At 42.4% G+C, this 51542-nt stretch overlaps 1 protein-coding gene across 12 annotated transcripts; it reads left to right on the forward strand.

Moving 5' to 3' along the window:
• Positions 1–5453: 5453 nt before the first annotated feature.
• LOC139376724 (Rho GTPase activating protein 17a) lies at positions 5454–49204 on the forward strand. 12 transcript variants are annotated; one of them, XM_071119606.1, is made up of 22 exons: positions 5454–5906; positions 15095–15134; positions 26969–27073; positions 28379–28411; positions 28805–28881; positions 31726–31837; positions 32024–32100; positions 32381–32498; positions 34041–34109; positions 34268–34349; positions 38202–38329; positions 39547–39658; positions 39771–39852; positions 40004–40084; positions 40198–40311; positions 40408–40499; positions 40709–40850; positions 43597–43863; positions 44591–44763; positions 45319–45870; positions 46069–46112; positions 47372–49204. In XM_071119606.1, exons 1-21 carry the CDS (start codon positions 5854–5856, stop codon positions 46098–46100), a joined length of 2541 nt encoding a protein of 846 aa, XP_070975707.1. In that variant the 5' UTR covers positions 5454–5853; the 3' UTR covers positions 46101–46112; positions 47372–49204. The 12 variants fall into 12 exon arrangements, with proteins under 12 accessions (XP_070975707.1, XP_070975706.1, XP_070975703.1 ...); XM_071119605.1 differs by having other exon boundaries at positions 5455–5906; positions 46069–46103; XM_071119602.1 differs by having other exon boundaries at positions 5455–5906; positions 46083–46103.
• Positions 49205–51542: the final 2338 nt, after the last annotated feature.

The raw sequence follows: 51542 nt of genomic DNA on the forward strand, positions 1-51542 counted from the left end.
TCCCACTATGCCCTCCGATGAACTATCAAACAGGCAAAGCGTCAATACAGGACTAAGATCGAATTGTACTACACCGGCTCCTATTAGACTACAAAGAGAAGCACAGCCAAGAGCTGCCCAGTGACACGAGCCTACCAGATGAGCCAAATAACTTTATGCTCACTTGTGCCCAAGAACACTAAGGTAACCTGCCTAAACGACTACAACCCATAGCACTCACGTCTGCAGCCATGAAATGCTTTGAAAGGCTGGTCATGACTCACACCAACACCATTATCCCAGAAACCCTACACCCACGCCAAAATTGCATACCACCCCAACAGATGATGCAATTTCTATTGCACTCCACACTGCCCTTTCACACCAAGATAAAAGGAACACCCATGTTAGAATGCTATTAATTGACTACAGCTCAGTTCAACACCAATCTCAGCGCTAAGCTAAGGACCCTGGGACTAAACACCTTTCTCTGCAACTGGATCCTGGACTTCCTAACGGGCCGCCCCCAGGTGGTAAGGGCAGGTAGCAACACATCCGCCACGCTGATCCTCAACACAGGATCCTGATCCTCAGGGGTGCGTGCTCAGTCCCCTCCTGTACTCCCTGTTCACTCATGACTGCACGGCCAGGCATGACTCCAACACCATCACTAAGTTTGCCGATGACACAACAGTGCTAGGCCTGGTCACCGACAACAATGAGACAGCCTATAGGGAGGTTGTCAGAGACCTGAATGTGTGGTGCAAGGACAACAACCTCTCCCTCAACGTGATCAAGACAGAGGAGATGATTGTGGACTACAGGAAAAGGAGGACCGAGCACACCCCCATTCTCATCGACGGGGCTGTAGTGGAGCAGGTTGAGAGCTTCAAGTTCCTTCGACAACAAACTAACATGGTCCAAGCACACCAAGACAGTGGTGAAGAGGGCATGACAAAACCTATTCCCCTCAGGAGACTGAAAAGATTTGGCATGGGTCCTCAGATCCTCAAAAGGTTTTACAGCTGCACCATCGAGAGCATCCTGACGGGTTGCATCACTGACTGGTATGGCAACTGCTCGGCCTCCGACCGCAAGGCACCACAGAGGGTAGTGCGTACGGCCCAGTACATCACTGGGGCCAAGCTTCTTGCCACCCAGGACCTCTATACCAGGCAGTGTCAGAAGAAGGCCCTAAAACTTGTCAAAGACTCCAGCCACCCTAGTCATAGACTGTTCCCTTGGTACCGCACGGCAAGTGGTATTGGAGCACCAAGTCAAGGTTCAAGAGGCTACTAAACAGCTTCTACCCCCAAGCCATAAGACTCCTGAACATCTAATCAAATGGCTACCCAGACTGTTTGTACCCCCCCTTTCTATGCTGATGCTGCTCTCGGTTATTATCTATGCATAGTCACTTTAATAACTCTACCTACATGTACACACTACCTCAATTACCTCGACACCGGTGTCCCTGCACATTGACTCTGTACTGGTACCCCCAGTATATAGCCCTACTATTGTTATTTACTGCTTCTCTTTAAGTATTTGTTACTTATTATTTTTGCAGGGTATTTTCTTAAAACTGCATTGTTGGTTAAGGGCTTGTAAGTAAGCATTTCACTGTAAGGTCTACCTTTTGTATTAGGCGCATGTGACAAATACAAATGTATTTGATTTGATTTAATTTAACTCTTCTGATGTCAAGTCTCACACACCCAAATACCTCCCTGCAGCTGTCACCACAACCTCAATTTTCTGAGACTTACGTTCCATCCCTGCAGTACAGTTGATAACCATTGCTATCAATGCTAAAAATCCAATCTTACTGAAACATATATCACTTGTTGGCCTATCTCTCTGTACTGGTACAGATCTACTACTCACAACACTCCTCTCAGGATCCCTCCCCCTTGACCCATTTTCCTCTACTTTCTTCACTGCCTCAGCATATGACAACTTCTTCACTCCTCTAACCCTGGAAACCTTAACCTGCCTCTTTCACATGGGACATTTCTGATCTCCAGCCCCATGGGCACCCCTACAATTAACACATACCAATACTTTCCCCAATGCTACACATTCCTTTGTCTCATGCCCTTCTGTACACTTCTCACACCTAGGGACCTCCCTCCTACACACTGCTGCCACATGCCCATTAGCTTGGCACCGCTAACAACGTAATTTATTCGGCACAAAAGCTCGTACAGGATAACATATATCCTATCATCACTTTGTTGGGCAAAGACTTAACATCAAAACCCAAAAGAACAGACAATGACACTTCTGTTTCACCACTCACGCCACCATGTCTGCTTCGCACCAAACTGCGAGCATCTTCCCCTTCAGTTGGTCAACTTTGACATTTACTGCTACCCCAGTAATCACTCCTTTCAATGGCGCCCTTTTCTTGAGAGCAAAACAATTCACATTTCAACCTCATTCACTTCCATTTCTCATCCTGTCTTCAGCCCACTCTGCTTACACTTTCTACCATTCTTCTTTAACAAACCATCTCCCTTTTTCAGACATTTTTAACCAACTCAAGCTCACCCTCTTCCTCCCTCCCTCTCAGACCTCCTCTGCCTCTCCTTTTCCCTCCATTCCTTCTCCGTATTCCAAGTAAACATCTCCTTATGATAATACTGCACTTCTCCTGACATGCATCTTGTTTTTGCCTTCTGAAGGGACGCCATTTAACCAGTTGTCACAATCTCCGTACAATCAGCACAAACCCCTCGGGATGTAGCGCTCAACAGTACATCCCACTTGTAAAGCAGCCGCCTCGTCTTGATGTTCTTCTCTATCAAAAGCTACCGCAAAGCATTTTCCATTTCAAACAAGCGCGCTCTTCCAACCACCATCCACGGTCTTGCTTCATCGGAACTTGGGCTCCGGTGTATGTGTCCCACAATGCAACGCTGTTTTCATTTTCTAACGTTTTCATTGTCCTACTCTCTAGCCGCAACAACCAATAAATTAAATGCATTATAATGACATCAGATAACCTCTCAACAGATCTGGGATTGTCATTTTAGATGCATCAAATTTCATTGGGATTGTTATGATGTTACACGTATATTTTATCTCTATGGTATTAAGTATGGGTCAGTTATAGAAATAACATTTGACAGGGGTTTTGATCATGTTGACTTCAATTAAAGACATCTAGTTTTGTGCATGTAATAATGACATTTAGTGTAATGCCAGGCTTGGTGAGCTCGGCCTCGAGGGCAAGTGTAAATCTGGTTGACACCTAACTCATGATTTGCGTCAGCCAGGCTATGCAAGTGGTGCCAATCCAAATGGAATTGGATCAATAAAGAATGGCAGCCATACTAATAAATGATCCATACTCCCCGTGGCCATGGCAACTTTATCAGTAAAACCTGTCTCTCTCCTCTGTTTTTCTTATCTTCTTTTCTCTCCTTCAAGATTATTTTAATGAATGGAATTGTTTTACATTTTTCCTGAGGAATCAGATGACACCACATGTTCATTAGGGCTGAACTTTTCTCCCGGGTAACCCAATATTTCCCGCCAAAACAGGAAGTGCCATTCAAAAGCATTATAAAGTATTTAAATATGTCTGGATTTGATTAAAGCTTTGATCAGCATGAAAATTCAAACCTGATACTACCTGAGCCTGATGAGCCATATATTAAATACATTTTACGAGCCCTACATGAACAACATTTAATGTTAATGAGCCCAAGCCCAAAAAAGGCCAAATGATTGTGCTGTTATCCAATACATAGCCTATATGATATAGGCTACTGCGCATTACGCACGACAGAAAAACATGAAAGCCCATAGATGTAACTAGCTATATGCTCTCTTGGGTAAATAAATGAATCAGTAGGCTAATCTTTTTGAGTGTGAACTGTGTTACTGTACTGTATTATACAGTATTGTATGGACTGGAATTACGCACATAGTTCAAACCATGATAAAGCAGAAGAGAACCTACAAAGTTACAAGCATAGGCTAGCGAATTTTATTTCATTTTTGTATAATTAGTAGGCTGATGCATATATATTTCCCCTAATGTTATTAGCCTACCTCTTCTTTCTCTCTCTATTGTTGCTTCAGCCCTTCCCCGCTTTAAACAGTTAAATTAAATACGTTCCCTTGTCCGTATCTTCATCATTCTAATGACACCCTTGAATAATACAGGACTAGAATTAGATGCAGAATGCTTTGACTTCTCTTCACAAAGATTGATTGAATGGTTATGGGTCGGAATAAATAACTGCTATAACCTATCCCCCATCTCGCGTTCACTCTTCCTTCAAACTACCGGAGAGTTCCATTGGCTGCTGTATTTACAAAGACAGCCGGTGGAACCAAACATGTAAAATGTGGACTCATCAAACCAAAGTACAGATTTCCACCGGTCTAATGTCAATTGCTTGTGTTTCTTGGCCCAAGCAAGTCTCTTCTTCTTATTGGTGTCCTTTAGTCGTGATTTCTTCGCAGCAATTCGACCATGAAGGCCTGATTCACGCAGTCTCCTCTGAACAGTTGATGTTGAGATGCGTCTGTTACTTGAACTCTGTGAAGCATTTATTTGGGCTGCAATTTCTGAGGCTGGTAACTCTAATTAACTTTCTTTCCTGTGACGGTCCTCATGAAAGCCAGTTCATCATAGTGCTTGATAGTTTTTGCGACTGCACTTGAAACAACTTTTACAATTCTTGACATTTTCCGCATTGACTGAACTTCATGTCTTAAAGTCATTATGGACTGTCATTTTTATTTGCTTATTTGAGTTATTCTTGCCATAATATGGACTTGGTCTGTCTTCTGTATACCAGCCCTACCTTGTCACAACACAACGTTTGGCTCAAACACATTACGAAGGAAATAAATTCCACAAATGAACTATTAACAAGGCACACCTGTTAATTGAAATGCATTCCAGGTGACTACCTCATGAAGCTGGTTGAGAGAATGCCAAGCGTGTGCAAAGCTGTCATCAAGGCAAAGGGTGGCTTCTTACAAAATATATTTTGATTTGTTTAACTCTTTTTTTGGTTACTACATGATTCAATGTGTTATTTCATAGTTTTGATGTCTTCATTATTATTCTACAATGTAGAAAATAGTAAAACAAGAAAGAAAAACCCTTGAATGAGTAGGTGTCTAAACTTTTGACTGGTACTGTATGTCATTGAATAACAGTTTGATATTTCAACTCAACTGACTGTTTTAATAGGTATGGGTAAATGTTACTGTATAATTCTGTAGGCATGTTCAATGTCTTCATGATCACAATTCTAGTGAGGTTGTGAGGTCAGTGCAAATTATTGCAGTACTGTATTGTATCACGGGAGCGAGCAAGATTACTTTCGTAAACTAGCCCAAATTACACAGTCTGCACATTTAGCAGTGCTGGGGATGGTGTTAGACGGATGGATGCTTTTGCTACGTATACTTCCTGCCACCCATTCAACGCCCTCAGCTTGTGCTGGCAAAGAGGGGAGAGGTGTGCTGCAAGCTGGTTGGGAAAAGCGGTCGACGTTGAGTAGCCAGCCAGATATTCAGCAATGTAAAGGCTGCAACCAGTCAGTGGAACTCTGGATAGCTTTTTGATCATATACATAGCTTTAACCATGTCGTCAGCTTGCGAGGGAATAGCTTTTTTCTGAAACAAGTACTTGAAGGCTAGACTAAACTTGCTAAAAAGTGACTAGCCACAGTAAGTTAGCTATTTTAATTGGTTCATAGCTTAGCTAGCTGCAAGCTAATCTTCGACAAAAAGCTAGCTGGGTATTGTGAACTTCATGACCAACCTCGTCTGATGAAGCACATCGCAGGAGTTACTTTTCCAGCTCTAAAACGTCGCAAGACTCCACTGGAGAAGGACGCAAAATGAAGAAACAGTTCAATCGGATGAAACAACTCGCCAACCAAACAGTTGGCAGGCAAGTAATGTTGGCTGTTGTTAAATTTAGCTAGCTAACGTTAGCTAGTTTTGTCTTTATTGCGGCGTTGGGGGTAGGGATGTTACCCTGATTTTCTATGGCGTCCGTATGCCGTATTGTCAGTTCAGTTGGCTAGAAAATATATGTTCAATATCAATAACGGGTCATGTCAAGGCTAGAGCTAACGTGAATGTTGTCCCATTTAATTTGGAGCTTTGTTCATCGAGGAAAAGGTGGTGAGGTTTCCTAAACAGTTCACATCTGTTGCTTGCTATGAACGGTTTGTGCCATGGCTGGAAGTCAAAACGTGATGCTAAATTCACCATGAAACATCTCTTCGCCAGCATGCATATCGCACATTTACATCGGTAAACGGCCAGATTTGCACATCGTCTACTGCTGAGCTTAAAGACATTTGACAGCTGTTATCCAAGGACTGTGACGACGACCTACTTCACGTGGCCGAGCCACAAATGGCTTACGCTGGAAATGGTACAAAAAGTGCATGCCCTGCAACAGTTTTTGTCCCCAATTTAACTGACATTAACCTGGCTGGTTATTCATCCAACAATTTCATGCGAATACATTAACGTTACCTGACGCATGAAAACAATCACGTCCGGGCTGATGGAAAGGTGAAGTGCCGGAACAATTGTATTAATGCAATTTGTTCGTTCGACATGGTGGGATATTTTTGTGTCGGTAAAATGTATCTTGCGAGAAATGGCAGTGGAAACGCCTTCATGCCAAATATTGATATAATAACCATCATATCGAAGTAGACTTGGGAGTCATATGTTGTGTGGTCCTCCCACTATGACTCGGGAAAGCATGCAGGTTATTAGGCTACAGATGAAGTAAATGGTGAACTTCACAGGGTGGTGAATGTGCAAGGTGATGAGCTTGATGCTCCTTTCCAATAAATATCGAGGGTCTTATTCTGGTGACATGATGATCAATGCTTGGCCTCCGTTTGGTAAATACAAGTAATATCGCTGTTATCCATAATAATCTCATACTGTAGGTTGGTAGTCTACCCGCACTGTATCTGCTAGCTGTTGCCTAGAGCTCATGTACCAAGACCAGAGTGGGCACATTTGCTACTGGATATAACGCAAGTTTTTGTGTTAAACGTCAGCAGAGTTGAAAATGCGATGGAAACCAATTTAACGCACAGGCGTTTATCCACAAAAATGTAGTTCAATGGAAACATCTCTGGTGGGAAAATGCTCATTGTTTTATGAAGATTTTAGAATATTCACATGAAAATATGTCTGAAATTGGATGGATTCCTACTTAGTGAAGATATTCAAGCAATGTTTTGGGATGCCAGTCCATCAGTGAGTCACCAGTCCTCCAGCTCTGTTGGCTGGCCATGTCACTTCAATGTCATGTCATCCTAATCTGCTGAGGTAGCCAGGATGAGTGATCAAGTTCATATTAACTGATGCTAACCAAGAGATAACATCCTTATTTACCCATGTGCTGCTCAAAAGAGCACAGGTGTGCTTGCGGAAGAAGGCCCCCGGAACAGTTTCACTTCTAGTACTTATGGGGAGGGGGGTGGACACTAAACGATCAAATAATGGAGCCACGCCATGCTCTTCCATTCCACTTTCACTCAGACTAAAACTGAAACTGCCGATTCAAACAGTCGAGTTGCATTTGGCATGCAAAACTACACACAGTCAGCAAGATTTAATGCATTAAACAAGCTAGTGTCTAATGCCTGAGATAAGTATGGCACGATAGTGCCTCAGTCTCTTCTCACTCTCAACCATAGTCTAGGGCCCCTGGCCTAATCACCAGTAATGGATCTACCCTTGAGAGCAGCCCTTTTGAATAAGTGTAATCTTTGGGAATATCTTGGCAACGGATCACTAATTCCGTAGGCTTTTATCCATGGAGAGAGATATAGAACCTCCCTGTAACAGTATCCTTGAAAAGGAGGACTGCCCTGCCTTGTAGCTAGTAGAATACACAGCCAGTGTTGTTGTCTGGCCATGTCCAGGTTTGCCAAAATAATCGTTAGAACCTTCGTAGGAGCATCGTTTAATATCTGAGTGGTTTCCCAAAACCATCGTTATTAATGTTGCACTTGAAAACGGCTCGTAATCTAACGCCTGCCTCAGACCACTTGTAGAACAGCAAAGTGTGTCGTAAGATGCTTTGTTTGCTCTCCCGCATCACTTTATACACAAGATCTCCACTAAACGTAGAATCACATTAGTTATTTGTCTCTCTCTCTGACCGCTGATAACTTCAGAACAAAGTTGACCACAAATACAATGTTGCCAATGTCTTTGCAATGGTATAAACAAGCATTGTTTAAAAAATATGCATGAAATTAAAACAGTAGGCTACAGGCCTATATTAATCATATTGAAATACATTTTAATGTTCAATTGCGTTTTATTTAGCTACTTGTAGACCACTATCTAATTTGTCTCAGTATTTCATGTGTAGCCTTTCATGTGCACAATGATGTGCCAAATCTGTGATTTAGTGAATTTTTATTAAAATAAGCCGCCTCAATATTTGCAGCTATAGGTGGTAATATAATTCTAATGATAAGTAAAAATTTGAATCGCGAAAGCTGATCCGAGAGCAGCACTCCCTTTCTTTCGATCCTATCAGTACCGACATATTCTCTAACGACGCACTTAGCTACCTTTCTCTCTGCATGGTGTTTTGGGAAACGCATGTTACATCTTCGGCCGTTGTAAGAAAGATGCATCCTTAAAACACCTAAATTCCATCTCTATTGGGAAACCGGGCCCTGGCCTGTTATCATTACGTGGGGCTGAAGTGTGAGGGGTACTGCGTGGGAGTATGAATATAACTTTTAGCTATGGGCTTGGGGAGAGCCCAGCACGGGATGGTACGGAAGGTCTCCTTGGCTTCTCTGAGTGAACACATGACCAGAGATGATACACATTGCACAACACGCAACGGTTGTGGCTCTAATAGTTTTAACTAGCTTCATGTTCCTACTGCCATGATCTCTGATCTGGCAGAACATAATGATAGGTGAAAGAACAAGTTGGAAACCTATCCAGTCCTTTCAGTGCTGATGGAGAAAAGGTGACTTGGAAAGGAAGCAATTGCAAAGTTTTGAGACACAGCCAAGATAATATCTCAGACTGGGGAATCTTTCTCTGCTCTGGTCTAAGGATCAAAAGTCACCTAGAATGCCACATGTGGATTGTGGAATGGAACATAGCGTTGAATTGGAATGTCCATCCGTTCTACAAACTCTGTTTCTCCCCATAGAATTAATGTTCATAGGGCCTAGCTCTAATTCTAGAAAAGATCTGCAAGGCTAAGCTACTCTGTACATCTTTCCAATTGGCATCTTTTGAATGACAGTGTAGTTAGCATAGAGAGACATCCAAGTTGCCATACCCAGATAATCCTGGTGTGTTTTAGTGTAACCGTATCCTGAGTGCTCAGAGTATCCCCTTAATGTACCTTCAGCGCTGTGCCACTGGCTCAGGGTGAACAGACAGGACTGCTGGAATACTAATCATTTCCTCACTGTATTTAACTAACATTAAATCAGGAGTGTGTGTGATCCGGAAAGCAGACCTGTGGGAGTGTGTGAGTACAAGTATACATGTGAGCGCATGTGCGAGCTACGAGCGTGCATGTGAGCATGAATGTGTGTGATAGAGAAGGGCCTTTAGCCTGTCCCTGGGTTCCTGTGATTGTGCCGGGGCAGAACACTGCGTTCAGCAGTCAGCCACTCAGAGGAAATCTCTCCTTATTATTCTCCAAACAGGAAATGGCCTGCTAGAGAAGTGCTGTTTCTAAGAAGAGAAAATGGGTGAAAAACACTGGTGTGACGAACGCTACAGAAGTACCTGTGTAGAAGAGGATGTGAATCCTTGCCTACTCTTGTTTCTTGATTTTAACTCCCAAGTTCTGATGGACCTCAGACAGAACCTGGTGAGGTAACTCTGCTGAATCTAGTGTGATTAGATCTGGTGATAAGACCGAGCCTGTTCCAGCAGAGTGGTAGAAGGATTAAGGAAAGAATCTAGCCACAGTTTGTCACAGGCAGACAGGTTGCACATCTCAGCACAGTAAGTTGTTTAAAACCACAAGACATTCTTCAGTTCCCTAGAACTCAAAGGGTTGGGTGTCTAGGTGGTAGGTCCATGCAACACTGAAATTGACTGGTCAGAAGTGTGCTCAGTGGCACAACATCTCCTTGTAAAACTGGACACAGTAAGGGTGCTGAAGAGACTGCAGCACCCCCTGCAAAATCAGAATAATATAAATAATAATAAAACCTTTACAAATAACATTTTCACCAGAGTAGTGCTCTGGGCCTGTTCTAGTCCTGTATTAGCGCACCACCCCACACTTTCCCGTGGCTATGAAACCAGACAGCAACAGTATGCTACTTCACACCTGTAAGTATTCAGTTGTGCACAAGTCCTATCATTTCATCTGTCCAATATCCATTATGTTGTGAGCCCTGAGCTGCCAACTGTTGCTAATATGACAAACTCAACCTCTTCTCCAAACTGATTGAGTGGCGAAAAGGCCAGCAACAGCCCCTCTATTGTAGAAACCGGATAGAGTATTCATTTACCATCTCCAGCACGTTGCCATGGGGATAATTCTTAGGCTGGTGGCGGGGTGCAGCCTAACTGTTATGTTGTTCAGTGATCCAAGTGACTGTTGTTGCTATAGCTAGCTAGGTCACAAAGATACCTCGTGGTGAGTGTAACAGCTCTACAGAGCCTGGTGTAGTCACTCAGCTCCATTCACTTTGATAGCCCTGGTCGCTGAGAGATTCTAAACAATTGTTTTGTTGCTCCTGGGCTGGGACATTATACTAGGTCTATTTTTGTTTTTAGTGACGCAGTTTAGTTTGTCTGGATGAGCGAGTGTGGCTTTTATGTTGTTAGAGGCTACTGCTACTCATATTTGTTTATACACCAAATAGCCATGCAAATATAATTGATTGGTGCTGCGAGTCAATAATTCCATGCAGACTCATTCCATGTACTCTGAACTGTTATATAACACAGAGGCAATAAATGGGAGACAGCTAGAGGGATTCTGACCTGTGGTTTAGTAATATGTTTTAAAGTGTGTTTCTCTCTGGAGTGCTGTAGATGTGGTGAGTGATGTGAGTCTCATATGTCCCCTCTGGCCCTGGCTGCCTGCTGCTGCTCGAACCATGTTTGTCCCAAATGGCCCCCTATTAGTGCACTACTTTTGCCATTTGGAACGCAGACCCATGTCTTCTGGTTTCTGAGGTTGAATGTCCACACACCATGTGACCTCACCAAGCTGCTTTGCTTCAGGCACTTCTCCAGAAAACTTTGACTTGAATCCTCGCTGGATTTGGTTTTGGGGCTTGGCTCGCAGCCCCTTTCTCTCGTTCTCCTTCTCTTTCTGCCTCCATCTTTCTCTCTTAGCCTCCATCTCTTTCTCCTCCTTTTTTTTCTCTCTCTCGCTCACTTACCATGCCTCTCTCTGGGTTGTAATTGGAAGCAGCTGTCCACCACTGTCACAAGGTTACTATAGTGCACAGAGCCCAGTTTTTGGAGGAGAGGAGGGACTGAGTTTAGGGCTCCAGTTACTGACTGTCTGCTGTTTAACATCTGACCTGAGAACTTTTCGCTGTACATCAGCCTAAACCTAAGCAGTGGGACCTTAACAGGGAAACTATACTAGGACCAGTTGGCAAGGGGAAACGTTACAAGCTACAAAACGGGTTACTTGACTTGTAGGAGGAATAGAAAGGCATGGGGGAGGGGGAGAGAGGGAATGGACTATGGCGTCTTGTGTGAAAGCACCATTTTCAACATGTTGGTCACATGCAATATTACACCGTCTCTTTGCTGAGGTATGAAATGACAGAATCCTACTCATTATTCCACGTGCTTAATCTAGCTGGGTTGTCAATTTTGTTTTGAGACAATTTCACTTCACCGTTGGCTTTGAACGGGGCACCTGGCTCACGCCCGGGAAGCAGCCCGGTTCCTAAATGAATGCAGCCTGGAATCGAACCAAGGTCTGTAGTAGAGGTCGACCGATTAATCGCCATGGCTGAATTAATAAGGGCCGATTTCAAATTTTCACAACAGTGGGTAATCAGCATTTTTGGATGCCGATTACATTGCACTTCACGAGGAACTGCGTGGCAGGCTGACCACCTGTTACGGGAGTACAGAAAGGAGCCATGGTAAGTTGCTAGCTAATATTAAACTTATCTTATAAAAAACAATCAATCTTAACAATCACTAGTTAACTACACATGGTTGATATTACTAGGTTAACTAGCTTGTCCTGCGTTGCATATAATCAATGCGGTGCCTGTTAATTTATCATCGAATCACAGCCTACTTCGCCAAACTGGTGATGATTTAACAAAAGCACAATCGTTGCACGGATGTACCTAACCATAAACATTAATGCATTTCTTAAAATTAACACACAGAAGTAGATTTTTAAAACCTGCCTATTTAGTTAAAATAAATTAATGGTAGCAGGCAATATTAACTAGGGAAATTGTGTCACTTCTCTTGCGTTCATTGCACGCAGAGTCGGGGTATATGCGGTTTGGGCCGCCTGGCTTGCTGCAAACTAATTTTTCAGAATTTTACATAATTATGACATAACATTGAAGGTTGTGCAATGTAACAGCAATATTTAGACTTAGGGTTGACACCCGTTAGATAAAATAGGGAACGGTTCCGTATTTCACTGAAAGAATAAACGTTCTGTTTTCGAAATGATAGTTTCCGGATTTGACCATATTAATGACCAAAGGCTCATATTTCTGTGTGTTATTATAGTATAATTAAGTCTATTTGATAGAGCAGTCTGACTGAGCGGTGGTAGGCAGCAGCAGGCTCGTAAGCATTCATTCAAACTTTACTGTGTTTGCCAGCAGCTCTTTGCAATGCTTGAGGCACAGTGCTGTTTATGACTTCAAGCCTCTCAACTCCCGAGATTAGGCTGGCAATACTATAGTGCCTATTAGAACATCCAATAGTCAAAGGTATATGCAATACAAATGGTATGGAGTAGAGGTCGACTGATTATGATTTTTCAACGCTGATACCAATTATTGGAGGACCAAAAAAGCCGATACCGATTAATCGGCTGATTTTTATTTATTTATTTGTAATAATGACAATTACAACAATACTGAATGAACACTTATTTTAACTTGATATGATACATCAATTAAATAAATTTAGCCTCAAGTAAATAATGAAACATATTCAATTTGGTTTAAATGATGCAAAAACAAAGTGTTGGAGAAGAAAGTAAAAGTGCAATATGTGCCATGTAAAAAAGCTAACGTTTAAGTTCCTTGCTCAGAACATGAGAACATATGAAAGCTGGTGGTTCCTTTTAACATGGGTCTTCAATATTCCCAGGTAAGAAGTTTTAGGTTATAGTTATTATAGGAATTATAGGACTATTTCCCTCTATTCCATTTGTATTTCATTAACCGTTGACTATTGGATGTTCTTATAGGCACTTTAGTATTGCCAGTGTAACGGTATAGCTTCCGTCCCTCTAGTTAGCACGCGCTAACTTGCTAACCATTTCACTTTGGTCACACCTGCCTCATCTCGGGAGTTGATAGGCTTGAAGTCATAAACAGCGCAATGCTTGACGCACAACGAAGAGCTGCTGGCAAAATGCACAAAAGGGCTGTTTGAATGAATGTTTACGCGCCTGCTTCTGCCTACCACCACTCAATCAGATACTTAGATACTTGTATGCTTGTATGCTCAGTCAGATTATATGTAACGCAGGACACGCTAGATAATATCTAGTAATATCAACCATGTGTAGTTAACTAGGGATTATGATTGATTGTTTTTTATAAGGTATGTTTAATGCTAGCTAGCAACTTACCTTGGCTTACTGCATTCGCGTAACAGGCAGTCTCCTTGTGGAGTGCAACGAGAGACAGGCAGGTCGTTATTGCGTTGGACTAGTTAACTGTAAGATTGCAAGATTGGATCCCCCGAGCTGACGATGTGAAAATCTGTCGTTCTGCCCCTGAACAAGGCAGTTAACCCACCGTTCCTAGGCCGTCATTGAAAATAAGAATGTGTTCTTAACTGACTTGCCTAGTTAAATAAAGGTATTTTTAAAAAATCAGCAAATCGGCACCCAAAAATACTGATTTCCGATGATTATGAAAACTTGAAATCGGCCCTAATTAATCGGCCATTCAGATTAATCGGTCGACCTCTAGTATAGAGCGAAATAGTCCTATAATAACTACAACCTAAAACTTCTTACCTGGGAATATTGAAGACTCATGTTGAAAGGAACCACCAGCTTTCATATGTTCTCGTATTCTGAGCAAGGAACTTAAACGTTAGCTTTCTTACATGGCACATAATTCACTATTACTTTCTTCTCCAACACTTTGTTTTTGCATCATTTAAACCAAATTGAACATTTTTCATTATTTATTTGAGACTAAATAGATTTTATTGATGTGTTATATTAAGTTAAAATACGTGTTAATTATTCATTCAGTATTGTTGTAATTGTCGTTATTACAAACGAATATATAAAACTCGTCCGATGACTTCTAATTTTGATTTAACACTTTTTGGGTTACAACATGATTCCATCTGTTATTTCATAGTTTTGATGTCTTCACTATTATTCTACAATGTAGAAAATAGTAATAAATTAAGAAAAACCCTTGAATGAGTGGGTGTGTCCAAACTTTTGACTGGTACTGTATATAATATCTGTTCTTTATATGTGAAGTCAAGACCGATACAAATATTTCTGTGAAAGGCTAATATCTGCCGACAATATCGGTCAACCTGTTTATCGGTCGGGCTCTAAACCCCACCATGTGAACCGATAGTGCTCAGGCTTTCATGTGGTTTTCTATACTGGGTGCCAGTCTGCTTCAACCAACTTCCTGTTGTCTCACCGAGGCAACAATGTACCATAGTTGTGTTGTATAATACATTTCAAACAGTGTGGTTGGTACCCAGGCTAGTGCAGTGGTTCACATGATCACTGCCCATAATACCTGACCCTGTTCTTCTGCACTGTGTGGAATCTAGTCTGTCTGGAAAGGCCTCATTGTGTTGACAGTGTTTGCATATACAAAGTGTCTCTAATCAGTAGCTGTCAAACCTAATCTATCTCCTGTTGTGTTTTCTCATCCACAGAGCAGAGAAAACAGAAGTCCTCAGCGATGACCTTCTACAGGTAAATAAATCATTACCTAGGCTACATTTTGCATTTACTCTACCAACTCTCCCATTACATGCTGTACAGTAAGTCAATGGAACTGCAGACTCAGCATATGTGAATACAAGAGGCTCTTAGCTGAGTTACAGATGTCATTCTTCCTCATGTTGGTAACAAAATGTAACACTCTGCCAGGAAATTTGACAATCTTTGGTACTAGTAGTGCAAAGTAAAGACTGTGTGTGTATATTCTATTAATTTAAGTTCAATTTAGTTTGATGCTCTGGGTCTCCTCCGGTGCTGTGTGTAGTCTGGTTCCCATGGAAATTCCCATTGAGTCTAGAGACAGCAGGTGGAGTCCCTCAGAATTCCTGTTGCTCAGTGAAGACATTCCATACACTCAACACTTTATTTCTGTCGTTCCGGAATGTTATTGTTCTTTTGGTTTTCTCCACCCCATTTAAAGTCAGAGAGGGCGTGTACAGAAACAACGCTGTTGAAAATACAGGCTCCTGCTGTTGCTTCAAGCCTTGTTCTCTTTCAGTCACGTTAGATAAATAGCATGCGTTTGACTGGAGAGATGTATACTGGAATGAAAACGTCATGGGACCCAAACACACAGCATTTGAGTGACAACTAGCATGACAGTGTCCTATTTAGAAGCAGTATGAGGCGTTGTCATGGAAGGAGTAAGAGTCTGTCCCAACAGCAGTTATGAATAGCTGCTACTGAGGTGGGGACACTTTATCGTATCTGACAGTTGACTCTTGTTTTCCCTCCAAGGCGTTTTGTGTGCGACCTTCCTCTAACAACCTTCCATGGCCCACTGTGACTCAGACTCCTCTGTATTCCACATGTCAAGTCTCTCACGCTACCATGTTAGTCTGAGAACACACGGTTGGATCTTTCTCGTGTCCCTAGAAGCACTAGAGTGTCTGGTGCTTGATCACCACTGATCGGTTTTCTGCTTCAGCCAACACTGCGGTGTTTGTCATTCCATACGTGCATGCTCTGGGTTAGTGGGTTTGGCATCCATGCTGGCTCTGGTTTTGCCTGCTGTAAATGTATGGCATGCATGAGATGACATGAGTAGGCTAAAGAGTGGTCAACAGTACAAACAGATGAGACATCTAGTAGAGCTGGATGTGTAGAATTGCAGGATATGCACTTTAAAACTGTAAACTTTGCTCTGCATCCCATGACAAAATGTATAATGTATAGAACTGCAGGAAAAAGCTTTAAACCTTCAAAATGTTCTCTCCGCAAATGAGGGGTGTGAACAGTTGGTCATGAACCGTGCTTGTGCCCATAGAAATAGACTGGGGGGGAGGGATGTTCCCCAATGCTGGGGGAGGGATGTTTCCCAATGCCAGGAGTGGAGCAGACTTGATAAAGTTTGGGAACCCCTGGTTTAGGCTACTGCTGTTTTTGTTTGGACACAGACAAGCTCTCACACCCTTCTTTGGCTAAGTGTGTTGTGCGCTGTGTGCTTGTCTGGACGTGTTCTCATCAGTCCTGGCACACACACTCCTCAGTCACATTACAGTGGCGATTCCCAGCTCAGTGGATGCGTCATAGACCTAACTAGGCTCTGAGCTGATCACAGTTAGTACAACAACTTCTGTCTGGCTCTTTCACATCCTTCTGGTTTGTTTGTTTGTTTAGTCAGTGTTTCCGCTGCAGTCATTTAGCTGTGGCGCTACGCCACGGCATAAAAATATGGAACATGTAAAAATAGGTGCACTTTAATGAGGCTAGGACAGTCCACATTTACCTTTCCTCTGCAAACTAAATGAGTAATGAATATAAAAGTCAGACACCCATAGTAGAAAAGTTGATCTATTTACCTAGTCTGCTTGTTGTTGTGCCTTCAGAAAGTATTCACACCCCTTGACTTATTACACATTTTGTTACAGCCTGAATACAAAATGGATTCAATAGATGTTTATTTTGTCACCCATTTACACACAGTAATGACAGTGAAAACATATATATTTTTGCAAATGTATTGAAAATGACATGCAGAAATCTAATTTACAGAAGTATTCACACCTCTTTGCTATGACACTCCAAATTGAGCTCAGGTGCATCCAATTTCCTTTAATCATCCTTGAGACGTCAGTACAACTTGACTGGAGTCCACTTGTGGCCAATTCAATTGTTTGGACATGATTTAGAAGGAAGCACACCTGTCTATATAAGGTCCCACAGTTGACAGCGCATGTCAGAGCAGAAACTATAGCATGAAGTCCAAGGAACTGTCTGTAGATCTCAGAGATGGAATGTTTAGAAGGCATACAACGGCTGTGCAGGTGCCTTGTTTGCACAGAGGGAGGGAGCTCCAGTCTCATTTTGTTCATGGTGCCATCCAGACTTGTTTTCTTTGCAAGAAACTTGTTTGCCGATGACAGTGAAGTGAAGAAATGTCTCCCCTTGCCAACACACGGTTCTACAAGCCGCATCACCACATTGTCCGACACTAGCTCACCTGCTGCCCGATGTGGATTTTTTTTCCCAGATATTGAAAGCCTTTCAGCATGTATAATTACGCATGCTCTCACTTGTGTTGTTGGGGCAGTAACCGAAAGATTGCTGGATCGAATCCTGAGCTGACAAGGTACAAATCTGTCGTTCTGCTCCTGAGCAAGACAGTTAACCCACTGTTCCCCAGGCGCCGAAGATGTGGATGTCAATTATGACAGCCCCCCCACACCTCTCTGATTCCGAGGGGTTGGGTTAAATGCAGAAGACACATTTCAGTTGAATCCATTCAGTTGTACAACTGACTAGGTATCCCCCTTTCCCCTAGCCTACTCCAAGTAGGCCAGAGTAGACTGATAAGTGGACTGAAATAAGGTACATACTAGAGGTCGACCGATTATGATTTTTCAATGCCGATACCTATTATTGGATGTCCAAAAAAAAGCTGATACCGATTAATCGGCCGGGTTTTATTTATTTTAAAAGAAATATATTTGTGTATGTATTAGTTTGTAATAATGACAGTTACAACAATACAGAATGAACAATGAACACTTATTTTAACTTAATATAATACATAAAATCAATTTAGTCTCAAATAAATAATGAAACCTGTTCAATTTGGTTTTAATAATGCAAAAACAGTGTTGGAGAAGAAAGTAAAAGTGCAATATGTGCCATGTAAAAAAAGCTGATGTTTAAGTTCCTTGCTCAGAACATATGAAAGCTGGTGGTTCAATATTCCCAGTTCTTCAATATTCCCAGTTAAGAAGTTTTAGGTTGTAGTTATTATAGGAATTATGACGCGGCGACTATTTCTCTCTATACCACTTGTATTTCATATACCTTTGACAATTGGATGTTCTTATAGGCACTATAGTATTGGCAGCCTAATCTCGGGAGTTGAGAGGCTCGAAGTCATAAACAGCGCTGTGCCTCAAGCATAGCTAAGAGCTGCTGGCAAATGCAGTAAAGTTTGAATGAATGCTTACGAGCCTGCTGCTGCCTACCACCGCTCAGACAGACTGCTCTATCAAATATATAATCATAGACTTAATTATATAATAAACACACATACAAGCCTTTGGCCATTAATATGGTCAAATCCGGAACTATCATTTTGAAAACAAAACGTTTATTCTTTCAGTGAAATACGGAACCATTCTGCATTTTATCGAACGGGTGGCAACTCTAATTCTAAATATTGCTGTTACATTGCAAAACCTTCAATGTTATATCATAATTATGTACAATTCTGGCAAATTAGTTGACAGTTTGCAACGAGCCAGGCGGCCCAAACTGTTACATACAGTGCCTTGCGAAAATATTCGGCCCCCTTGAACTTTGCAACCTTTTGCCACATTTCAGGCTTCAAACATAAAGATATAAAACTGTATTTTTTTGTGAAGAATCAACAACAAGTGGGACACAATCATGAAGTGGAACGACATTTATTATTATTTATTAAACTTTTTTAACAATTCAAAAACTGAAAAATTGGGCGTGCAAAATTATTCAGCCCCCTATACTTCTGTGTACTGATTTTAAGGCATTGATGTTTATGTTTAGGTACATTTATGCAAAGATTGTGCTTTTTTCGGCAATGCGCTTTTGTTAAATCATCACCCGTTTGGCTAAGTTGAAGTAGGCTGTGATTCGATGATAAATTAACGCAGGACAAGCTAGTTAACTACACATGGTTGATGATATTACTAGGTTAACTAGTGATTATGTGAAGATTGATTTTTAAGTTTAATGCTAGCTAGCAACCCACCTTGGCTCCTTGCATCCACAAGGTCCTTTTGACCCTGCACTCACGTGGCAGGCTCACTCACGTAACAGGTGGTCACAGCCTGCCATGCTGTTTCCTCGTGGATAATCGGCGTCCAAAAAGGCTGATTACCCGATTGTTATGAAAAACTTGAAATCGGCCCTAATTAAATCGGTCAACCTCTAACAGCTACCTCAATTACTTCGTACTCACCGGTATATAGCCCTGTTATTTTTACTAGGTTTTGTTATTCACTGTGTATTTATTGCTCATGTCACTTTATATTTATTCATCTTTAATTCTGCTTTGTTGGAAACAGACCCGCAAGAAAGCATTTCACTGTTAGTGTACACCTTATGAAGCATGTGACACATAACATTAGATTTGTTTTTTTTGTTAAGAGACATGGGTAAGGGGTTCTTCTGGTCCACTTTCCCAGGGCCAGACCAGGCCTTAGCGTGTCTGCCTTCCTTTACCCACGGGCCCAGGGCTATTAATAGTCACCATAGTGAGGGTCAGACAGATTAGATTAATTTAAAGGGAGAGGAGAAAACACTGGCTGAGCTTAAATAGTTGATCAATACCCTCAGCATGGCGCTTAAGCACAGCACACAGAAGGTCAGCTGCCTGTTAGTTGCCATGGACAACACTGATACTACTGTAGGATTATCCGAGTCACTGAGGGAGTTCTATTAACCTGAGCCGTGGTGTACCGGTCTATGGCCCGTGCCATGAACGGGCAAACGCGGTGAGGGAGGAGTGCCCTTCTTAAAACAGAACAGTAATCTGCACTGCTCAGTCATGTTGTCAACAAGGCAGCATTGTGCATTATCCAGAACCATAAAACATATATCTTCCATAAAACATACCTTTGGTCATGAAGTGTATGTGGACACCTGCTCTTCGAACATCTCATTCCAAACTCAGTGGCATTAATTTGGAGTTAGTTCCCCCCCCCCTAAGAGCATTAGTGAGGTCGGTCACTGATGTTGGGCAATTAGGCCTGGCTCGCAGTCAGCGTTTCAATTCATCACAAAGTGTTCGATGGGGTTGAGGTCAGGGTTCTGTGAGGCCAGTCAAGTTCTCGCTTTGTGCACGGGGGTATTGTCATGCTGAAACAGGAAAGGGCCTTCCCCAAACTGTTGCCACAAAGTTGGAAGCACAGAATTGTCTAGAATGTCATTGAATAATGTAGCGTTAAGATTTCCCTCCACTGGAACTAAGGAGCCTAAACCATGAAAAACAGCCCCAGACCATTATTCGTCCTCCACCAAACTTTACAGATGGCACTATACATTGAGACAGGTAGCATTCTCGTGGCATCCGCCAAACACACATTCATCTGTCGGACTGCCAGATGGTGACGCATGAGTCATCACTCCTGAGAACGCATTTCCACTGCTCCAGAATCCAATGGTGGTGAGCTTTACACCACTCCAGCCGACGCTTGGCATTGCGCATGGTGATCTTAGGCTTGTTCTGCGCCACGACAAACAGTTCTTGTGCTGACGTTGCTTCCAGAGGCAGTTTGGACCTCGATAGTGAGTGTTGCAACAGATCAGACGATTTTTACACACTACGCGCTTCAGAACTTGGCGGTCCCTTTCTGTGAGCTTGTGTGACCTAACACTTTGCGGCGGAGCCGTTGTTGCTCCTAGACGTTTCCACTTCACAATAACAGCATTTACAGTTGACTGGGGCAGCTCTAGCAGGGCAGAAATTTGACCAACTGACTTGTTGGAAAGGTGGCATCCTATGACGGTGCCACGTTGAAAGTCACTGAGCTCTTCAGCAAGGTCATTCTACTGCCAATGTTTGTCTAGGGAAATTGCATGGCAGTGTGCTCGATTTTATATACCTGTCAGCAGACCTAGCCGAATCCACTAATTGGAAGGGGTCTCCACATACTTTCGTGTATATAATTGTCTAACTAGTTTTCATTTGGAAGGCAGATAAAGCATCAAAAGCAATCACTTTTGCATGTGAAAACACAGAATCCCACTCCTATGCCACATGCTTAATCTCGGGGCTCCAGAGTGGCGCAGCGGTCTAAGCCACTGCATCTCAGTGCTAGAGGCGTTACTGCAGACTAGAGGTCGACCGATAATGATTTTTCAACGCCGATACCGATTATTAGAGGACCAAAAAGAGCAGATACCGATCAATTGGTCAAATTTCTATTTGTGTGTGTGTGTGTGTGTATATATATATATATATATATATATATATATATATATGACAATTACAACAATACTGAATAAACACTAATTTGAAATTAATATAATACATAAAAATATAGTTAGTCTCAAATAAATAATGAAACATTGCAAAGAGCTGCTGGCAAACACAGTAAAGTTTGAATGAAAGCTTACGAGCCTGCTGCTGCCTACCACCGCTCAGTCAGACTGCTCTATCAAATATCAAATCATTGACTTAATTATAATATAATAATCACAGAAATATGAGCCTTTGGTAATTTAATATGGTCAAATCCGGAAACTATCATTATTCTTCCAGTGAAATACGGAACCGTATTTGTGTTCTACAATGTTGAAAATAGTCAAAACTAAAAACCCTTGGATGAAGGTGTCAGTTTTGACTGTTACTGTGTACTTAATTGTTTGAAACCTGAACGTTTTAATAGATACTATGAGGCATGTCTTACCTTGCTTCAAAGTAGCGTATTAGATCTCTCTTCATACATTTCTAATGGATATTTTCGTCTCTGTCACATGAAACCACTTGCATGTGCGGTGCTCTTTTTAACAACTCTGTTTTCCCGCAAATTGCTTTATGGAACAAACATTCACGCATGGCTTATTGCCTTGTGTGCATTGCTGCGCTTATAATGTGAAGAAATAATAGGTTATCAACATTTTAAGCTAAACGTTCTGATCTGTTGCATCAGACTCATTGCTTGTAAAAAAAATGTTTTATGTAGCCTAGGCCTACTGGTTGTATGAATTTGGGATCTATCGTCCCCCAACTGTCCCAGAGTCTGTTTGGAATAGGCTATTGCTTTCTTGACAAGCAGATCTATAGAATAGCCTAAACTTTTCTACTATAGTAGATTGACATAGGCTTGTGATTGTGCTGTTCGTTACTCATCTTGTTGGACAGTTATTCTAACGTGTTCAAAGTGCACATCAGAATTCATCGACTTCCATGTTCTTTTAATATGAATTGCCATATTTGAACTATTATTTCTGTCATGAGCACCGTGGGTGGACACCCTAATCAGGTTACTCACCCAATGAGCACCGTGGGTGGACACCCTAATCAGGTTACTCACCCAATGAGCACCGTGGGTGGACACCCTAATCAGGTTACTCACCCAATGAGCACCGTGGGTGGACGCCCTAATCGGGTTACTCACCCAATGAGCACCGTGGGTGGACACCCTAATCGGGTTACTCACCCAATGCATATGGGTCCGGTACATTTCTAAAATGTCTGTCAAATTCAAATGTTACCTGTCAAATGTTTTTCAAAAAATTTTCCTAACGGAAACCCTGGGTGCAGCTCAATATTAAGGTGTTCCAATTGTTTTGTACACTCAGTGTGTGTAATTTTATTGTCAGAGTAAAATCTTTAACATTTGCCTAGGAACTCACTTGGTGAAGTCCACAGGACTTAAAAGGAATTAATTCAACAGCTAGGTCTGTCACTAACAAATACAGTCATGGTTGGTAACTCCACAATTCACTCAATAATGCAAGGCAGGATCCCACAGAAATATGCAAATTAGGCTTTACATCATGCGGTGTTAAAACACTAACACTACACACTGAGAAAGTGTGACAGCGTCAGCACTAAGCAGTGTTAAATTAACACAAACGTGTGGGTCGCTATAGACACAGGAACAATTTTAATTTTAACCCTCAGTGTTGATTCAACACTGGAACATTTGCTGTGTGTGGGAAGTCTTTGTCTCTGTGTCTAATTTAGGGGGGGGGGGGGTTGGTTGTGTCTCTGCGTGTAAGAATATGGTGGAAAAGGGAAACATAGTGGCACCCCTAGCTCCATGTAATCAAAACACACACACATTCCCAGGATCTCCCACTCCAGTAAGAGGAATCTCCCTTTCCTGTGCCAGGTACTAGCAGGGCCCAGTTTGAACACATGACTTTCCCCCTTAAGCCATGGGCTTGTGGAAGAGGCAGGAGACGCCCTCCTCACAGTTTCTGTCATAACAGCTGTTTTGGGAATGCTAGGGGCCTCCTTGAGTCGGGAAAGACGTGTGAGAGAGAGGTGGAAAGAGTCTCTGCACACCTATCTCCTCTGTCCTCTTCCAGCCAATGGAATTCCAGAGTTCTGTTTTTAGAACACAATTGCCATGGTTTCTGTTTATCTGTTCTGACACTGTCGGTCTGTCCCCTGGCTGCTCCGTCTCTGCCCTGTTCCCAGCGCATTGTTCTGTTTCCCCCCCCACCTTTTTAAAAACCGACACACCCCATGTTCCATACTGCGCATGTTTTGAACTGACAATAAATGGCATAACAATGCTCTAAAGAAGCGTTGGAAATAACATCGTTTCACCATTTACTGTGCAGTATTCAGACCCCTTGAATTTTCCACATTTTGTTACGTTACAGCCTTATTCTAAAATTAATTAAATCATTTTTTCTCTCCACAATCTACATCCAATACCACATGACAAAGCAAAAACAGCTTTTTAGAAATGTTTGCAAATGTATACAATTATTTTTGTTATTTTTTTTAAGTATTCAGACCCTTTACTCAGTATTTTGTGAAGAACCTTTGGCAGTGATTACATCCTAGAGTCTTCTTGGGTATGACGCTACAAGCTTGGCACACCTGTATTTGGTGAGTTTCTCCCTTCTCTGCAGATCCTTTCAAGTTCTGTCAGTTTGGATGGGGCACGTCTCTGCACAACTATTTTCAGGTATTTCCAGGGATGTTTGATCGGGTTCAAGTCCGAGTTCTGGCTGGGACATTCAGAGACTTGTCCCGATGCCACTCCTGCGTTTTCTTGGCTGTCTGCTTGGGGTTGTCCTGTTGGAAGGTGAACCTCTACCCCAGTCTGAGGTCCTGAGTGCTCTGGATCAGGTTTTCATCAAGGATCTCTCTGTACTTTGCTCCGTTCATCTTTCCCTTGATCCTGACTAGTCTCCCAGTCCCTGCCACTGAAAAACATCTCCACATTATGATGCTGCCACCATGCTTCACCATAGGGATGGTGCCAGGTTTCCTCCAGACTTGGCATTCAGGCCAAATAGTTTTAATCTTGGTTTCATCAGACCAGAAGATTCTGTTTCTCTTTAAAATAGCCTCCAACACTCTACTCAACAAACTGAATGCAGTCTATCACAGTGCCATATGTTTTGTCACCAAAGCCCCACACACTACCCACCATTGCAACCTGTACGCTCTCGTTGGTTGGCCCTCGCTTCATACTCGTCGCCAAACCCACTGGATACAGGTTATCTACAAGTCTCTGCTAGGTAAAGCCTTGCCTTATCTCAGCTCAACGGTCACCATAGCAGCACCCACTCGTAGCACGCGCTCCAGCAGGTATATCTCACTGGTCACCCCCAAAGCCAATTCCTTCTTTGGTCGTCTTTCCTTCCAGTTCTCTGCTGCCAATGACTGGAACGAACTGCAAAAATCCCTGAAGCTGGAGACTCATATCTCACTCACAAGCTTTAAGCACCAGCTGTCAGAGCAGCTCACAGATCACTGCACCTGTACATAGATGGGCTGTTTTACAGATGGGCTATCTACCTACCTCATCCCCATACAGTATTTATTTATTTATCTTGCTCCTTTGCACCCCAGTATCTCTACTTGCACGTTCATCTTCTGCACATCTACCATTCCAGTGTGTAATTGCTATATTGTAATTACTTCGCCACCATGGCCTATTTATTGCCTTACCTCCCTTATTTGACCTAATTTGCACTAACTGTATATAGACTTTTTGTTTTCTTTTGTTCTACTGTACTATTGACTTTTGTTTATTCCATGTGTAACTCTATGTGTTGAATTGCGATGCTTTATCTTGGCCAGGTCGCAGTTGCAAATGAGAACTTGTTCTCAACTAGCCTACCTCGTTAAATATATATATTTATTTATTTATTTATTTATTTATTTATTAATTAAGTGGTCTGAGCATCCCTTAGGTGCCTTTTGGCAAACTCCAAGCGGGCTGTCATGAGCCTTTTACTGAGGAGTGGCTTCCATCTGGCCACTCTACCATAAAGGCCCAATTGGTGGAATGCTGCATAAAATGCTTGTCCTTCTGGAAGGTTCTCCCATCTCCACAGAGGAGCTCTGTCAAAATGACCATTGGATTCTTGGTCACTTCCCTGACCAAGGCCCCTCCCCCGATTGTGCAGTTTGGCTGGCGGCCAGCTCTAGGAAGAGTCTTGTTGGTTCCAAACCTCTTCCATTGAAGACTGATGGAGGCCACTGTGTTCTTGGACTTCCAATGCTGCAGAAAATGTTTTGGTGCAGATCTGTCTCGGAGCTCTACGGATAATTCCTTCGACTTCATGGCTTGGTTTTTGCTCTGACATGCACTTTCAACTGTGGAACCCTTTTATATAGACGGGTGTATGCCTTTCCAAATCATGTCCAATCAATTGAATTTACCACAGGTGGACTCCAATCAAGTTGTAGAAACATCTCAAGGATGATCAATGGAAACAGGATGCACCGGAGCTCATTTTCGAGTGTCATAACAAAGGGTCTGAATACTTCTGTAAAAATGGTACTTCTGTTTTTTTACTTTTATACATTTGCACATATTTCTTAACCTGTTTTTGCTTTGTCATTATGGGGTATTGTGGGTTGATTGACAAACATTTTTTACATTTTGTTTTTATAAATTTTAGAGCAAGGCAGTAATGTAACAAAAATGTGGAAAAAGTCATGGGGTCTGAATACTTTCCGAATGTACTGTATATCAGCTCTTCATTTGGGAGATCGACAAGGCTGGCTGTCTTTTATGGCCTGTCTTCAGAGTGCCTTGAAATCACAACTTCCAAGGGGAGAGCATTAATCTGCCCTTTCACTCTCCAAACAGCAGTCACAGCCCAGCTACGGTGTCCATGGAGACGCTTCGGATGAGTCATCCGTTTCATAGAGAACATTCCTGTGTCGCCCCGCTGGGAGCGGACGGTATCAATCATGCCTGACCTTTGACATCCAGCCCCGGCCACTAATCAAAACAGGCCATGTATCTGAATGGACTTCCATGAGACAGCAGTCAACAGGCAGGAATGAGGGCGATTAGAGGAATATCTGTGGAAAGACGTCAACACCATTCATTCTACAGACAGTTATCAGAGGACCAAAAGGGCTGGGAAAGATGGCTCAGTGTAGTTATAAACTACAGGCATAACCTTTCAACTCATTGTCCCTAACCCCGGGAACTTTTGTCTGCATTACAAAGTTCCTCCACCAACATTATTTTTTAAAACAGCAAAACAATGCATTTACAGTGGTTTACTTATTCAACACATTGCCTCTATGAAACTAGTTCCCCATGTCTATAGGCTGTAGTTGCATGCTACTTCACAGTAAAGGTCTGTCTGTATGTAAGTGGTCATGTGTGTTTCTCTCTTCTCGTGCACAGATTGAGCGGCGCATGGAGATGGTGCGCGTGGTGTCCCACAATACACACAAGAGGATGGTCACGTGTCTGCAGGGCCACATTGGCACCGACGCAGAGAAGAGACATGTAAGTACACATATTGTTAACATTATTCCTGGCCAAATTGTCTGAATTACTAGATCAAATATTAACATATTTATGATTTACAGTACCAGTCAAAAGTTTGGACACACCTACTCATTCAAGGGTTTTTCTTTTTTTAAATAGTGAAGACATCAAAACTATGAAATACATAATGAATCATGTAGTAACCCAAATAAATGTTAAAAATCGAAATATATTTTATATTCTTCAAAGTAGCCACCCTTTTCCTTGATGGCAGCTTTGCACACTCTTGGCATTCTCTCAACCAGCTTCACCTGGAATGCTTTTCCAACAGTCTTGAAGAAGTTCCCACATATGCTGTGCACTTGTTGGCTGCTTTTCATCACTCTGCGGTTCAACACATCCCAAACCATCTCAATTGGGTTGAGGTCGGGTGATTTTGCAGGCCAGGTCATCTGATGCAGCACTCCATCACTCCATCACTCCCCTTCTTGGTCAAATAGCCCTTACACAGCCTGGAGGTGTGTTGGGTCATTGTCCTGTTGAAAAACAAATGATAGTCCCACTATGCGCAATTAGGCTGCAATTTCTGAGGCTGGTGACTCTAATGAACTTATCCCCTGCAGCAGAGGTGACTGGGTCTTCCTTTGCTGTGGATGTCCTCATGAGAGCCAGTTTCATCATAGTGCTTATTGGTTATTGTGACGGCACTTGAAGAAACTTTCTGGATTGACTGACCTTCATGTCTTTAAGTAACGATGGACTGTTGTTTCTATTTGCTTATTTGAGTTGTTCTTTCCATAATATGGAATTTTACCAAATATATCTGTCTTCTGTATACCACCCCTACCTTGTCACAACACAACTGATTGGCTCAAACACATTAAGAAGGAAAGAAATTCCACAAATTAACTATTAACAAGGCACACCTGTTAATTGAACTGCATTCCAGGTGACTATCTCATGAGGCTGGTTGAGAGAATGCCAAGAGTGTGCAAAGATCTCAAGGCAAAGGGTGGCTACTTTGAAGAATATAACATCTATTTTGTTTTTGTTTAACTTTTTTTGGTTACTACATGATTCCATGTGTTATTTCATATTTTCGATGTCTTCACTATTATTCTACAATGTACAAATACAGAAAAACCCTTGAATGAGTAGGTGTGTCCAAACTTTTGACTGGTACTGTATATACCACTGAGTCTTCACTTATCCCAATTTAATAATAGATTATCCCACCCCCTTGAAAATAATGTTCTATATCAGCAATTTGTTTGTTTTTGTTTACTTCTCATGCTCCGACATGTACAATTGTGTCAATGCCAGTCCGTACCACGCCTTTACACAGGAAATGGTCAGGTAAAAACACACATTTTACTTTTCTCATAGCTACATTTCCAGCTCTGCTCATCCCTCCTCCCATGCTTTTCATTCCAGCTTTGAGAATAGAAAGGAATGAAAAGGCATCATACTGTATCTAGTTTTTACAGTATGTCAAAGTACTGTAGCTATTAACACAGCAATAACAGTAACATTCTCATTCTTTCTACTATTCTTTGTCCAACTTCATGACATTGGAAAATGACTTTCCAGTGATAAACCCTAAAAAAAACTAAGCATAAACATTTTGTTGACATTATTAGAATGAGTAAATTGTTGGTGCCTCAGATGGTATCTAATAAATATATACATCTCTCTCTTCCCTCTCTTTCTCCACACACACACACACACACACACACACACACCTCACAGAAAAAGCTTCCTCTGACAGCGCTGTCTCAAGCCATGGTGGACGGCGGCAGTCAGCTGGGAGAGGAGTCTCTGATTGGGTGAGTGAGGGTGACAGGTTAGACAACCAACCATTTGTCTGACACTGGTTATCTGGAACAGATGAACCTTAGAGAGGGGGAAATGGGGATACCTAGTCAGTTGTACAACTGAATGCCTTCAACTGAAATGTGTCTTCTGCATTTAACCCAACCCCTTAAATCAACATCCACGTCTTTGGCACTCGGGGAACAGTGGGTTAACTGCCTTGCTCAGGGGGATGGAGAATGTGGGACTATGTTTTCAGAGCTAACAAACTGGCCTAATTTGTTATTATCGTCTGTATTTTGTAATATTTTGTTTTCGTGGAGGATCAGAAAGTGCTTAGTGTGGTTGTGTGTATCCACATAATGAGGATGTGTGCCAGACAGTTCCTCCATGTAACAACACTAGCTTGCCTTGTTTGCATGGTAAGACAGTGACAGAAATGGACAGGCACTCAAACAAGAGGATCTAGAAACTGTGACTGGAAGCTACCCATCGATTTTACTGTTACTACCAAGGTGTCCATCTGACCTTGTTATGAGAGTAAAGTTCATGTTGGATAAAAAATGTCTTGACAGGTCTGATTGAAACTGAACATTTGTCGTTAACTTTCCAAATGTCATCAAAACAAAATACCCTAGACAAGGCGGGATCTTTTTGTGTAGGTAAAATAGGTAAAATAAGAACTATCATATGGAAGTAAACTTTGAGTCAGGCTTGTTGTGTGGTCCTCCCTAGAGGTCGACCGATTATGATTTTTCAACGCCGATACTGATTATTGGAGGACCAAAAAAGCCAATACCGATTAATCAGACGATTAAAAATAATATATTTTTTAATATATATAAATATATTTGTAATAATGACAAGTACAGTACAACAATACAGAATGAACAATGAACACTTTTTACATTTTTAACTTAATATAATACATAAATGAATGATAATGATAATGAAACATGTTCAATTTGGTTTAAATAATGCAAAAACACAATGTTGGAGAAGAAAGTAAAAGTGCAATATGTGCCATGTAAAAAAGCTAATGTTTATGTTCCTTGCTCAGAACATTAGAACATATGAAAGCTGGTGGTTCCTTTTAACATAAGTCTTCAATATTCCCAGTTAAGAAGTTTTAGGTTTTAATTATAGGACTATTTCTCTCTCTACCATTTTTTTTTTTTCATATACCTTTGACAATTGGATGTTCTTATAGGCACTATAGTATTGACAGCCTAATCTCGTGAGTTGAGAGGCTTGAAGTCATAAACAGCGCTGTGCCTCAAGCATTGCTAAGAGCAGCTGGCAAACACAGTAAAGTTTGAATGAAAGCTTACGAGCCTGCTGCTGCCTACCACCGCTCAGACAGACTGCTCTATCAAATTTTAAATCATAGACTTAATTATAATATAATAAAACACACTATGAGCCTTTGGTCATTAATATGGTCAAATCCGGAAACTATCATTTCGAAACAAAACGTTTATTCTTTCAGTCAAATACGGAACCGTTCCGTATTTTATCTAAGGGGTGGCATCCATAAGTCTAAAAATTGCTGTTACATTGCACAACCTTCAATGTTATGTCATAATTATGTAAAATTCTGGCAAATTAATTAGTCTTTGTTAGGAAGAAATGGTCTTCACACAGTTCGCAAGCGGCCCAAACTGCTGCATATACCCTGACTCTGCTTGCACAGAACGCAAGAGAAGTGACACAATTTCCCTTGTTAATATTGCCTGATAACATGAATTTATCTTAACTAAATATGCAGGTAAAAAAAAAATACTTGTGTATTGATTTTAAGAAAGGCGTTGAAGTTTATGGTTAGGTACATTGGTGCAACGATTGTGCTTTTTTCGCAAATGCGCTTTTGTTAAATCATCACCCGTTTAGCGAAGTAGTCTGTGATTCGATGATAAATTAACAGGCACCGCATTGATTATATGCAACACAGGACAAGCTAGATAACTACACATGGTTGACGATATTACTAGTTTAACTAGTGATTATGTTAAGATTGATTGTTTTTTATAAGTTTAATGCTAGCAAGCAACTTACCTTGCCTCCTTGCTGCACTTGCGTAACAGGTGGTCAGCCTGCCACTCAGTCTCCACATGGATTGCAATGTAATTGCCGTGCAAAAATGCAGATTACCGATTGTTATAACTTGAAATCGGGCCTAATTAATCGGCCATGTCGATTAATCGGTTGACCTCTAGTCCTCCCACTACGACTTGGGAAAGCGTGCAGTTTGTTAGGCTACAGATTAAATAAATGACAATGTACTTCACAGGGTGGTGAAAGTGTAAGGTGATGAGCTTGATTCGCCTTTCCAATAAATATTGAGTGTCTTATTCTGGTTACATGATCATCGATGCTTGGCTGTCATTTGACAAATAAAAATGATTTTGCTTTTATGTCCCTAATAATCTCATCTAGTAGGCTATACCCGCGTTGTATCTGTGAGCTGTTGGCTAGAGTGGGCACACTCGCTATATAACACCCATTTTATTTTGGTGAGAGAACCATCAGTAGAGTTAAATGCGATGGTGGGAAATTGCCTATATTGTTTTTATGCAGATTTTTAGAATGAAACGCTGTCACCAATTGGATGGAAACCGATCTACTGTCTGCTTTTAGGTGGAGGTCAATCTCATTTGTGCATGATGTATAGTATGTGTGGATGATGAATTTGAAAGGTGGTGCCAACGAAGACTAGTGACGAATGCGACGTGTTGATGGCCCTCTCTGCTGTTATCAGTCCTTATTTATATTATTTGAAGGAAAGTAATTAACTGCTGATCCGGTGGCTCTTCCTGTGGCGTCTGAATGACCTGTGTGTATGGGTCTCCTCCTGACAGGAAGATGATGGAGGTGTGTGGGGAGGCAGAGAACAGGCTGGCGTCAGAGCTGCTGCAGCATGAGGTCCAGATAGAGAAAGATGTCCTAGACCCACTCAACCAGCTAGCAGAGGTGAGAAGGAGATATCTAGCTAGTGCCTTATTTCATCCAAACCGGTCTCAAGAGTATCCAATATATATATATATATATATAAGTACATTCTTACTCCAACACAGCATCAAAGAATCATTGAGTCAATATGTACTTGGAAAAGTACCATACATTCTTAATATGAATGTGATCTGTCCACATTCTCAGGTGGACATTCCCAACATCCTGAAACAGAGGAAGCAGCTAGCCAGGCTAGTGCTGGACTACGATTCTGCCAGAGCGAGGTGAGCCTATGTACATTTGAAGTCGGAAGTTTAGATACACCATAGCCAAATACATTTAAACTAAGTTTTTCACAGTTCCCAACATTTAATCCTAGTCAAAATTCCCCAGTTAAGGACTCCAACCTGAGTGTATGTAAACTTCCGACCTCAACTGTATCACCTGTATCACCTTTATTTACATGTATGACCTTTATTCATGTTATATTGTGCTTATGACATGTTTTCTGAAGTTTGTAACAAGTTTCTAACCTGGTGTGTGTGTGTGGTCTACCCCTTCCAGGTGGTTGCAGGCAACCAAGTCAATAATCTCAGGAACAAACACGCAGGCACTGACGGCAAAGGCAGACCTGCTGAAAGAAGAGGTGGATGAAGCTATGAACAAAATGGAACTCTGCAAGGTAAGTGTGTCGGACGTCCAGTCCGCTGTATGAATTAGGATAAATCACAGACCTCAGTCCCGAATGTTAACTGCTTGCAGAAGAGGAAGTTGGAATATGGAATGATTGGTACAGTTTTTCTGTCAAATCAATAGTTTGGGCACAGCTACTCATTCAAGGGTTTTTATTTGACAATTTTCTACATTGTAGAATAATAGTGAAGACATCAAATCTATGAAATAACACCTATGGAATCATCTGGTAACCAAAAAAAGTCAGAATATATTTCATATTGATGACAGCTTTGTACACTCAAAGGGTGGCTACTTTGAAGAATCTCAAAAATACATTTTATTTTATTTTGTTTAACACTTTTTTGGTTACCAGATGATTCCATATGTGTTTTTTCATAGTTTTGATGTCTTCACTATTATTCTACAATGTAGAAAATAGTAAAAATAAAGAAAAACCCTGGAATGAGTAGATGTGTCCAAACTTTTGACTGGTACTGTACATGAGAGCAGAAGTGGACATTCCAACCTCAGTGACGTCGTGGCTGCTTGCTTTAGGAAGAATGCCCAGTCAGCTGTTTGTGTGCACATGTGGCCCCTCTGTGTATGTTGCTGACTCAGTGTATTGCGTTTGTATGGAGTGGTGTGTGTCAGGTCATCTGTCCAGGAAACTACATGCCTGTGTGTTTTCCTTCCTCTACTCTCCAAGCCTGTTTAGCCCTACGAACCCTACAGCTCTACCCAGGCCCTGTTAACAGCAGACAGATTTGATTGACGATGGAAGGCCCAATGGCCATACCCACCGCTAACACTAACAGAGCTGCCACCTGAAATGCATGGATTGGATGTTGATATAATGGAGACCAGAGAGGTGGATAAAAAACAATATATATATATATAGGCAAGTCAGTGTAGAATAAATTCTTATATACAATGATGGCCAAACCCGGACGACGCTGGGCCAATTGTGCGCCCGCCCGATGGGACTCACAATCACGGCCGGATGTGATGCAGCCTGGATTGGAACCAGGGACTGTAGTGACGCCTCTTGCATTGAGATGCAGTGCCTTAGACCCCTTCGCCACTCACCACCTAGGTCAATAATAAAACGGGCATAGGGACATTACTGTTGATGTGATGTTTAATCATTAAATGGATGTGATGCAGCCTGGATTGGAACCAGGGACTGTAGTGACACCTCTTGCATTGAGATGCAGTGCCTTAGACCCCTTCGCCACTCACCACCTAGGTCAATAATAAAACGGGCATAGGGACATTACTGTTGATGTGATGTTTAATCATTAAATGGATGTGATGCAGCCTGGATTGGAACCAGGGACTGTAGTGACGCCTCTTGCATTGAGATGCAGTGCCTTAGACCCCTTCGCCACTCACCACCTAGGTCAATAATAAAACGGGCATAGGGACATTACTGTTGATGTGATGTTTAATCATTAAATTGATGTTTTTTTTTAGTTTGAAATGTAAGTTCTGAGAGCTGGTTCCTCTGTCATCTGGTTGTAATGATCTCTTGTCTGCTCCTCTCTCTCAGGACCAACTGGCTGCAGACATGTACAGTTTCTTCTCTAAGGAAGGGGACTATGCCCGCTACTATGTAATGGTGGGTGTGTGTGTGTGTGCATGTGTGGGAATGTTCACAGCTGTAGATTGACTGGGTGAGCAGTTCATTTTTAAGTCTTCATTGTTGATGATTGACACTCCCCCTCTACCATCTCTCTTGCCCCCACCCCCCACCCCAATGTTCTGTTGTTTTCCCAGCTCTTAGAGGCCCAAGCAGATTATCATAGAAAATCTCTGACTGTGCTGGAGAGTGTCCTGCCAACCATCCAAGCACAGCAAGGTACACTACACTCCTGACCCCCCAAAACCCTCCGACAGCCAGGTGCAGTACAACACAGTCTTCCTCTCCCCGTGCTGGTTGAACATACCCAGAAGTTATCCTCCTCCAATCCTAGCCTTAACCATGATGGAAGGAAATGCAGTACTACGTCATTTGTCTAGAGACAACTTCATTGTACTCCCCGCTAAAACCTCTCGCAGCAAGATACAGTCCATTAAGGGAAAGTATTCGGACCTGTGGCTAGAGGGGGGTGGAGTGGAGAGTATAGATATTTTTTGGAAGGATGTGAGGATTGGTCTGTACAGTGCATTCAGAAAGTATTCAGACCCCTTGACTTTTTCCACATTTTGTTACGTTAGACTTATTCTAAAATTGATTACATTGTTTTTTCCCCTCATCAATCTACAGACAATACCCCATAATGGCAAAGCAAAAAAAAAAGTTTTTATTTTTTGCAGCTGTATTAAAAATGTAAAACTGAAATATCACATTTACACAAGTATTCACACCTTTTACTCAGTACCTTTGTTGAAACACCTTTGGCAGCTATTACAGCCTCGAGTCTTCTTGGGTCGGATGCTATAAGCTTGGCACACCTGTATTTGGGAAGTTTCTCCCATTCCTCTCTGCAGATCCTCTCAAGCTCTTTCAGGTTGGATGGGGAGCATTGCTGCACAGCTATTTTCAGGTCTCTTCAGAGATGTTCGATCGGGTTCAAGTCCGGGCTCTGGCTGGTCCACTCAATGACATTCGGAGACTTCTCCTGAAGCCATTCCTGTGTTGTCTTGGCTGTGTGCTTAGGGTTGTTGTCCTGTTGGAAGGGGAACCTTCACCCCACTCTGAGGTCCTGAGCAGGTTTTCATCAAGGATCTCTCTGTACTTTGCTCCATTCATCTTTCCCTCAATCATGACTAGTCTCCCAGTCCCTGCTGCTGAAAAACATCCCCACAGCATGATGCTGCCACCACCATGCTTCACTGTAGGGATGGTGCCAGGTTTCCACCAGACGTGACGCTTGGCATTCAGGCCAAAGAGTTTAATCTTGGTTTCATCAGACCAGAAAATATTGTTTCTCATGGTCTGAGAATCCTGTCATGTGCCTTTTACTGAGGAGTGGCTTCCGTCTGGCGACTCTACCATGAAGGCCTGATTGGTGGAGTGCTGCAAAGATGATTGTCCTTCTGGAAGGTTCTCCCATCTCCACAGAGGAACTCTGGAGCTCTGTCAGTGACCATCGGGTTCTTGGTCATGTCCCTGACGAAGGCCCTTCTCCCCCGATTGCTCAGTTTAGCCGAGCGGCCATTTCTAGGAAGAGTTTTGGTGGTTCCAAACTTCTTCCATGTAAGAATGAAGGAGGCCACTGTGTTCTTGGGGACCTTCAATGTTACAGAAATGTTTTGGTACCCTTCTCCAGATCGACACAATCCTGTATTGGCACTCTACGGTCAATTCCTTCGACCTCATGGCTTGGTTTTTGCTCTGATATGCTCTGCCGTGCACTGTCAACTGTGGGACCTTATATAGACAGGTGTGCCTTTTCTAAATCATGTCCAATCATTGAATTTACCATAGGTGGACTCCAAGTTGTAGAAACATCTCAAGGATAATCAATGGAAATGGGACGCACCTGAGCTCAATTTTGAGTCTCATAGCAAAGGGTCTGAATGCTTACATAAAAAATATATTTCAGTTTTTTATTTGTAATACATTTGCAGATATTTCTTAACCTGTTTTCGCTTTGTCATTATGGGGTAGTGTGTGTAGATTGATGAGGGAAAAAAAGAATATTTTTTAGAATAAGGCTGTAATGTAACAAAATGTGGAAAAAGTAAAGAGGTCTGAATACTTTCCGAATGCACTGTGCAGACCAATCCTCACGTCCTTCCAAAAAAACACTTTCTCTCTCCAACCCACCCCCCTCTAGCCACAGGCTCTTTTTTTTTCTACTTCAGGCTCATAATGGTTTAACTGAGCGTGATACAGGAACTACATTATATTATAGGAACTATAGTATATTATGATGTTATTGTTAAATTAGGCTGAAGTCTTAAAGGAAACATCCACCCAAAAGCACCAATTCTTTATAATTTGCAGTGTTAAAAATAACTCTACGTGAGAACATTTTGTTATAATGAGGTTGGTAGCAACGCTGAAGTCTTTTGCAGCTCAAGTCGACTACAAAACCCACAGTACAATGCTCTCTCTCTGGGCTGGCTGGCTAGCTAGCAAATGTAGCTACACACAATAATATTCAAGTCAATATCAGCATATGAAGTAGCTAGTTGTCTGTAAAATCGCTTAAACAAACTGCACTATCAATTTAGGCGGTCTACAATCTCACCATGTTCAACCACAGATCGTGTGCCTCGCCGAGAGGAGTGGTCCGCAACAGCAGCATGCCGTGCACCCTGGACTGAAGAAGCAGACTAATAGGAGAAATGTGGTGGACCCTCTGTTAAATTATACATTTCTCCAGGTAGGAATATCGCAAAAAAATATGATCAATGGCTCATTCAAGAGAGAACAACATCCCGGGTTTTGACATTGGCCAGTATTGAAATTTGACATGTGTGATATACATTTTCGCGATCTAAAACGAATCGAACTTGTTAAAGAATGACATGCCAAAGCCATTCAAAGGGTTGGTTAACTCTTCAGATTCCTCGGGTCTCCACGGAATTAGGTTCATCTGCTTTTAGTTTTCACGCTCCAAACGTTTGGAATCAGTTACAAAAAGAATCCAATTTGGATTCCCTGGTTCCACTAAGGCAGTTTATAACCTTGACGATAAATGAGTTCAACGAGGTGTGCAATTGTTTTGATTGATTTGAATAACTTGTTTATGATGGCTGATGTTCTAATGTACTTTTTTTATTGTGTCTTGTTATATATGTTTTTTGCATTTGACTTTATGGTCTGAGGACACCATTGAAAATGAGGTCCTGGACTCAATTGGTCTTCCCTGATTTAAATAAAAGTTAATAAAAAAACACAACAAATGCTACGCCATACCGGCTATATTTCTGCCTGCGTGAACGGCAAGAGCTCAGATACACATGAAAACGGAATGACCCCCAGAATCGATAGAACATGCCCAAAAACTATATAACGTTCAAAATGGGTGTATCTTTCCTTTATTTCCCCCTGACGGCTTGTCTACAGCTGTTAGCATCTTGGTTATTTGTTAGACCATTTCAATCACTTATACGTATATTAAAATGCCACATCAACCATCTCTCAGTCAAAGTAATTGCTTATTATTCTCAATGATGGCTGAATGAAACTGGCAGGCTCTGTCAAATATAGAGAATTGCTTATTGTTTCTGTAGGACTGAAAAGGATTACAGGGAAGACATTTTATGTTGGTGCCGCCACTCTCTTTTTAGTATGGGCATCCTCCCTCCCTCTTCTCCCTCTCTGTGGTTGTGAAGCTGTGTCCTGTTAGCTTGTTTTTATCTAGTAAACCCAACACATTTGGTCTAAATCAGACAGCCTTGCTCTCAGCATGTAGGTTATGATGACTCAAAGTCCAACACTATATACAGCTCACGTCAGACCTACCTGGGCTTTCCTTTCCACAGAGTGGGAACATATACCATGGATGGAGACCATGTGGTTATTCGTTACAGCTGGCTTTATTAGAGGAGGGAGTGACTGATGGTTGACCAGAGGGGACATTGTTGACCTAGAAATCTACCATTCCCAGGCCTCCTAACCTCTCATCCACACACTGCTCTTCCTGGGGTGACTACCTACCGCCCTCTCTCACTGCAGACCCGTAACAACTGTATTGTTGTTACCACCATGCTTAGTGCTACCATTCTCTCTACCACGCTCTCGCTCTCCCTTCAGACTCGTGGACGGAGAAGCCAGCGTTTGGGACGGGGCTGGAGGAGCATCTGAAGAGGAGTAGCAGAGAGATCGCTCTGCCCTTAGAGGCCTGCGTCATGATGCTGCTGGAGACTGGCATGAAGGAGGAGGTAGGGAGATGGAGGGAAGCATTGGCTGGAGGGGGGGGGAGAAATGAGGGGAAAGTTGAGGGGAAAGTTGAGGACTGAAATGTAATTATGGATGGGTGGAATAATAGGATGGAGGAAATGGATTGAACATTTTTGTCTCAAGTGGACCCAAATACGAAACACAAAATGCACTTAAACTGGTCCTAAACATAATTGAACCCATCAATTTGAAATGTTTACAAAAATGAACATGAGGAGAGACGGGACAAAAACATTGAAATCTGTTGCAATGTTCGAAGTTCTTTTCACTTATTAGAAATGTCAGCAATTATTCTGTAATTGCGATTTATTAGGATGCTATGTTTGTGTTTGCACGGTTTTAGAATACAACAAAGTATCTTGTTGGTCATAATAAATCAGCTGTGTGTTTACTCCTCCCAGTCTTTAGTTCTCAACACATTGTTTGTCTTCCAGTTCATTCTATGGGTAAACACAACACAGTCAGTGTGGTGAGAAGAGAGGGACTGTTTGTTTGGGAGAGAGAGAGTGGAGGTGTGTGTGAATGAATGAATACAGGGTTGGGTGTCTGTGTAGTGATTTTAAAGGAGAATTTAGCTCTTTTACAACCAAATCTCTATTTTGGAGTTAATGTTATGTTTTTGCGATTTCACTCATTTTTATTTTATTTACCCAACCAGCGATTTCACTTCCTCATCCTCTTTGTCAGTATGGGGGCTCGGGAAAAATACATGAACAATAGGGTATAGTGTTTAGTTGTACACGTGAAACTGTGTAATTCTGAAATGTATCCCCAACGTTATATTACATTATGTTTTGGCGACTTGAACCATACCTCTCTGTCCATTCTAGCAGCAGGCTACACAATGGAACAGCTGTATAGGGTAAACTGCCCGAGTCGTACAAAATGGAATGTAGCGTTGCGGATAAAGTTCGAAATGACACAATTTCACGTGTACAACATCTAAAGACCTGCATCACTGTACTGAAAGTGTTTCTGTTTCTAAAAGGACGTATTTGGGTGTTTTTGCTAATGTTCTTTCAGAGCCCCCGTACTGCACAACGAGGATGATTGTTTGATTTATTTACTTATTTTAATCAAGTGAAATTACCCAAAAAGTGTCTGGACCCTTCTATGACAAAAGGAAATGTCTAATTTAAGCATTGTTTGAGGATTGTGTGTCTGTGTCGCATCAATCGTGTCTGTGTTGTTGTATCAGGGCCTGTTTAGGATCGCAGCAGGGGCCTCTAAACTAAAGAAGCTCAAAGCTGCTCTGGACTGTTCCACCTCACAGCTGGAGGAGTTCTACTCAGACCCCCACGCTGTCGCTGGTACGGTGCTAAGCCCTACTCACGTTTTATACATGTTTCGGCAAGAGTTTTCAAGTAATATAACTGAAATGACTGTCAGACCATCCCTCACATCACTGTCATTTCATTCCAGGAGCCCTGAAGTCTTACCTGAGAGAACTGCCGGAACCTCTGATGAGCTTCCAGCTTTACGACGAGTGGATTCAGGCGTCTAAGTAAGCCACCACACACCGTCTTGTGTAGCTGTTAAAGGAAGTGTAACCAAGTAGAGCAGTAATAAAAGTATGGTAAATAAAATGGAAAAAGGAGTGAAATTATAGCAACCATAAAACGGGTCCGTGATTGTCCCTCTGTCTCTCTGCCCAGCGTTTCAGAGCCAGACAAGCGTCTGCAGGCCCTATGGGTTGTGTGTGATCAACTACCGAAGAACAACAAAGCCAACCTAAGGTGGGTAACAGATGGACTGGTTCACAACAAAGATGTGTTTATTATGAAGATATATTACCCTGTTTCTTAACATCTAATGATTTGCCTTACCTGTGCCCGTCTCTGTGTCGTAGGTATCTGGTGAAGTTCCTGTCCAAGCTGGCTCAGGACAGTGAGGTCAACAAGATGACCCCTAGCAACATCGCCATTGTACTGGGACCAAACATGCTGTGGGCCAAAACAGAGGGGTGAGAAAGGGGGGAGTTACTTACTTTTCAAACTAAAAAACGAATGTTTGTTAGTGTTTGTTTATAACATGTCTGTGTTCCTCTGTATGCCTGCAGGACTCTAGCTGAGATGGCTGCTGCTACCTCTGTTCACGTGGTGACCATCATAGAACCTATCATACAGCACGCTGACTGGTTCTTCCCTGAGGGTATGTATATGTGACCTTTGACCGGGTCCTCAGGAGGGAGGTACTTAGTCTCCTGTGTACAGGATCATGAACAATGGAAACGGGAATGTCATCAGATTACTCTTTCAGTGGTATAAATCTGATTCCCAGGCTACTCAAAAAGATAGATCTGTTTGTTTTTAAATGGCGCCTAAAGGAATTCTACTTGCCTGTTCTCCGCCTTTGCATAGATGTGGAGTTTAATGTATCGGGGATGTTCGCCATGCCCACCCCTCCTTCCAACCACTCGATGGAGTACGACTGTTCCACCATCGAGAGGAAGAGGCCTGGTAGCATGGTGGGGCCAGAGAACGATAACCCTCGCAAGGACAGGTAACCACCAACAGTAGCTAGGGCTGTTACGGTGACTGTATTACCGCCACACCGGCGGTCACGAGTCATGAAGGCAGTCAAGTTTAACGTGACCGTTTAGTTACGGTAGTTAGGCTTCTCCGAGCTCTGATGATGCTGATGGGGCGGCAGGTAGTCTAGTGGTTAGAGCGTTGGACTAGTAACCGGAAGGTTGCAAGTTCAAATCCCCGAGCTGACCAGGTACAAAAAAAAAGTTCCTAGGCCGTCATTGAAAATAAGAATTTGTTCTTAACTGACTTGCCTAGTTAAATAAAGGTAAAAATAAAAAATGGTCATTAGTAGTCTACCAAACTGGCTAACTGCCTGGTACTCAGCACTCTCTTGTCTCTCTAATCACTCTGACATCAATACAAATGTCTTTGAAAATCTAATCAAACACTTCATGAGAGCTCATGTTGCGCAACATTTCAATAGGCCATACAATTGCTTGAGAAAACAGAGTGATGGCCTCTTAAAAGAGGAGGAACCCATCAGCTTTCTATAGGCTACTATATTTATTTCTCAACTTTCCTAATGTTAAACACATTGTTTCTCTTTACAACATGGCTGGCACAAAAATTTACCACAGGAAAAGCATCCTCCATTTGCTTTTTAAGTGCATAGCTGACATGTATTTTCCCCCGCTGCCCGTTTCAAGACAGGTGCATGATAATGGTCCATTGTAAATCAAAACAAATTTCACACACTTATTATTTACTCTTTGTAAAGACGAGATGAAATCAACAATAGGCTAATATTGTCACCCATCAAACTATCACTTGTGAATGATGCCCAGCGCAGGCAAGAAACGATGTATACCTTCATATCATAGTCGCCCATAGGCCTATATGTTTTGATAAGGTTTGTATCACAACTAAAGTGGCCAAATAACTTCTTTAAATTTAAGCACATTATCCGCTTTATAAGGATTGTAGAGCCTAACTGGCATACATATGCAGCAAGTGAGTTTCAAGTTGGGTATGTTAATTTTCACCATAAATGCACCTTTTTTCTATTATAATAAAAGCATTACATGCATAATCCCATTTCTGGTCACTTTTGATAATGGTGTTTTCCTGCTAATGGAACACTCACACTGCCGTGTGAGCATTGCTGCGCTTATGTGATGAAATAGCCTTATCTATCAATATTTTAAGCTAAATGTTCTGATCTGTTGCATCAGCCTCATTGGTTATGTTTTTTTTTTATTGCTAGTGGTTGTATTAATTAGGGATCTATCGCATCCCACAACTGTCCCAGACTGTTTGGAATATTTATTTATCTCACAGAATAGGGCGACTTTTGTACCGTGGGGGATAGTAGATTGATGTAGGTTAGTGCTTTTTCTGTTCGTTAGGCCTACTCATCTTGTTGGCTGAAAAAGTAAATGTAGACAGTTCTTCCTCTTCCAATATCTTCAATATGCGCCTCAGAATTGGATAAGAACGCCCGCAGTTGCGTCCCCGATGTCCGTCTTCACTTGTAGCCTGTGAGAAAGAGCCGATCACGTGACGGAGAGCCGTGTGAGTGAGAGGTGATTTGGAGTAAACAGCACACAGGGGAAAGTGAATTATAATGATTATATCCAGCCCAAGGGCACAACTGCCACTGGCCACAAAAGGCATATATATTTTTAGGGTGCATTACGACCACACAAAGGGGATGCTGCCGGACAATTCGAGGCATTATCAAGTGCTTGTCAAATTGGGAATGAGAGACTGATGAAGTGTGTACAACCTGCACAAAAAACACAGCAGAGCTCATGCCTTTCATGCAACTTTTCAAATCATCATTAGTCGCAAGGACAGGTAACCCCCAACATGCAGCCTTAGAATGTATAAACGTATAGCCCAACGTTTGTGTCACAAAAAAAGTTACATGAATAACTCTAAATTAAGCATATGGGAGTACCTGTTTCTTTAACTGCTCAACGCACTCCCTCAGATCGTTTGGAGAAACTATCATTTATATTTTATTCCATTGTATTCTTCACACTATAAAATAATGCCAGATCAGCCAGATCAGGACCTAACATAAGGACAACTCCGAGTATGCTATTCTCTTGTACTGAAATACACTACATTTTGTTCATATCATGTTTCTTTAGACCGGTCTAAAATAAATAATGGATTTATTGTGAAGTTTAGACTATATTACATGGATTTATTAGACTTTTTAAAATGTAGATGTTCCACAGGTCTGCATCAGTGGCTTGTAGGCTGTGTGTGGAAGCCAGGAGATGCTAAATGTGTTAATTAATGGTCAATTAACTAGCTCCATCCCTCTACTTTGAACTGCCATGGGGTGAAAGGTCAAAGACGGATCCTATACCTGCCAGTGCTCTGAGCTGAGGATATGCTATTTAAATCTAAAGGATTTTCACTTGTATAACTCAACCAATAATATATTAATTTACACTTTGAATGTTTGGTTTGATTGGTAGCTCTAATGATTATCATACTTACATGGGGATATTTTTTAAGTGTATTTTTGGATGTCTTAAGTGCTATAGGCTTTCTAGTTGCTTCTAGTTTATCTTTGTGACTTTAGACTACAAATCTACATAACATCCCTTTTGACTATTTGGTGTGGAGTATCTCTCTCGCTCTCTTTCTCTCCACTCTCTCACGCTCTCGCTCTACTCTGGGACTTGGTGATTCTGTCCTGTCGCCCGGGTTTCTTTCTCAACGTGGCTCTGCCGTCTGTCTGTCCTCTCTCCTCTCTGTAGTTTTGCTAACAAACTGTCGGACCATAACACCGTCCCCCGTAGAGGCAGCCACACCTTAGGTAGAAAGCAGCATGCTTCACCCGCCTTCCAGCCCCCCTTACCCCCGGTAGAGGCCCCAGGGCCTGGGCAGTTCACAGGGTGCGTGGCTGAGCTCCAGGCCCCACCGGGGGGCATGGCGTTGGAGGGCTGCCAGCCTAGCCTGGCACTGAGTATGGCTGCCCTGGTGGCAGCGCAGCAGCTTCTCGCTACTACCGCTGAGGAACTCAGGTAAGGGTGTGTGGTGCACTGGGGAGCACAGACACGCATGCCACTCCACTGCATGGGAAGGAAATACCTTTTTGCCTGCAACCTTTTGATGATAATTTGCTGATAAGTGTGTGTGCACTGTTTATGGTGATGTCACTGCTCTTCTACAAATATAAACGTTTTATGGTAATTTGAATCATTTTTGAATGAAAAATGACTACAGAGCATAGAAAATGTTGAAGTGACCGCATGGGTTTCTCACGTATTGTTTTCCTAGAGTTTTTCCTCTCGCTGTCTAACTGCATTTTCCTCAAACAATTAACAAGTAATCATTATAATAACACTGTGGGTACATCTCAGTTCAGACCACTGGCTCTACAACAATGGTTGGTGTGAGCCAGCCGTCCTCAGAGGGCCCTCCCCACGCCTCTGCTCTCAGGCTAGAACACATGAATCAACAGATGTTGTTTGACCATTAAATCCATTTCCGTTTCTCATTGAGCTTATGTAGTTTTTGAAGGATGAGTTTGAATCCGTTCATGAAAGGTTTCCATTCAATCTCATTTTGACTGTTCTATTGATCCATTGGACAGAATATAGAAGGTAAACCGAAGACACCGCCCAGTGCAGTTAAGGACAAAAAGCTCACTGAACAGGCCTTCAATTTGATGGACATTTTCATAGCACTACGCTAAATTCTGAGTCTTGTACGTAAAATTAGGACCTCTGTCTGTCTGTCTCTGTTAAGCAACCCAAAGCGTGAACCCAGTTCCACCCCGACCCTCCACCAGAGGAACGGTTCAGGTGGGGGCCACCCGGGCACGGCCAGCTCAGCCGGAGGAGGGGGAGCTGGGGGACAGCTGGGAGTGGGAGGCCCTGGGGCTGGATCCATGGGGCCCAGTCCACACATGATGCGCAGAGGTGAGACACTCCTTAAAGCAATTCAGCTTAGCTTTATTAGGTTGTTTGACATTTATTTGTAGCTATATGCATAATGGTATCATGAGGACATTTTTATCAAGAACCTATTATTTTCTTTTTCATTAGTAAGCCTCTTATTACAAGGTAATTTCCACTAGCAGTTATATTGTTACATTTGACATAGATTTACAAGCATGCTACACTGGATGTGTAACTGTTGCAGAGTGTAAGACACTCTTATTCATTTGAATGAAACCTGTGTAAGCAACGCAGATCTTTAAGAGCCTGTGCTGCTTAGTGTAAAATGGCGCTCTGGTTCTATTTTTAGGAATTGAACGCGCGCCTCATGCCAGAGAACACTACAGAAAGTGGCTTGGGCTCTGCTCAGCCTGGCTATAGTTAACCAGTCCAGTGCAGCAGCTGAAAACCCACTGTTTTTGTGACTCCCCAGTGTAGCTCCCCTGTTAGACGTAGACCTACAATTTCAAGTAGCCTAAAATAAAGTATATGTAGACATAAGATCCTTTCTGAAGTCCACCCCTCTCCACTATCCAGGTACAAAGAAGCCGGCCCCTGCCCCTCCCAAGCCGCTCAATCCCCCTTCAGGCCAGTCCAGTAACCCTACCAACCACCACCCCTTCTCAGGCCAGGGCCAGTCCCTCAGCCCCTCTCCCAGACCCCTCTCCTCCTCAAGCCACTCCCCTACCTCCCCCATCTCCCAGCCCTCTACCACCCCCCGCCGCCAATCCAGCAACCAGCCCCCCATCCAGGCCCCCAACCACCCGCCCCCACAGCCCCCCACACCCTCACAGGTCAGTCCCCCGCCCCACCCTAGGGCCCTCAGCCAGCCCGCAGGAGACTACCCGGGGGCGGACCAGTCTCCTCCAGACACCCCCACCCCGCCTGACACCCCTCCACCCTCCACCACCCTCCTGGACATACCCGGTGCCCATCCTGGCTCCCCCTCTCCCTTCCAGTCAGGCTCCCTCCCCCGGCCGCGCCCCGTCCCCAAACCCAGAAACAGGCCCAACATCCCTCCGCCCCCTCAGCCCCCCACACAGGGAAACGATACCAACGGGATCTGCAGCACAGCCTACAAAATCATGGGTGAGTCCAGTCAAGTGACGTGTTATTGTCCCATGAAGGGAGATTCATTTGGCAACACGCCACATAAATATATTCACAACAGTCTATAAACAGACATATCACAACAATCCCTTCTTTCAGTTTATAGTATAGGTTCAGTATTCAGTACCTCCTTTTCCTCTAGTGTTGACAGTATATTGACAATGTTTTATCTAAAAGTCCTGTGTCCACAGGTTCAGGAGCATTTATGAAAGGTTTGTCAGGTGATACTTGCATTTTGCAGCTCCTGCACTCCATCCGTTTTGGCATTACTCCATTACCACATCATACTTTTAGAAACATGCCACTTGTGCCTGCTTTTACAATTGTTCCCATTGGTTGTGAATCATCATGACTTTCAACCTTCATTATTAAATCATTTAAATATCAGTAACATTTTAATGTGGAATTTGCAAAGGACATCTCTAATGGTTGGTCTGTAAATGATGAAAGCATACCGGAAACAAAAAAAACAAACAATTTGATTCATGGAATTGGCAGAATATAAACTTTTTGAATTTGATAGATTGTGTCAGGATGTCTTTTGCAAAGCCTTAAATTGCATTTGTTCGCCCTCTGGAAATGTTTTTTTTAGTTTTTTTGTTAAGACATTGTTGTCATCTTGATTGGAAGACTTGTCCCCATAATGACCTGCTCCTTGTCTTGGCCTATACTTTACTGTACATCCGAATATTAAGCATGATCATAGCCTTTCATACATATTCACTTTAGGCTAAACACACTGCATGCCTAATGCCTAACTTGACTTAGGTGTGTTTTAGTTTGGCAACCCAACCGCATCAGGTTTTAGTGTTCTGGTATGCATGGAACAGGATTGTACTTAAGGTGCAAGCCTTGGATGCATTTTGAAGCTCTCTTTAACTCTGTGCTGATGATGGCTGTGATGTGGTTTTCAATAAAGAGGGCTGCATTATTTGCCTTTATGATGGAATGTGGATAGCATTAGCATGACTCTGTTTAAGAATAAATCTGTCTCAGCATCATCTCTGATATGCTACATAGTGTGGCTGGCACTTAACGCTACTTGATGGTGCACTGCTATTTTCCTATTTAAGCCAATGGAAAATGGTCATAGATTGCATCGGTTGAAACCACTGTTTGGATGTCAGATCCTTCAGATGATGGTACTGAAGGTAGTGGCGTGGGGGGAGTGATTGTCTGTACTGCAGGTTCAATTTGCATTATGCTTGTCTTAAGCATGTCAACCATCCTTGCCAAAACAAACTAACACTGAACACAAGTCACCATTTGGTTTTAAAATCCACTTTTGTTTTCTCCTTTAGGCATTTCTATTTATTGAATTCTTAGTATTTTTTACTTAGTTAATCCACAATATTTAGCTAAAGAATAAGTGAGTGATTTTATACAGTCTCTCAACAAACAACTACAGCTTAGCAGACTTTTAACATGAACTCCTCAGTCAGCTGCAGCACTAACATTTCACTGTCTCTGTCCTGTCCAGACCCAGCCCTGTCTCTCAAAGGGTTGACTCGAGCCTTCATCCCTGAGTTTGCTGTGGACCAGCAGCCAGTGACCGCCCCCTCCATGACGTCCGTGCCCCAGCCCAAAGACTCAGACCTGGACACAGAGAGTACCGTTCTATAAGGAAGAGGACTGGCCTTCTCTCTGTCCCCTCTCCATCTCCTCTCCAGGTGTGGTTAGAAGTTGACCCTAACCACAGGTCCAGGGTCAGATATTAGTGTCATCCCCTAATGGTTAACTTTAGGTCTAGGGGTAGGGTGATCTGGTCCTAGACTTGTGGTTAGTGTCAACTTCTACCTCAAGCTCCCCTCAGATCACCACACATCTGCTGCTCTCTCTCAACTCCAACTCCCGGTGTCCTCCACACACTAACTTTCCCTTCACCACCCACTTGGTTCGCTCTACTGCAGGCCTGTTACAGCTACAACTCCATACAGTCAACTCAACCACCCCAGTGGAACTACAGAACAGGCCTCCCCCTGGCCCCTCCCCACCAGGAAATCGTAACTGTAGCACTGATGAAGCCTCGATAAAGCTTTGTAGATTTTGGGGGGATGATGAGGTTTGGAATGAAAACGGTATGCATTTGCATGGGATGTTGCACCTTAATGAGTTAAGGGCCCGGGGCTGGGTTTCTAAGCTAACATACGGAATTGTTTTAAGATGCTTAAGGAACTGCTAGTAGAGTGGGTTGTTAACAGTGGACCGACAGACTTCTTTGATATTGGTGTGTTGTTCTTGATGATGGCCTTAGTTCAAGAAATGAAAAATACTATTTGTAAATGTGAAGCACAGTAAACGTGGGTAAAAGTAGAATCCCGCCAAAATAATAACTGTTGCTGAAGTGTAGCAGGTTTCCAGTCTATCTCACAATTATACCTTCTTTTTTTTATCCCTGTTTTTGTATGAAACCCATCCTTTGCTCTCTGTATTTATTTCCTAAAACACATTCCCTGTAGCTTGAGTTAATAATCATGCAGTTTTCTGAAGCATGCCTTACTGGTTCCATAACTCGTAGCAGGGATAGGTCTATATACTTTCAGTGTACATGCTTATCCTCTTGGCTTGTAGGTGCCTTCCTAATCTTCTGTGTTTACGTCAATGTTGCTGGGGCATTAAAGTGACAGTTCCTGTATAAGTGAATATAGGAAAGGACTGTTTTAAGCGCTTATACTGTAGCTACCTTGTCATCTGACTAGTGAATCACTTCAACAGCTGATATTGAACCAAGTCTAAACCCCACAAGCGCTTGCTTTCCAGGGAACAGGTTTCTATATGGAAGATCATTCTGCTCTACCTTTCCCACTGAGCTGGGTTTTACACACAAACCAATGTAACAACCTAGTAGTGAGGTGGTGTTGGATACACTAGACCAGAAAAGCTTAATTATCTTTTATTTTTATACACGTTGCTTTTTCCTTGAGTATAATGCAGGGTTGTGCTCCTAGAGAAGAGACCCTGAATGGTATCAACTAAAGGGCACATTTCTGGATGCTTTTAGTTGCACTGAAAACATGTTCAGTATTTGTACTGCTTTTCAGAGACCATCATCATCCATGTAGTCTTGCTGAGATTCCCCTCTATCTCATATTTTCCTTTAACTTGCTGCCTTATCCTTCTGCAGAAAGAGTACCTTGTTTCGAGGCTCTGAAAGATGAACAAATGCCATTAAACTACAAATGTTAAAGCTGCGTTTTGAGCTCAGCTAGTTTTGTATGCAGACTGAGCTGAAACAAGAAATAAATCAAATGTAAAATGACTGCTTGGTTATACTCCCTTTCTGAATAAAGTATATGAAGAAAAAATGTGAAAAGGTTGTGAGTCATGGCTTTATCGCTCACATGCTCACACATGAACACACAACATGAGTAAGAAAAGGATTCATTTGGTCTTATTGATGGGAGGACGATTGTCTAGTAATCATTTCTTCAATCTCCGCCTACCAGTAAAGTCTGTGGCGTGTCGGCCACACAATTTCTAAAATAAAAACCGAATAATTGTTTAAAACACTCCTGATTCTGATTCAAGACTAAGGTGTAGATTACTGTATCCTCTAACAGTAAAGCTGACTCCTGAGCATCCTGGCCTGAACTGCTACCCTGTAACACACGCATACACTGAACAGCTTACCTATAGCACAACACACACTGAACAGCTTACCTATAGCACAACACACACTGAACAGCTTACCTATAGCACAACACACACTGAACAGCTTACCTATAGCACAACACACACTGAACAGCTTACCTATAGCACAACACACACTGAACAGCTTACCTATAGCACAACACACACACTGAACAGCTTACCTATAGAACAACACACACTGAACACCTACCCTATAGAACAACACACACTGAACAGCTAACCTATAGAACAACACACACTGAACAGCTAACCTATAGAACCCTCAAATCTAGACCTCGAAGCCAGTTCCGCTGCATTTTTATTATTGCTCCCCTCTAATCAGGGACTGAATAAGACCTGGGACACCAGGTGTGTTAAATTATCAGGTAAAACAGAAAACTAGCAGCCTGTGGATCTCGTAGGGTAAGAGTTGAATACCCCTGTTATATAACACACACATCGACAGGCCTGTGACACAACCCCTCAAAGATCACAAAAACATGGAGGGCTTACATCATATCAAAATACCTTACAAAGGAAACAATGAATTTGTCTTACAACTGGTATGTCTGTGATATGGTGAAATGATGTTGAAATTTGCCACCAGCAGTGTTCAGCATCTGCTTTACCCTGTGTTTGAGTAGGCACGCGCAGATCATGGCCAGGCTGTCTGGAACCAGGGTCTCTACGGCTGGATCTGTGGGGTGGGGTCCTGGAGGCTGAGGGGCTGCATCACGAAGTGGTATCCCCACGACGGGAACATACGGCTCAGCACACAATGAGACACCACCAGGATACAAACCTCCTTCAGTGGGCAGATGGGCCAAAAACAATCACAGTCAGATAACCGAGCAAAGCAAGGACCATGCCTCAATGAGGAGTCAGAGGAAAACTTACTTTGGGCGTTTCTCAATGTCATTCAGATCTTCCAGAATCATGTGGAGAACTTCTGATGAGGACTAAAACCAAACAAATGTCACTTATAATATGAATATTAATAGGCTAATATACAGTGCCTTGCGAAAGTATTCGGCCCCCTTGAACTTTGCGACCTTTTGCCACATTTCAGGCTTCAAACATAAAGATATAAAACTGTATTTTTTTGTGAAGAATCAACAACAAGTGGGACACAATCATGAAGTGGAACGACATTTATTGGATATTTCAAACTTTTTTAACAAATCAAAAACGGAAAAATTGGGCGTGCAAAATTATTCAGCCCCCTTAAGTTAATACTTTGTAGCGCCACCTTTTGCTGCGATTACAGCTGTAAGTCGCTTGGGGTATGTCTCTATCAGTTTTGCACATCGAGAGACTGACATTTTTTCCCATTCCTCCTTGCAAAACAGCTCTAGCTCAGTGAGGTTGGATGGAGAGCATTTGTGAACAGCAGTTTTCAGTTCTTTCCACAGATTCTCGATTGGATTCAGGTCTGGACTTTGACTTGGCCATTCTAACACCTGCATATGTTTATTTTTGAACCATTCCATTGTAGATTTTGCTTTATGTTTTGGATCATTGTCTTGTTGGAAGACAAATCTCCGTCCCAGTCTCAGGTCTTTTGCAGACTCCATCAGGTTTTCTTCCAGAATGGTCCTGTATTTGGCTCCATCCATCTTCCCATCAATTTTAACCATCTTCCCTGTCCATGCTGAAGAAAAGCAGGCCCAAACCATGATGCTGCCACCACCATGTTTGACAGTGGGTATGGTGTGTTCAGGGTGATGAGCTGTGTTGCTTTTACGCCAAACATAACGTTTTGCATTGTTGCCAAAAAGTTCAATTTTGGTTTCATCTGACCAGAGCACCTTCTTCCACATGTTTGGTGTGTTCTCCCATCCTGACTGGTATGGCAACTGCTCGGCCTCCGACCGCAAGGCACTACAGAGGGTAGTGCGAACGGCCCAGTACATCACTGGGGCCAAGCTTCCTGCCATCCAGAACCTCTTTACCAGGCGGTGTTGGAGGAAGGCCCTAAGAATTGTCAAAGACCCCAGCCACCCTAGTCACTGTTTTCTCTG

The sequence above is a fragment of the Oncorhynchus clarkii genome, chromosome 20 (genome assembly GCF_045791955.1).
Source record: "Oncorhynchus clarkii lewisi isolate Uvic-CL-2024 chromosome 20, UVic_Ocla_1.0, whole genome shotgun sequence".
Classification (NCBI taxonomy): domain Eukaryota; kingdom Metazoa; phylum Chordata; class Actinopteri; order Salmoniformes; family Salmonidae; genus Oncorhynchus; species Oncorhynchus clarkii.

Excerpts from the sequence above, each read along its gene's own strand:
- LOC139376724 (XM_071119601.1), top strand. The coding sequence starts at position 5,854 with ATGAAGAAACAGTTCAATCGGATGAAACAACTCGCCAACCAAACAGTT. Across the intron at positions 32,101-32,380 it reads TACGATTCTGCCAGAGCGAG|GTGGTTGCAGGCAACCAAGT; the intron begins GTGAGCCTATGT and ends TACCCCTTCCAG. Across the intron at positions 39,853-40,003 it reads GAGTGGATTCAGGCGTCTAA|CGTTTCAGAGCCAGACAAGC; the intron begins GTAAGCCACCAC and ends CTCTCTGCCCAG.